This window comes from Temnothorax longispinosus, chromosome 1, assembly GCF_030848805.1.
Source record: "Temnothorax longispinosus isolate EJ_2023e chromosome 1, Tlon_JGU_v1, whole genome shotgun sequence".
NCBI lineage: Eukaryota > Metazoa > Arthropoda > Insecta > Hymenoptera > Formicidae > Temnothorax > Temnothorax longispinosus.
In genome coordinates, this window is record NC_092358.1 from 7,976,316 (window position 1) to 8,037,263 (window position 60,948).

At 39.5% G+C, this 60,948-nt stretch overlaps 1 protein-coding gene across 2 annotated transcripts; it reads left to right on the forward strand.

Annotated features, from left to right (window-relative positions):
* Positions 1-13,706: 13,706 nt before the first annotated feature.
* LOC139824150 (uncharacterized) lies at positions 13,707-60,525 on the forward strand. Of its 2 annotated transcripts, XM_071796645.1 has the most exons (5): positions 13,710-14,432; positions 20,610-21,218; positions 42,882-43,000; positions 48,171-48,264; positions 50,886-60,525. In XM_071796645.1, exons 2-5 carry the CDS (start codon positions 21,009-21,011, stop codon positions 51,051-51,053), a joined length of 591 nt encoding a protein of 196 aa, XP_071652746.1. In that variant the 5' UTR covers positions 13,710-14,432; positions 20,610-21,008; the 3' UTR covers positions 51,054-60,525. The 2 variants fall into 2 exon arrangements, with proteins under 2 accessions (XP_071652738.1, XP_071652746.1); XM_071796637.1 differs by lacking the exon at positions 50,886-60,525 and having other exon boundaries at positions 13,707-14,432; positions 48,171-48,480.
* The last annotated feature ends 423 nt before the right edge of the window (positions 60,526-60,948 follow it).

Here is a 60,948-nt window from a genome sequence, read left to right on the forward strand (position 1 = left end):
CCCCGCGGGAATTTTCGGAAAATCTGGAACACAGCCAATGGGCGCAGCTTAGCGTTGTCGTTGTTCCGGGGGATAGTATTCCGCCGGGCACTCGCTATCCGCCGAGTTTATATACCTACGGTCTACGGGCGAATTTTTCCGTCCCGCTCTTCTACGGGGAAAATTAACCGCGCTGGCTGTCTGTCGAGGATTACCGTCATTGTACCGCGAACGTAACAGGTTAATCCGCCTGTCAGAAAATTTTAGAATATTCGGTATTATCCCGTGTTATTTCGACAAAGCCGCAATATGTTATATTTTTAAGTTGTTTTAAAAAATATTTATTTAGCGAAAAGAGATATTAATTTATCTCCCCCTTCCTTTCAGAGTTTTAAAATATATATAGAAATTAATCAATAAACATTAATTAATAAAATTAACAATGTCAAAACTTCACGAAAAATAATAGATTTCTAGAAAATTTTATTCTGAAATAAAATAAAAATTCTTTAAATTAGTTCACGCGCAAATAGATTCTATAAATATTATTTCGTCGTATTTGATTAATCCCCGTTTCACACACACATGTCTGCCATCGACAGGCATTTTTCCATACACAACGACTCGATCGTATTTTGCTAACATAAGTCGAGTGGTGTTTTCCTAGCGATATGAATGTTATTTCGTCAGATAGAACGCGCGCGCGGTCGCGGGAAATTGAAAATATCTGGGGAACGCGGGTTATATTATTCGGAAAAAAATATATCGAGGAGGGTGGACTCTATCATGATGGTATTGGGGGAAGCGCTGTATCGAATCGCCCTACTTTCGAGCGAGTCGCGGCAGGGAGTCCGGTACGCGGGATTCGGTCCGAGTGACGTTTACATTACAGAGGTGTTATCGGATTTCTCGCCGATGTAATCGTCGCTGTAATCTCTGCCTCGCGCCCCGCGCATCTGCATATACGGCTTAAGATATACATATACATACGTATGTGCATATATTTTACATTGATAACGCTTGATAAACCTTTTTTCAATTAAATCGAGTTTCTGTCACATGCTTATATCTAGAGGTGGTTGGATTCGTACTCGTTGATGGTTTTAGTAATATCGCAAAAAACAGACGAGAAACATCAGAGACAAAGACTCGGACTAAAGTAATCTGCTTCTCTTCGAGAAACGTCAAGATATAAAATTTTGTGACATTCTAATTTTAAAGTGACGCGTGGATTTGCGCGATTTAATTTACACGAATCTTTGAATTTGCCAAGAGTTAAATATGTAATAAAGATTTCATATTTCTATTTATTTCTGTATTTTTGTTTATTACTGAATTTATCGCTTTTCATCTTTATTGCGCGAGATTTCATTTAATTCGCCTATTGTTACATAATATCTTTTCAATTAGTTTCCAAACAATTCGTGTTTGGTTTCCACGTAAAAAGGGGACGATTGTGAATCATCCGCCGTAAGACAATGACGAGCCACCGGTATTAAAGTTGAATTATTAATCAGGGGTGGAGGGAGGGAGTGGATGACGGTGAAACCCTTTGACGGGGGTCGTGGCGTAGATACGCACGCGCTCGTCTGGTCGTTCGTTTCATTATTGAATGCAAATAGGTTCGTTAGGGCTCGTCGTTTTTAAGTGCTCGTCGAGTCTCGACCCTCTATCTAACTGAGCCTCCAGAAACAATACTACTCCCGCCCCCGGGAGAGCGAGGAAAATTACTCTGCGGAAAGTTTAACGTGTCGTGCCGTGACAACCGACCGTTGAGATCGGCGGGAGCCCCATAAATATACAGGGTGTCTCCCAGTCCTAGCGAATTATGTTTCACGGAAACTGCGGAACTATTTTATATTTAACTTAGAAATCACTAAACAAGTTAATATAACGTTAAAAAAGGAAGATGAAAAAGTGGACGCGATAAAATTAGTTAGTTTAATTTTTGCGTATTCTAACCGAGCAATAAAAAGGAATAACAAAGATCAGAAGAAGATAGGGGATTTACTGGAGAATATTTGTTAGAATTTAGAAATGTTTGGCTTTTGGATACCGCAATTGCGAGAGCTAAATCGACAAGTGTTATATTCTGACTACATCAGAATTTAGGGATGTCGAACGCATCGCCCCCGTTATTCGAATTACGATTAGAAACGTGCTGGTCGCGTCCGAAACAATTGTCCCATAACACCTCGATCGTGACACAAATGGGATCTCTATTGGCGTTTTCTCGTCCTACCCTCGCCCACACGCGATGCCAAAGCGCCGCCCATTGACCAATTCAACATAGAAACAGGAACGTGATCGGCGCAAGCGAAAATCGAATATGCAGGTCACATCCAGCGAAAAAATGATTACACAAAACTGGAAATAAAAATAGTTATTGCAAAAATAACATTTTGAGAGAATTTCCATTTTTTCGGCAATTTAAAAAAAATACGAAAAATTAATAATAATAAATCTCAAGAATAAAAGTACCTAAAGACGAAAAGAAATAAAAATTGAACAAGAATCAAGATAAAAACTAATGTAAGTAAAATATAAAAGTATAAACATATATTAACAATAAGATGGCAGAAATAAAAATCAAATTAAATTATGTTATATATAGTATATGTACAATTTTAAATTACATCATCTCTTTTTTGGAAAATTTATTATTGCTCAGGGATTGAAAGAAAGCCGATTTAACATTGGTGTAATGGCCGGCGCCGTCTATTAGTGTGTCAGACATTACGTTACTATCAATTATCGTAAAACGAGCACGGGACTGGAATAACGAGCGTCTCCAAAAATCGCTGACGCCGCGACAGATTTTACGACCTAATGCCATTCGCTATCGCGCAACTTGTCGCTCGTATGTAATTGATCCAGGCCGCGGCAACAGGTGATTTACGACGATAATTTGGTAAATATGACGACGATTCGTCGCGTCATTCGCCGATATCGTGATAAACGCGTTGTATTAACAGCGCGTAGCATGTAGTATCAAATCCGATAGCACGATTTTGGAAGAGTTTTACTACTAAATATTCCTATGAGTCACGAAAAATGGAAATTGTCGGAATAGAAATTCTGACCATGTATATACATATTTAGAACAATGTTATTTTAATAAATGATAAAATATGAGAAATATATGTATATATATGTACATATCTTTTTATATCGTACCAAAGCGAGCGTTACGATAAGCATGAAAATGCGAGAAACTACCAGACATTAAAAAGGAGTTACTTGACGGGTCTCATTCATTAGACTCATTCCCGAAGAACGCGATGAATGTATAAGGTAAACGGCAGTGGAAGCGGGCGACAATAGCGTCCGCGACGGGTTAGTAGGTTCATTTCAATTAAGAGCGAGCGACAATGGATAGACGGAGAGAGTGACAGCTTTAGCGATAGAACAATGGGAGGCCGGCCATTTGTCATTGACAACGGATCGGATTGTTGCGGGGGCGAAATTCAATCGAGCATGGCGAACGTGCAGCACTCGCAACTGCGCGTTCAAGGGAGTTTAGAGTTTCTACCAGTCCACCATATTTAATCACGCTAAATTCCGTCTATGGCTAAACTACAATATACTAAAATGATTCTACGAATGTTAAGTCGTGTACAGGAAATAATATTAATTAAAGAAAATAAGATAAATAAATAACACTTACGAATACAATGCCTACAAATTTGCATTATTTAACTTTTAGTCACGTACGCAGTTTAATATTCTTGATGGAACAAAATTCGCATAAAAACAAAAAATTGTTATTTTTTTATAAAGATTTAATTAATATTCATCAACAAGTTTGATGAATCCATTTTTAACTAACAAAGATAGAATTTGACATTTTTGGAAATATCCGATAATCAAGGGAGCTACCGGGACGTTTGACCTCGAAACGCGTCACTGGCCGTTCAATGATCCCTTCGAGCCGCACGGTATGCTGTTTCAAATAATCAAGGGAGAGTATATATCCGAGGGACCCTCCTTCCTGTACGTATACTGCCGGACGATCGAGATGATAGCAATTTGCACTGCTCGGCCTCGGAAGGACCCGGATCGCGTCGGAGGGCCCGCATGAATGGCGCGGAGGCGGCGACGGCGCGGGCGTGCCCGTGCCCGGGCTCGTATATGCGTGCCAAAGGGAGAATGGACCTAATACTCCTTATACCGGCGGCATAGTATCCATCGTTAATGGTCACGAAAGCGTGGTCGTAGTGCGGTTACGTGTTTACGGGGCTCGTTGATTATAATAGGATCGCTGGTATAAAGACATTTACACCGAGGAAGACATAAAGACGAACCACAGGCTACAAATCATTCAGACCGAAAGAAGCTTGCCTCATATTAAGAAAGTGTTAAATTCAATTGTATTGTACAACTAAATTATCTATACAATTAATAATGTGCAAGATAAGTTTCAGGTGAGACAAAATTAACGAATCTAAATTCGTAATATCTAAATTTCTAATGTTTATAGATCCAGTCGTTGATTTCAGAACGCTCTGTAAACTGTAATAGATGTTCTCGCTATATAATGCAAGTTTAAATTTTAATACGCTATAAATCAGGAAGTCTTAAGAAACTCTAAGTCCCCCAGTATTATATAAAACAGCGTAATTACTCCGAGATTAATGATGATTCCAGGCAAGTTTGATATACTTCCCGGAAGTTCGCATCATCTAATAGATACATTATTATACGGGTGGGACGTTCGCTATCATCCACGTGTTTATACTCGAAATATTGGCACGCGTATAAAATCGATACTGATGGTAAGTGCGTGAAAGCGTTTCCTTTATAAGAAATTCGCGTCTTACAGGATGCCCTTCTACTTCTTCGGCGATCGACGTGACGGTGCAGGAACGAAAATGTTGAGATAAACAAACTTCTTCGCGTCGACATCAGGTTTCGACGTATTGTACGAAAGCCATCTGGTTTCCCGGTTTCGACGGGTAATCCTTCAACAGAAGAGGAGAAAGAAGGGGGTAGGATCACCCCCTTAAAGGGAGTAACCTAAGCAAGTCTGCAAGGGAGAGAGAAAGAGAGAAAATAATAGCTCGGCTCGGTCGGGACATAGACGCGTTCGCGACCATAAATAACGCATACTGTACACATAGGCATCGCGTAGACAGCTTATTTACATTCATGTGTACGTATATACGTACATACATACATGTGTAAACGAACAGAAAGGGAACTGCAGAGACGGACGGATAGGAAAGTGCGAGACAGCTCGCTGCTTTCGGTAGCGTAACCCGAACCCTCATTCCGCTTTCCTATACCTTTGTTCTTCTCTTTCCGCCCTCCTCGCAGCAGTCTCTTCATCAACCCTGATGTACTTTCGGTTACCTTCGATCACCTTCGACCAAGCTTTTGCAACTGACTATTCGTATTCTCGCGTAGGTTTGTGGACTTACTTTTAATTACTTTGATCTCTATGATTTTTTATTGCTGTTCGGCGAGAATCAATGAAAGGGAAAAAAAGATCAATCATGTAGTTGTCATTTCAGAAGAACTGAAAAAGCTTCATAAGTTAATGTTTTATGTATCATGTTTTTTTTATTTCCTACAGATTCTCCAATTAACTGAAGAACTGATGATCACACACACACACACACACAGAAAACTCCTCTGCAATTTCAATTTATTATATGTTTCTAAAATTATTGCTACAGTGCTGTTTGATAAACTTAATTTTAACAAATAAACGATACATATATACTTATTATATTGATTCATAATTAATTTTGCTCTGTTAAAATAGGATTAAGTCAATTTGTTCACCTCAGAACTGCTAACAGTTACAAATTATTGCTGATGATCATCTTGATATCGTCGCGTTCGTCGTCATTTTGCTTACCAGTTTTCGTGAAAGACTAATAGAAATGGGCAAATCGTGTCGGCACGACAATCGTGTTAGCGATTTCGACGCGAGCGTATCGAGAAAAATGTCGAATGTCTGGAGACACGGATGATCGGACATGAAAGTCGGGGGCGCGCGAGAGAGAGACGTGTACTTTTATTCCGGAAGGTCTTTCGCGCGAATTGAAGGAGCGACACACGGCTGTGCGACTTCGGACAAGCGGAACGTTAGAATCCATGTACCGTGGGAAATATCGTGAAAGCTACATGTTTCCTTGCATCGAGTTCCCATCGATCACGCACGACAACTTTTGCTACGCGGGGCTGCCAAAGTTCGCGATTGGGGTGATTAAGATGACATCGCCCCCGATCCGACTAATCCATAAGGCGAACGTTAATGGAAGCTTTAATTAATTTGATCAATGCGCGGAGTATACAGGTACAGATAGAGCGTCGAGGCAATCGCAATTTATCATGCGACGAAAACTTTATACTTTTTAAGATAAAGAATTTTTCATTTTTTCATGTATTTTTAATCATGTAATTACTAGTTCCTTGACCTAGTTCTCTTTAAGAGAGATAGAAAAACGAATAAGAAAATAAAAATATAGAGAAATACGCTAAAATCTCTGAAGCTCTTTCAATATTTACGTTTCAACTTTCATTTAAAGTAAAATATATTTGCGAGATAACGCGACCTTCTAATTCATATCGAAATTTCGGAGTAATTTCGGAACTCGGTTCAATCTTTACTGTGAAATGTGCTCGAAGCTGTTTTACGTTATTCATTGCTTAATTTAACAGATCCAATCGAGGCGTAGTCATCCGGAAAATGTAAGACTCGTAAATTGATTGCATGAGATCGCGAAAAGAAAGAAAGAACACTGATGGAACTTAAATCCTTGCAAATGGAGTTCTGAAATGCGCGCGTCAATAAAGAGTTTGACGCTTTACGTTTGCGAATCGTTTGTGTAACAAGTCATCGAAACTTTGCAACAATGGTACGTTTTTTTAATCAAGATCCGAGCTGAAGGAAACGGGAGATCGAAAACTTGTTCGTCGATTCCGTTTGAGAATAAATTAACTGGAGAGAAAAAAAAGAAGAAGATAGAGAGAGAACGGTAAATTCGATCGACAAATTCGAGCGGATCAGTTAAAGTGCACGAAATCACTTTCATAAATCAAAGGGAGCAACGCCGATCTCTCGAGAGAGGCTTCACGAACGTTGAGCAAAACATCGCTTTGAGGCGCAGTGCTCGTCGCAATTAACCTTCCGGCAATCGTGCCATTTCGCGCTTTACGAGCGGTCGTCTGGTATACAAAGTACTGAGAGTATCTTCGGGAAAATATAGTCTATTCTGAATTTTTGTAATTAAAATTGTTAATTCTTCAAATAAAATTTTCTGAATTTCCTAAATAACAGAATATATCTAATTCTGTATATATAGAAAACATATAGTGCAGATAATATCATATTATCACATAAGATATATATAATTTTCTCTTTCTCGTCTTTCTTTTTAATACACCTATATCTTATTCTAGAATAGTATTAAACACAAAAAAATTGTTTAAACCGCAGGTCGATTAATATTTTCAATCGATGTCGACCAACGCTTTATTGTGTTCTATACGTTGCGCGATCACCGGAAGATTAATACTTTTCCGGTTCCACGTGCAGCAAGCAACTAACGGTTAACCGGTACGTGGGAATGCCCATGTAACGTTGATACGCATCGTTTTTTCTTTTCTACTGGAAACTGGAAACATCACCGTGCATCCATTTGACGCAAGTGGCATCGCGCATTATACATTCGAGGCGTGACGCAACATATGCTGCAAGAATCATTTTGATTCTTGTTTTCGCGCAGTCACGCGTGCTTGTTTTCACGCTGGAAATAACCGCGTTTATGTATCCCCACCTTTGTTTTTTTTTATCGTGATTGTGCTTTTGTCAGGATGATTTTCCCTTCAGCTCTGTGCAAAACAACCGAATAGATGAGCCCAAAATTACAAATTGTTCCTGCAAGCAACACAAAATTTGATACAAAATTGACAGTATTCTTTGTGAATCCTAATTTTTTTTTATACAAATCCGAATTTAATTTATTCACTGGCGGTATGTAATCTCTATCAAATTAATCTTACACTTTCTAAGTTAATTATTATAATTTATCTTAAGGGGATCCTGCAGCCGTATGATTTACCGACATTATCGTTAATCGATGGATCTTTTAATTGGCTTTACAGAATTGCAAGTTTTTGGTCTAGAATTAAAGTCCGCACAAAAATCTAGGGTGGAAAACGCGATTTTATATCAAAAGCACCAAAAAATTAAAAATATTACTTATTGGGGCACATACACAGCTGTCACCTGACGACAATATTTGCTTAAAACAAAAATTCTACAGTTTATACGTACATAATGTTTATCATCCACCCTTGGGAAAACATGTAGGAATAATATCGTGTAAGTAGAAGTAAGATTCAATGCGTACAAAAAAAGATCCATCTAATAATTATTTTAGTAATGCAAATACGGATGCAGGATGACAAGAAGAGCAGCAACAGTAGTTGCCGGATCTTGCGTAAGATGGCGAGCAATCGAAAAAAGGACAGATGTCATTTCGTTAGACAAAGACAGATATAAAGAAAACAAAATTAGAAAGGTTGACATTATCGACATCGAGGAAGTTCGCCAGTCACTGCAGGATCCCCTTAATAAGTATTTAATTTATGAAATACAAATACTAAGAAAAGATGAGTTATAAAACATTCAATGAAATGGCGTAACTTGTGTACAAATTCGCTCGAAGGAAATCTTTTCTGGACCTTGTTTTTAGAGGGCGATGCTCTCTGAGCATACCGGCGGTCGTCCGAATATACTCGTATACCGAGACGTTAACGAATCTTCTCCTTTGCGAACGAAATTGAAGAGTACGAGTATGCGACATCGTTAGCCGCGGGTATGCGACACATTCGTATGCAAACGTGAGCTGCACGCGTGAGTCCGATGTCCCCGAGAGTTCTAAAGTTAGAAACATGGGACGGGAATACACACTCGCTCACAGAGCCGTCTGAACCCTTAGATCGCAAATGTAGTAATCCTGCTCATTTTATGTTAATTTTAACGTGCGTCTGCACTGTACGAGCATCGGTTTAATAACGATATTTTAATTAGACAAATTCCATTTGGATAGACGAAACGAGCTTAATCCTTGAATGCGCAATTTTTCGTAGCACTCTGAGTATTTTTAAAATAAATAGTGATAGACCCTTCTGGGTCTTTTCGTTTAGAAAGGAAAAAAAGGACCAGAGGAGGTCCTTCACAGATGTGCAAAACCATGCATTGTCAGTTCGAACTTCATAAGGGAGATTACACGAAATCGAAATCCGAGCATCAAAAAGTCGATTTGCATATATGCTAAGCTGCGCACTTAAGAGTAAAAACCAATGCCTAATAATAAATCTTCAGCAGAACCTAACGATTAACTGTAATTTGATTGCAATTAGTTGATCACGTGAGCAGTTCAGTTCAGAAAAAACTTGTTCCGTACAAAAGAGACAAGGCAAGAAAATTATTAATTACTCTGATTAAATTGGAAAATAAAATAAAAAATACAATTTTTATTTATTAATAGTGGCACATATTAGTTTTATGCAATAATGAAAAAAATAATTGTGTGTGTGTGTGTGTGGCGCGCGCGCGCGCGTATGTTTGAATTAAATAAACTCTTTTTCACTGGATTGAACTTTTGTGCGAACATTTTGAAAGCTGATGTCGAATGGCTCTAGGCCATTTAATTTCAAATGGTCGAGGCAACTCTGTGTTCGCTCGGCCGTAGTATCTCGCGAACTCGAAACGCACTAATAACGTTAACGGAGGAAAAAGGTCTCGCGACAGCGAGAGGAGTTTTGTACGCGAGCGTTGCAAAAAGGTCAGATCCTCCTACGTCTGGCGAATACGTACGTATAAGTAAAGGAAGATATCACCAGAAGTAGCCCGTAATAAAAATGACGGACGGTGTATGCGGATGTGCATACATGCTGCGAAAATTTGCAGTGCCGAGTGCATAAGAACGATAAAATGTTACCGAAAATTAATGGTCGCGTCATTTATTGCTTGCTTTCGTCAAAGCTCCAATCGTTTAACTTTTCATAATTCTGAATAAATTTAAGTATCCCATGTTTTGCGATTAAGATTATAATTAGAACAAAGTTAACTAATTCAGGCCTAATTGATTAATTTCATTGATAGTGGCTGAAGCAAATATGATATATTCTTATAAAAAAATATTACCAATTTTATTAATTTTTACGTAATTATTTTTTTCTTCATGCAATAACAATTTTTATAATAATATTTTTATGATAAGACGTTTAGTATATAATATCAGCAGACTGTGGGTGACAATATATACTTCCTTTCACATTACGTTATTAACTTGTATCATTAATTGAATGATAAATTATTAGTAATCTTGTAATATGCCATTCTTTCCTAGTCGTAGTAATAGTTATTGTAAATAATGTTTACAGCATAAACTAACGATCAATATTACATCGTGTTCTATTTGCTTCTGCGCATTCGCTGTACTTCCACCCAGTGTTATACGTAAAGCCATGTTAATTGATGAACATATTACGTTAATTAAGTTTAATGAGCGTATATTTGATTACACCATCGTTATTCGCATCTCTCTTTTCTCCAAAGATCTATAATCAGAAACAAATTAAGTATATCGATATTTCTATTTATTCTTGAGGAATCAACTGTACTACAAGAAGACACGTTAAAATCCGATTAATGTAAAAACAAGAGAAATTGTATAAAATAAAATTTGATGAAAGAAGATCGAATCTAAGTGAAAATTGTTCGTTTCCCGAGCAAATGTATCAAAAATTCGATGCAGTCTCCGCTGGTTGGACAGAACAACAGATTGTGTCGTCGAGATGTCATCCTAACAATATATACTTTTTCAGTTTACTTTTTCAACCGCAACGCGCGCAGAGATCGACGGTAACTTTTGAGCAGCGACGATAGCGATCTCACGGTATTGCTGAAAATGCAATTCGAGCACTTGCTCCGGACACTCTAATCCTGTCCGTATCACGGGGAACGAGAATAAAAGCGGACAAAGAGGATGAAGGGTATGGAGCTGCACGGTACGTGACACTGTGTGATGTACACGTGCGAGCCGACGCCGACGTGCGTGCGTGCGTGCGTGTGTCCGACGGCCCGCCACGGAGCTCTATATCCGGTCTAGCTTCCGCTTCTCTGTCAGCCCCCGACATTATCGTCCCTCAGATCTTTCCCCGAGTTCGGCCTAATCCGATTCAAGGACTCGTGGTAGAGCGACAAAGGCACGGCCTTGTCCATGTTATATAGAATCGTGCGCGACTTTGCGCCGTGACTCGAGACTGCGACGTTAGTTTCGGAATAAAGAAGAGGAACATACACAATTTTCCACGTATATTAAAGAATTGACTTCTCAAGACGGAAGTTTCACGTATTGACGTATTCAATCAGGATGCATCACTCGTCGCGGAGTCCTCCTCGAAGATGTTAGATGTCGATGACCGGCCCAGGATGATCAATTCTTAAAACAAATGCTTCGATCGTCCCAGTTTGCGTCTTGCGGTCGCGCGAAAAAATGAGATACTCGCGCCTTACGACTCGTCTCCTGAAATATTCATTCTTCCGGTTACTCGAAGATGCCTGCTGGCATCTCAACGCGGCTCACGTATCGCATTTCTGTGCATAAGAGATGCGCGTGCCCAACGGTCGAAACGATCCGCTTGGGGTTGAGACGTGTCCATGTCGCGGGCAATAATTGTCGTTAGCCAAGATTTCTTTGCGATTAATCGCGGCAGCGCTCGCGTCACACCGGTAGTAATACGAAAATCGTCGCTATTAGAAAAAAATATGATGGAAAAGAAGTAATAGGAAGTTTTCGTCTTATCGTGCTGTATTCGTTCGAAACCTCTGTTCCCATTCGATACGATTTATGATCGGAAACAAGAAAATCTCATTATTTTTTCCGCCATGTCAAAATTTCTCCTTTTTATTTCCGTTCTTTATAAGAAAATTTTTGCACTTCAATATAGGGGAAATATAGAGCGACGTCTTTTTCAGTCACGTTTGGATATTTCAAATGAGTTACGAGATCGTGATGGACGTAAAAATGACCGGACGTGTTTTCCGACGTCTTCGGCGACTTGAAGTTAGATGTCCGTTTTAACGTCGAGCACCCAAGAGCAAACTGTAAGATATAAGTAAACGAGAGCACTGCGCGATGGCGGTGGACGGCTACGAGAGAAAAGAGACAGAAAGGAAAAGAAAGAGAGAGAAAGAGAGGCAAAAAAGTGAAAGATACGAACAAACGACAGATAGATATCAAAGAAACGACTCGTGGAGACGATGCTTGCAGACGGAGTGCCCAACTCTCGTGCTCGTTTTCCTTTACAGAAAATAAGAGAGAAGTCGGAGAGAATTGAGGAAGCGAGAGGAATGGTGATATTCTGTAGATCCCGGAGATGTACCGCCAAGGCACGTATACACGCGCGTACACGGTACACGGAGACGCACGCTGCACCACCAAAGGGTGGAACGGGGGAAAAAGCGGTAGCGAGATAGAAGCACAAAGAGTGGAAAGGAAAGTGCAGAAGGAGATGCTGCTTCCTGTCCTGTGTACCGCTTATTAATATACCTTTCGAGCCACGCGAATTGTGGCTGGTATCATGGCAATTGCAGCAGCGTGATCCTGCAGGATCTCGTGAATTGTCATTCTTACCGTGAAGTATGATACGGTAGTTATGCGACGGCGCGTGGTAGTACCGCGACAATATAATAACGGCCGGTAAATGGGATTTTAAATTAGACGCTCTCATTCGTCCATCCCTTTCGCATTGCTTCGTAGTAAATCTTCTGATTGTTTAATTAATTTCTGCAGTTTACGATTGAAAGCGTAGATTTCGAATGCAGAGATTTCAAAAAGATATTTGCACACAAATTATCACAAAAGAATGAGATCCAGTGAAAATTGCGTATTTTTCAAAATTTAGCCAAATTATATTTAAAATGTAGGTATACGCTTTTAATGCTAAGACTCGTATTATAGATTTATTCATTAAAAAGTTGCAAAACAATGTGTGAAATATGCATTCGCGTCATCAGAACAATTCATATTTTTTTTATAAATCATTGAAAATGATCTCAATTATAGAATACAAAATTAAAACACAAAACACTAAATTGATAAAATCAGCGGCAAATAATTACAAAGTAAAACCAGCCATCTCTGTATAATTTATAACTGACAACTGTACGATAGTTAATTATTAAAAGTTGATGTATAATAATACAATAAAATTAATTAAAAGTTTAATTAAAATGAAAAGGGAGAATATTACTTAAAAAAAATAAAATGTATAATTATATTATTTTATATGACCAAACAAAAGTATAATATCTACAATGTGTATCCATTTGTTATCTATATTTTCATATAAGGTGTCACATAAGTTTCAAAGCTAATATTAAAACACTACAATTCTAAACTAGACAATAAATATCCAATTAAAACCGTTATAGTTATTATTTTTTGGAAATTTTTAAAAATATGTACCATTTGCGTATAATTAATTTAAAAAATCAAACGTGCTTTTCATGATTTTTCTATGAAACACTCGTTTTCGGTTGGGTTGTAGTGACATAATTTTGAGATGTATAATATTCCAGGTCAAAGGTTTTTCTAGACAATCGTGAGTCGATTCTTCCCCAATGAAACGATTGTATCCTTGACGGACGAAAATTCTTCGGCGAGAGGGTGCGAGATCGGCGCGACTCGGGCACACGCGTACGAACGCAAGCTCGAGGGTCGGCTCCGGCTCCGGCTCCGGCGGCGCGGCGCGGTGTGGCGCGGCGCGATGCGTCGCGTCGCGACGCTCGGCGCCGTGGCCTCCCTCAGTCAGCCCTGCGCCGTACGGGCGACGACCACGAGGGAAGAGGAAGCGCCGCCGCTTCTCGCCGTCGCGCGAGCCGACGCGACGCGACGACGAGCGCCTGTCCGTCCGTCGAGAGCTTTAGTCCGCGTCCGCACGTCGACTGAAACACGCGACCCACGTCCACCCGGTGCAGTGTTGCGCGGCTTCCCTTCTACCTTCTGTCGCTCAAACTTGTACTGAAGGAACGGCCAATACTACCAGATCAGATAACAGAGTCTGTTCGTTCCCCTGCCGTTCTCATTTTTCGTCTTTCTCTCTGTCTCTCTCCCTCTCTCTTCCTTCCTTTGTCTCTCGTTTTCCTACTCGCGCCAGTCATCTGATAGTTCTTGTCGTTCCTACTCCTTCGACAGATGCTTTCGCGAGCCTTTCTGAGATAGATGGAGGAGAGGATGTTTCGGGCGCGTGGGAGGAAGATTAAGACCGCCGGAAATTCGGGATGTAATATCCGGCGGCCCTAGTTACGGTGTGTGCGCGCCAGTCAGTTTTCCTGCCTTCAAAGTCGGAGCAATTTCGATACAAGCCGGAGTAACGGAGGACGTTCGCGAGATTTTGGTTTCGATCGGAGGATTTGCTCAACGAAGGTACGTTTCCGGAGAATTCTATCGTTTCATTTTATTATTCGGGTTAAAAGACGAAAGTATCGCTGGACAATGCAATTAGTCATTTAAACTCCTTTGTATTGTTCAAACTAAGTGCAACATTAATAATTTTCTTAGAAATAAAAGCTATTTTAGTATAGTAAGAAAAACATTCCTGTTTTTTGTTAGAATTTGCGAATTTCTATCTCATTGGATTCAAATCATACTGATTTGATCATTCATACATACACACACAATGTTCAATAATTTTTTAGAGATGCTTATGAAAATTATATGTACCAATAGTTACAAGAAACTTGTTTCACTCTTTTCCCTAAATCCTAAGATTAATTTTTTTACAGCTTTAATTTATTCTTTTTCTACTTATTAGAATTACTTTATAAGATTATCGAGTGAGCAAAACGACACTCGTGAACAAACCACATTTGTACACAATTTAAATATTTTAGATTTATATTAACTTTTTCGATAAAAAAGAAAAAAAGCTTCAGTCATATCATTAAGCCGCAAAAAGTTTAAATGCACCAATGTATCCAATATAGCCTCAAAGTACCGCGAAAAGTTAAACACGGTAGTCCAACATGGTAGAAGATTAGGTATACGAAGTTCTCACATTACGAGAAAAGTCTCTTATTATACTTTGAAAAAAAAAAATACTTATAAATGAATCATACTACCAATTCAAGAATTGTAAATTTAATAAGGAAAAAGTTCCGTTGTTGTAAAGGCCGCAACAAGTTTAAATTCACCACGGCATCCCGTTGAAGAGATATCGCGGAAGTTATCTGCTCGACAATGGTTACAAGAATATTCTCTCTCATTCTCTCCTTCCGCGCTCGCTATTCCCACGTACTCCCGTAGACAACCCTTGTACGTTGGAAGGTGATTCTCCATCCACCCGTGCGACGCGGTGCGACGCGACGCGACGCGACACGACGACGCGGAGAGCTTCGCCTCAAACTTTTCCGTAATGAGATTTCCCGGGGAACGAAGAGGGATTACGGCACGGAGAGAGAGAGAGAGAGAGAGAGAGAGAGAGACTTTTTGCTCGTGTCGTCCGCGCGCGCATCGCCGCGGTCCCATACATCAAACTGTCGGCCGGGGATGTTGCAGGTGCATATGATACGTTCGGCTCCGTTAAGCGCCTTTATTACTCGCGGCGAGGCCGCGGAAATGCGTATCGGCGAGTGAAATTTTTCCGCGAATTTCCCGCGCGAATTAATCGACGTTGTTCCAGCCTTCAATCGGCCCCAAACTGATGACTTAACATCGTTGATCGAGTATCGTGCTGAGAAATTAGCACCGTTAATCTCATGCACGTCAATGACATTAATCACATTTAACGCTATTGATCAACTTTTGAAATCCCAATTTCGGAAGCACTTACTTCCACTTCTCCGGTTCTCTCGCTTCTGCTCCGTTCGGAGAAGGCCTGGCTTGTTGAAGTTCTCGGAGCGCTTCCCGAGCGCACGTGCTCGCTCGCTCGTCGCTTGGACGCGTGTGTTACACATCGCACATGTGCGATCGTCCCCTCGCGCGGAGTTTACATTAACCTCCGTACGTTAGACATACCGACTCGCGACTGTTTATTTGCCGCGATAATTGTCATAGGAGTTTTATAAAGTCCGGAAACGAGCTTGCGCGCACGTGACTGCACTCGCAACCGGCACGGCTTGTTACAAAACTACTCGTCGAACTTACAAAAGGGGAACGCGCGTCCTCATCCGAAGTAACGGCAACGGGATTTAACGAGCGTACTTTCTATATGGTATAAACGTGCGCGGAAAAAGCACGCTTGTAACAACGAGCCGCACTTGCGAAATATATATTTCGACGAACTTTTCCGCGAAAACGACGCGCGAATATCAAAACTTGCTCCATTTTTTCGCGCTTTTATTTCTCACGCGACGTGTCGCCGCCACTATAATTCCGGAATTAAATATGGAGAACCTAGAATTTGCCCTCGTTAGCTGCAATTTATTGAGCTGTCAAGCGATTAAAAATCGCGATACTTTGTCATTTTCAATGTTTACGTCCGCGATTTCGGTATTTCATTTCTATTATCGTATTTTTCATTCTTCAAGATTGTAATGTTGAATTTAATAACTGTACTGTACTGTGTAATTTCAGTTCCAGCACATTTACAAGAGAAAAGTTTTAAAGTAATCTTTTTCTTTTTGTAAAGATCTCTTTTGTTGATTTTAATTAATTTCGTTTTTAATACATTAAAAATGGCATTTCTATTATTTTATATGGTTATATATGTGTTCTCGTCACTTGACACTATCAAATTGCCTTCGTAAATACTCAGAATAAACTTCGTTATTCGATGATAATGAATCCTATACAAACTTTCTTGCGTGAATCGCATCAATGACCGATTTCTACGATGCGTCGCGTGTCGATACTGAAACTGAAGGGGTTAATCTACGTTTTTACGGATTTTACGTTCCTTCGATGTCGCCTCTCGTCCGTAAGTTTCGCCGCGATTTAATTAAACTCTCTCCAACCTGCCGTCGAAAAATCGATGCTGTCGCCGTTGATTTTACTAGCGGTTCCGCGAGACTCCGAACGAAGCAATTCCGGCGAGATCGGTCGAGTCGATTTAGCTTGTTCGTGCAGAAATCCGTGCCCGAAACTAGTCAGCCGACCCCGAAAAGTTGCGGATCGCAGGGAAAATTCACAGTGACGGCAACGACAGCGACAAGGAATTGCTCTGAACTTATTCAATCGAACTAGTTCACGATAGAACAGAATGCTTTGTCTGTGCTGTGGCAGCGATCGATATTAACTCCTTAAACACTCGAATAAATATGAAAGTACCTACGAAAGAGAAAAATCGCGTCAGAGTGGAGACACGTATGTAGAATAGAAAATCGAAAGCCAAAAAACTTAAAGAATGCTAAAAAAGGTAATTAGGTACGTAATTATTAAGTTTGGCGCAATAAATACTATAAGCTTTGCATAAATTTTGTTTTCTTCGTGGTCGTGAAAACAATCACAGTGACGTAAGTAATAAATAATTATCAGTCGTTATCATTGTCTTGCAATCAGAAATACATGACTGTTGTAAAGGTACAATACATTAATATCCTAAAATAACCCATCGCTCATGTCCCGCTGTGCGATCCACCGCATTTTGCATAGCGCGTTATGTCAGAATAACGAGAACTCGGGATTACACTATGCTTTAGTGAGTAATCTATGACCACTCGGCCAGGAACGAAACGAGAGCAGGTTAAACTCTCGAGGGATAGCTCTAAGCCGGGAATGTCACGGTGAAAAATTGTTACATCAACGGACGAATGGGCCCTGAGAGAGAAAAAGAGAGAAAAGGAGGGAAAGAAGGCAGAAAAGAAGGGAAAGCGAAGTCAAAAGTTCAAACAAAGAAACGCACTTGTAACATCCGTTAAATTTTATTCTTCATGAACCCGCACTTCTTGCTTGATTTTCCGAGGCTCTTCTCACGAGGGTGTACGTTACGCGTGTTTACGATAAACGTTTGTTTAGTAGATTTATTTAAACCTTATGACGCGAGAGATCCGCAGATTTCCATGAATATAGAAGCTCGCTTCCGCTTCATCCACCGGGAGCCGTAAAATGTTTATCACCTGGCGTTTCCCACACCCCGACCGATACTGGTTAACGATTCAACGCTCTACTCTGGATACGAAAAATCCACCGATAATCCTTTGTTCGTCTCGTTAATACTGATAACGGGTCTGTTAAGGATATCGATCCATGTACGACAGTTATTTCGAATTTTTTAATAATCTTTTTCTCAGACACGCAATAGATGTAAGAAGATGAAATGAGGTGTTAACGACATTAATTGTAATTAATGCCAATTGATATGACGTAACCGGAAAATTTTCATCTCTACGTTTAAGTCCTTTCGTTTCGCCCATCCCGCATGTTTGACCGATTACACCTCTTTACGACGCGTGCCGGATGATTTGAAAGTCTCTCTTTCTCTCTCTGCATCAGGAGGCAGATCTCGGGCTACTCACGGTTCACGGCCTGCGCTTTATTAAACGCGGGCTCGAGACGACGTCATCTGGCACAACCATAAAGCAAACTTATCGCGCGTCCTCTCGGCACCTCGGCGACCCGTATTACGAGGTCGGACAGGAATTAGATTCAAAATTTGAGGAAACTGCGGAAAGCCCTGGGCGAGTTTGCGCGAAGTGCGTTCGGCTTTGTCTTGGGAAACGCGAAAGGGGCGTCTTCGCACCTCCACCGGAAACACATATAAATCGTGGCCCGATTAATCTTTCTCCGACTAATGCGACTGCACATTCTACAGGATGACTCGGAGATACCGCTATATTTTTCTTCGCCGGATTCCTTCGCTGAGCATATTCTTTCCTAATGAATATTCTTTTTGTGTAACTTTTATTCTCTTATTTTACATACAAGACATTTCTATGTATCCCGAGCTTAAAAATAAACCTTATATCTATCTGTCTACATAATGTTAAGAAAATAGGACATATTTTTCGATCAAGATTCCGCTAAAATGGAAAAGTTGCATTTTTTGATGGAACTACTTACTGTCGATCTTTTGTTGAAGAAAACGGAAGGTGGAAATTTTTCTCGCTATATTTTCTGTAAGCCGAATGATGTTTGCACAGTATGCGACGCGTTTATTACCCAAGAGTAGGGGAGACACAGCGCAAATTTTCCATTCTTAAATTAGGTCGCGCATTCTGTGACTAACGCACGGCCGACGACGACGACGTTTCTCATGAATTGCAAATTCCTGTTGTTTTTCTCATCTTTATGGCTTCACCATCTCTTCCTCCCTCGCTCTACCGCCTACTTTAGTCAGTTTGCATTGCGTTCGTTTTGTTTTGTCAGGAAATAAAACGTACGTCTCCACTGACAATTTCTCGGATGGCTCCGCGATGTAATCGAATGATTTGCATATACCATTACGCATGCAACATATCAGTAAAAAAGTAGTTTTAAACAGAAAACCGCCTTTCTATTGATAATACATTATTTTTTTCTAGTTTAAGTTAATAGTTAAATTAATTCTTACGTACATCTTATGGAAAGAATTCTAGGTGCAATATAAGCGCATTATTTAATCAAAGTTAGTAACGTTAGTTAGTGACACTATGTTTACCGTAATTATTTCTCGATATATTAGTTTTTTAAAAGAAAGAAGTTAATTACAGTTCAAAATATATTAATTGTTTGCAAACATTGTAACTTAAAAATTCATGTAATTAATATGGCTGTGTTAGCCACATTAATCACATGTAATAATTAATGTAGCTGTGTTAGCCATTAATCACATATTTTATCACCAATCTTAGACATCACGTTCTAGTTTCCTTTCCTCGTATCTTACGGGATCCACCTCAAGATCTAAATAAATTATATCTATTTATCTCAGGTCGTCTTTAGGGAATCTATATGGCGGGAGGAAATTCATCCATCTACGGCGCCTATCCATCTATCCACCAATTTATCAACCTACCGCGCTTTTTGCAGCAGTCGTTAATTTAAGTCACGGAGATCGAACGGCAAATCTAACGGCCGTTGATTTACGGAGAGCATGCTTTTTTGGCGCGGTAATGGATCCGGCCGTAATTCGAAGCGACATGTACTCGGATTTAATCGGACAGATTTCTTCGAAAGTCTGAAAAGCACGAACGACATTCGCGATGGAGCGAACGGTGCAGCTTGACGCAGATATTCTGGCGGCATTCGCTCCCCTCTTTGATGTCCGCCACGTTTCGCAGTTTCGTCCTGATGTTTCGCGAGAGAGCTCGGATTTAATTGACCCACCTCGGAATTAAGCTCCGCTGTGTTTCACGAATGCACTTCGTTCATTCGTAGTAAAAGGCAGTTACATCCAATTTCGAAGCAGTATAAATGTTAGTTTCTTTCTTATGAAAAACGATGTACAGTGCAGATAGCGCAAACACGAAGCTCGTTTAATCTTCAGGATTCATGGCTGACGATTAATATTCCTCTTCTGTTTATCTGCTGTTTGTTATACTTTTGTGCTCAAGATAAGACAAATATATGTGTTAGCGCTTTGGAGACAGCAAATAAGAACATTAGTTAAGAAGACTAAATCCATTCGCATATATATACATATATCTAATACAGTTATCTCTAATCCATTCCCTTTTCTTGTTTCAGATCTTTATAGTGCTCATCGCCAAACGGCAGATAATACAAGATAATACTCGTTGCCAAATTTACGCCACGTGACAACCATCGTCGCCACCGCTTCAAATTTGTCCCTCTTGTAAAAGCATACGTTAACGAAGCCACACGACGCATAACTATTCATTACACAATAATTCACAGTTAAAAATTACCAGATTTCTAATGAGATCTCCGTTATAAGAATTTCTCGAAGTTGGAAACAAAGTACAGAATTACTTTCCGAGGAGGCGAGGAGTTGGCGACAGAGGGGCACAATGAAGAGACTTGTCTTCAGCGAAGCGAAGTGATCCTCGAAAAAACGAGGAAGCGAGGAAGAATTCGAAGTATTCGATTAGGCGAATCGGGCCGGCGACGGGCCCGATCGGTGTGATGGTCTCGGGGTGGTGCCCGTGCGTGCCACTGGGGCGTCGGCAATCGCCGGCCCAGCAGCAACAGCAACAACAACCGCAATCATCATCTAGGGCGCCGTTCACCGTCAGCGGCGCGACCGATCGCGCGGACATGGTGCAGATGTTTTACTATGAGAACCATGGCAAGTGTTGCAAGAAGCTGCTCAGATACAACGGATACCCGAATAAGGTTAGACAATTTGCCATCGCAGTCTCATTTCGCAATACCAGAAAATTCAATTTGCTCAGCTACGCTTCATTATGGCCATTTAAAGATTTGACGTTGAACATGTTTGAGAGAAAATTCGTAAATCTCAGTAAAGTAAAAATGCACTATTAAAAAATTTAAAAAAATTTTTTTATTTAATTTCTTATTTAACTTTACTTTTAAAAATTTTCTAATATGTAATTTAGATGTTATATATTTGTTGAACAATAATTAGTTTGATATAACAACTAGTAATGTTTTGTATCGTTTAGTTTTATGAAGTTTAGTGCGTCTAAAAAATTAAGATTTGAAAATGAACATCACGAAATTCTTTTGCGATTATTGGGTGAATAGTCGCGTGTTCATTGAAGACACGTCAAAGTGAATCTTAAGGCGCTTCGTCTCTTTTCGAGGAGAGCATTAATTATTTGACGAGCATCTTGATGAGCTTTCTCTAGAAAGGCACTTAAACTATTCTCCCGAGTAGTTTCTCGCGAAGACTTAATGTGCTCGTCCTAGTAACCTATTCATATTGCTGTATATGTATATGGGCGAAACTAAAAGTTAAGAAGTTAAGAAATTAAGATAAGTTTAGTTATATATCAAGTTTTATTCTTCTCCATCGAACGCTATATAGTCTCGAGAGAATGCAATTGATTTACATCCACAAAAATCGATAGACTATCTCCTTCCAATTTTTATCTTATTCCTTCCTTAATCGTTCTTTATAAATATTGCGATATCTCCAATATATTCTAATGGTAAAAAGTTTTTTTTTAAGTTTTAAGCTTTTTCGTAATTTTTAAGTTAAATAAAATTGTTTAAGCAGTAAGAAAAAATATTAATCTATGTAAAAATATACGATTTGAATTCTTGATATTATTTTTTACGAAAACTATTCTGTATATCGTATATTATGTGCATGTAAGGAGAACAACTTTCATGAAAATGTGATACTATTCATTCAGTCGCTTAGTCTTTCCATTAACGGTTATCGACTTTTCCGTCCGCTTTTCTTAATTGGATGTGATTTTAATCACATTTGTAGAGAAGCAATCGTCCTGATAGCATTATATTGGAATCTCTTCGATAATTGACCTAACTAGGTATAAATCTACCCACATATCCATTTATCTATCTAATGAAACTAACTCTCCATCCATCTATCCATTTATCCGTATAATTAAACCGTCTATCTGTCACTCGATTACATCGAATTTCCTGACTAAGAAGATGCTTTTAAAGCGTTCGATTGTTACATCAAAACTGAATTTTCCGGTAAATTAACACATAATATTAATTGTTAACTGTAACTTACGTCATTGTTATTAACATAATTAGATTTAAATAACAATAAAATATATTGAATCATAATAATTTATAAAATAATTTTAAATAGAAAAAACATGCGTTTTTAATTTATGAAAGAAATTATTACATATTTCAATGTATAAATAAATTCTCAATTTGTGTTGGGCTGGGAGGCATAAATTGCAATTTATCTCAAGTGCTTCCCTTAACGGTCGATTTAGAAGATTTAGACAAAATGTGGCGATAAAAGTTTTGCGAAACGAATGTGACCCAATGAACATTTCACGCTCTATGGCAAGTCCAGGGTCTCGGGACCCCAAAGTGCACCGCGAAAGCGAGATAGAGGAATGAGAGAAAGAGAGAAAAGGAGAAAAGGAGAGGAGAAGAGAGAGAGAGAGAGAGAGAGAGACTATTCTAAGTTCACAGCAGAGATGGGCGAAGTTTTCGAAAGCTCCCGAGGAAATAAATCGATTCGATATCTGAATAGCCATTATGCGGACGTGGCTTCGCGGAATAAAGAAAGCATAGCAAAGTGGTCGACGAGAGGGAAAGGAGGAGAGGCGAGTCTCCGCGGAGAAGAAGTGGAGGAAGGGCCTTATCCGAGAACTAGGCTAATGCTGCGAGTTGGAAAACTCTCGTATCGGCCGGAAATTTACTTTCAATAACCGAATTATTATTCATCGCGGTCATTTATTACTCGACTCGAAGTCGACGCTCTTTCCATTTTCCTACGTCTTCGTGTCATTTTTCCGCGAATTCTACACGCAAAGAATTCCCTTTCTTCGAATAATGTGGATAAATCGCGTTTCTTTTGCCGCTCCGGGGAGGAAAATAATGCCAGGCAGTCTAAAAGACGGAATTTCGGTGCAGCTATCTGTCGATCGTCGGGTTACGGCAAACGAGTCGCGATGCTTATCTCTCGTCGGAAATTTCAATTGTCTGATAACGGGAAGCGCGGCGCGCGGCGCCAGCTCTTCGCGTGGCTTCTCGGACGGATTTTCTATTTTCTTGCTTGCTCGTTTTCCTCGAAATATGCTTTCTCTTCCCGGTATATCTTACGCATCAATCTTAGACATTACGCGGACGCTCGGATACGGAGAATCTAAGAGTTATCCCAGATCCAGAAATATGAGCGCGGTAAGTTCCCATTCCGTGAAGATATTCTTCTCAAATTCCGAATGCCATTCTTGCAATTCCGAAGATGAAGTATAAGTGGATTCCTGAGATATCGCCTTGTAGTTACGTTTTACAGCGTTTATACGTACAATCGTTCTCGACGATAGGAGATTCGGTTTGTTACATCGTTAATTTAGCACTTTTTAAAAGATTTAATAATTTTGATCACACGCGATTTACCTAGTTGTTTATGGAATATTTGATTACGAGAATTACATCAGCGAAATAGCACAGATTTTTTTTTTAAGTGTTACTTCGATCCACGACAATACTATCTTATATCTCAGCAATTGATTCATTAAAACTTCCTCATCGCTAATCTCACCCGTCACGCTATGAGAGCGTAAAAACAATGTAATTTTAACAATAATCGTTGGACTAATAATATGTAATTATAGATCATAGATACCCACATTGTGGATTTTTCCTCGTTAATATGTCATTGACGATAATGCCGCAGTTATTTTTACGCGCCCTTCGATACTTCAGCGCGAACTAAATGGTAAACGTAGAAGATACCTGTGATCAGAGAGAAGAAAATGTTAGGGTCGATTGATAATAATTTTATAAGAACAAAATTTCTTAGAAAGTTGCTAAATAAGAGCAGATTATAAAAGCTGCCTGTGAAATAATCGTTTTCTTTTGAAATTGTAATTAAACTAGAAGCAATATTACATATCTTATAAAATGTTAAATAGTTATATAAAAGTGTAAAGGCTATATATGTATATATAGATGTATATATATATATATATACTTAAAATGTCTTTGATGGTTGGTGTAAAATTTTATCTTTATATATTTTTAGATTGCTTCGTATGTACCTTTATATACCTTTACATATTTTAAGACTTATTTTTTAGAGTTAATAACATTCTTTCTCGAAGCAGTAAGATAGCTACATTACTTTTAATATCTTTTCAAATATTTTTTCAAAGAATAAACAAAAAAAATCCAGTTTTAACAGCTCGCTGTAATGTCAGCGTAACTCATACCCGCAAAAACCTTGAAGAACCTATGAAAACGTCTGATCGAAGGGAGAAATGATTCGCGAAGAAAGAAAGTGGCACGCAGGGATGCGCCGCTGATTTTAATCCATCACGCTCGACGTGTTGGTGATTAACGAGCGTGTCGCACGGGTTCTCTGGGGTTTGCGACTTAACGCGCGCTGACACGTGTTTCGTTAGCGGCGATGGTTACGGCATCGACTTCACCGAGAAGGTATCCTCGTGACGTCTATCGCGCTCTGATTAATCGCCTCAACTCACCCGTTTCGCGGATGATCAATGTACATTTCGCGGGCAATGGGCGAAAGTACAATTGGTACTCTCTCGCATTGTCTAACATTCGAACAACGGTAATTAACGACTGTTCGCGGACAGTCGTGTTCTCCGTGATTGTCATTTCCCTCGAGAAAGCTCCTTAACTTCTGATTTATGTAATAATCTGATTTTACACATCTATATGCGTGTATATAAAATAGGATGTCTGTCTGTATGTTCTCTCTATTAACTTCTAAATCCTTTGACCAATCTGGACCATATTTTGCACAATTACTCTCTAGATCCCTGCGGAAAATGCGGGCTATTATGAAACCTGGACTCCCTCCCTCTGATTTAAATCCCATTGACACCTTGTGATAATCCCGGATTCCGGTCAACGTTGGGTAGTTTAAATTAGTATTTTATAAAGCAGAGAAAAGAAGAGAAAAAGCGGGGGGAGAGAAAGAGAGAGAGAGAGAGAGAGAGAGAGAATAAAGATAGTAAATTTCAAAAAGATTATTATAATAAATTCGTAAAATATTCGGATTTTTAAATATAATTATTAATTTATATTTAGAATATTAATCGTGGATTCTTTCAGAATTTATTTTAAAGACTCGAGTCTTTATCGATTGATAATGTTAATACGATAAAAATATAGTACACGTTAATTATTCGTGTATAGAACGAAGGAAGAATTATGAGTTATAATATATACGTACTTGTGTATTTTTCCTTGATTCTCTTGTATAGAAAAATAATTCTTCATGCGTACCCGGGAAAAACGAGGTCGCTTAGCTTATAACCCGACTGCGCGTTATCTATTTGTTCCTGTTAAAAGTTAATTAGCGAACCCGGCGAAATTGCCCGGAGAGATCTGACGGGAAAAACAGCGAGGGATCCAGGAAAATATATCTTTCCGCGAGAAATCTCTCCACTGCACGAGATTGAATGAATCGTTATTAAAAGCGCGCTCGTGCGCTTATGGAATTATTCGTAAATACGAGCGATATACCGACTGGGACGGGATAAAGACCTAAATATATTGTATGACGTCGCTATTAAAGGCGCTTTTCGCGGCGAATAAAATTATCCGCGAGTGCACATTCTTTTCGCGAGGCGCGCGTGCACACGCAAGTATCGGTGGGGCACTTTGTCACGAAATGCACGATACGGTTGCAGTCATGCATGTGCACTCGGAAGAAAGCGGCGCGATTACAATTTACCCGCGGCAGTGCCGCGCGCCGTCGTATATATCTCCAGCGACGTTCTCTTCCCGCGGCGTCGGTCGCTTTCTTTCCTCCTCTTCTTTTTCTTATTCTTCACCCCTTCTTCCTTTTTCTCCTTCTTCTCTCAACCACGGGAAATTTACGCGACTCGGGGAATAAACGCGATTCGCACGCGACAAACGCGTTTCCCGCGACCTTTGAGAGTCGGCCGAGCGGCAATGAGTAATTCAAGGTAGCAAAGTAAGAACGCAAAGCGAGCGATTTTCAAGCGAGAAGTAGTCTCGTTGCGAACGGCTCTTCGTACGACGAGGAGTAATTGCTTTTTAACAAGCGGGTCCGGGATTCCGGCACGCTCATTATAATAGGGATTTCCTTTATCTCTCTTCGGTGTGTGAATATGCAATTATACGGTTTATATAATGACAGGAATATCAATATTTTTATAACGCTGATCGATTATTGATTACGGAAAAACAGAATTCTTCGATCCATGAGTAAAAAGCGTCTTCAGCGAGAGTTTTAAGTATATTAACTAAATACATTTTTAAATTATAATGTTAAGTTAAATATATAATTCGCACGCGTGTGCGTATGAATTATTAAACATGTCATAATATGAAATGTTTTTCAACCGAATAATTAGCCAACTTATTATGTTAATTTCTGCATTTCTCTCAAATACAAACGTAACTTCAGATTTAATATATTTTTATATCAAAATTTTCTTAAGACATGAGTACGTAACTATTGATATTGATAACAAGCAATTATATCGACAGTTTAGATATTATCGCTGAAGAGCAATTACTAATGAAGTCGCTTGTTCAAGCTTGCGACTCGTGATCGGTCACGATCCGCGATGAACACGTCGGGCCTTCGTGAAATTTCGTCGATGCGATAGTCACGTTTCGCGGGCCGTTATTACGCATTATCGATCGTTATCGCACAACAATACCGCGAAAGCGAAGCAGCAACATATAACGCAGTGCAGCGCAGTGCCAGGATTAAACTCGCCATGACGAAATAAAATCGCGTGGTGGACGATGCGCGATTAGATGTCGGAGAAGGAGGGAAGAAAAGAAGAGAGGCCAAAGCCAGCCACCGTTGCCTCCGTTGAAAGGGAGTCAGCTTGGGAACAAAAGAGGCGAAAGGGCCGGCAAGGACGATGAGGAAGGTGGTCGGGGATGGTGGAGAGGGCGGCCGAGTGAATACGTATGTATACGGGGGAGAAAAACGCAAACGGTGAGAGCGGTGGCAACGGTGGAGGAGGGAGAAACAGGGAGAAGAGAGGGGAAGAGAAAGCGAGAGGGAGGGAAGGATGGTCGAGGGAGGGAAGCAGGGTGAGGAGGGAATCGCGGAAAAGAGGCAGGAGGGTGGATATTCCAGGCTGCACCCCCGTGGCAGCGGTCCCAGCGTATCGCCATGGCAACCGACCCTGAAACACCCTCCGGCCGTCGCACTACCATCGCATCGGAGAGAGCTTCGCTTTCCGATGGCAGTAATAATGTATCCTCGCTCTCGCTGTACTCGCGCCCGTTGTTGATGTAGGTCGCAGGACGTGGTGCATACCTACCGCGCGCGCGGGAGCGCAATGCACGCAGCCGTTTCCTCCCCCGAGACGCTGCCAGACTGGGAGCGAGTTTCGTGCTCGGTTCCTGGACCACCCCGATATCGCGTGCGCCGCGAGATAAAAGCACGTTGTACGACCGTTGTATCTTCGTATCTTCACACGACGAGACATATGTTTCGCGCAGGATATCTACTAGGTGGTCAGATCTAACAGCCCATCTCTCTCTTTCTCTCTCTGACTTATTATTCGATCAATTTGGAAACAATAACCCGACAATTTTGTAGTTTTAAAAACAATTCTGTTAAATTTGGAAAATTCAGGGAAAACCAAATAAATAACGATAGGCCTATCCAATAGAATTTTGATTTGCGGCTTAATTATGGGAATATTTTATTCGGCTGGTCAGACTAAGATACTTAATATTGACATTAAAGTTGCGTGATAAAATCTTCCTCGCCAAAAAAAAATCGACTTTGAATAATCTAATTTCAAAATGTAATCAGTGGAGACTCTTTCCCTACTGGACGAATTGGAAATTCGTAATTTTAATGAATTGAACGAAAGATGACTTTGAATAATTTCCGAAGTTAAATTAATCGATTTCAGAAGTGCTTTGTTCCCTTGTGTCTCGTTTGAAGATGCATGTGGACATGTGTTACGATACTCGATGACGTAATTCTTGCGTTTATGATATCGCGTAGGTATACCGGTACCCTTTCGCGTTTCGCCATATGGGACATAGAGCCCCGAAGAAGGAAGAGATACGACTGCCGCGCTGCCATTAAGGATAATACGGACAAACTGCCACGCGGCGTTGTAATAATAACGTAATGGCTCGTGACGATACGATACGATCTTGTGTGAATTTACCGTGTGCCGCCTAAGTCCCGTAATCGCGGGATCCGCCATTGTCTTCCCGACCGGGAGAACGAGAACGACAATAAGCTTTCATGCTGATTGCTTGCACCCGGGGAATGCGTTTTTCATCGTATCGAATTATTGAGTTTCTTTGTCTGCCCTCATCCCTCTGGTATTCTGCATAATTTCGTCGTATACAGCCGTGGAGAAGCGCGCTTCCATACCTTTAATTAAAAAGCGCTGTTTTCCTTTTCTTTCCTTAAACGAAGCTTTACGGAATTTGACTCTGTCAACGTTGAAAAATGTTTATATTTCGTCGCTATTCTTCTTAAGAAATGAATAGTAAAATAGGGCAAGCCTACGTTTTTTTTTCAACAGGGTGATGCGGCGGTTTGTTCTCCATCCGTCCTCTCGGTACGCAACAATAACGTTTTATTGCGATTGCACCGCTGATCGATCCCCAAGGATGGATTTACTGCCGGCGGGTACAGGTCGGAATTTATGTCGGTGTAACATTCGAGAAACCGCGAACGGAGTCGCTGGTCTCTGAAGGTTGCAAGCTTGCTGCAGCTCGTTATTTCACTTCAAACGATCGAGAGGAAAATCTGGACGATAACACATGTAATAACAATCATCTCTCAAGCGGTTATAAATAAGAATTGCATCGCGATTCACTTACAACTTTTTAACCTGTATAACGTGCTAATCGCAGATTCCTAAATTTATAATTGAGTGGCTGTTTATTGAGTCCCATTTAATTATTTTACAATTTTACAATGGAAATATTGTACTTTTAGAGGTATTATAGTTTTAGAAGCATAAGCATGTGAATTAGAAAAGTCTAACAATATCTTTCAAGAAAGCTTTTTTTCTCTTTCTTTTTCTCTCTCGTGGTATGTTCTCTTGTCGAGAGAAAATTAGTACATTTAGCAAAACGAGGTTAATATAGGTCAAATACTACAGAGATCTAATATTATGAGATTCTAGCGCGAATCGTTTATCGCGGGTCTACCGTGTCCCGTGCCATTCCTTAAGGCAAAATGCGAGAGAATGCCAGACAATCTCGCGCAACGTACGCGCCCGCTTTAAATATTATTATACATTACGTTATTATAACTTTGACTGACGTATCGTTAGTCTTAAACAGAACGTTCTATATGCCGTGCGCTTTTCCGACATGCCACGAATTCCATTTCTCCACTCAAATTATGCAAAACGCGTCAGGGAAAAGTAGGCGCCCGCGCATGTATTCCACTTGGCCGCACGCGAGTAACTGTGCAATATTACAAGATATTACTTGGCAATATGGGGAAGACTAGCGGTGTGCGAGCTGTTCGGGGTGAGTTGGCGCCTTTATAGTTTCAGAAGCAGTACTCAACAATTATACAGTAAATGAATTAAGTTAAAAAAAGAATATGAATCAATTTTTATGCAAGTGAAACTTATTTCTAGTTCGATAGGAAAAGATAATATTTCTCTGCATTGGAATTAAATTTCGTTAATAAAATATTCCGCATTTTTTCGCATGTTCTTTTCGGATAAACTTCTCGGTTTAATAATCTAAATCTTATTGTTCTTTTGCCATTAATTTAAACTTCTTCGAAGATGAACTGTTTCATGAAGAGAAAACAATTGCTTCATGCTAAAAGTCTTTTCATCTAAAATCTGAGCATTATGGTAGAAGACAACGCTATACGGAGAAGAAAAAAGGAAGTAAAAAAAAGGATGTATAAAAAATAAAGAACGAGGGGAGAAAAGAAAATGCAGCTTGAAGAAAAGCACCTTCGCGTATTTGCCGACGTATCACAGTGAGAGCGGGGTCGGCGTTTTTAATCGACGCCACTTGTTCCTAACGAGCCTCCCTTATTTAAGCCTCTTACCTGCACTCAAACCACCGCCCTTCTCTCGCGAGCATCGCACTGTGGATTCAAATAGGTTAAGAAGCGGATGCGGATTTTTATTGCATTAATATTACATTTTATGCATTAACATTAGGCGTGCTATTAAACTATCTAACTTATTAATAATTATTTATTATATTAATATAATATTATTCTAGAAAAATCAATTATTCCAGAGTTAAGTTACTTTAATTTATGTTTATTATTATAGTTTATTATAATATATACGATTTACGCACACGCTTTATTATTATTTATATTTTATTTGTATTATTACCTTTTATTCTACTCCAAATTATATTTATATTATCGTATTTTATATTATTATAAAATTAAATATGCTATAATATATTAAATACGTTCAAAATGAATTTTTTAAGAGTTAATGCCAGACATTATTTTCAATTTATCGCGTAAAGAAATATCTCGCAGATCTATCTTCCTTTGTTTTCCGCCATTTCTCGCTGGCTATCCTCTCGATCATCCTCACGTTTTATCCTCAGGTTTCCAGTTTGAAGAGGGGCTACGACGTTACCACGTCGGCCATTGTGCCCTTTAATTTACGAGACACCATCGAGTGTGCCTCGTATGCAGAAAGCGAGCATGTGAAGGCGTCGCATGACAGCCTGCGAGTTAGGCTGACAATTTATGTCTATTATCTTATGAAACCTCATGAAAAATAAGAGATAAAACATTGAAAGAGATAAACCACGGAAAGCGTATTACTGTCAATTAATTTTTAAACATTAACACTTTTCATCGTCAAAATTCTATCCGTAGAAAGATCAGATTTTAACAAACTTATGCGACTTAATTGGCGATTACGTATGGAACTTTTTCGATATACTTGTATCGAATCAGAGGCAATAACAAACAAACGAGTTCTTTGTCCACGTTTTTTCCGATGCAAGGAGTGCGAGGGGGAGTTGCATGTTCGACATAGTCAGTACGTATCGAGACGGTAGTCCCGCCTGTCCCGGTAAAACTCGATTGCTACGGTTTTAATAGATCATTAAAACTCGACCGAGCGAAGTGCGAATTTCATGGATAACAACTGAATGTAGCAGGTACACTGCGCGCAGCACGCTTAATTGTTCCGTGATGTGCTTTTTCGATTAACAGGACGTGTTTTGCTGCTTTCGCAGAAAAATTGCGTTGCAACAACGGTGAAAAAAAAACTTGGAGAATTTTTTTCGTTTTTAGAGAGAGAAAATTGCTCTTATTACTTTACTCTCTAATTATTCTCGGATTTAAAAATACATACACTGCAGTTTATTACAAATGTGATACATTACAGCGTATAAATAAAAAGTATATACTGTTGTAACAGTATGTATTATAATACGTACTGTTTATAAATATGTAGTAAATGTATAATATACATTATAATGTATACAGTTTTATTTAAATCATATAATTTGAACTATACTGAGATTTCAGAAGCATATTCAATAAACTGATTTTTAATTACAAAAATAATATAAATGAATATTACAAACGGACAAATCTGAAACAGCAAAAATCCACATTAATATCGGCGCGGTCTAATCAACACAGATCTCTACAAAGTGTTTTAAGTGCATTAAAGGAATGCTATTGTCGATTTCATATAGCGTTAATGGTATGTCAGCCGTATAAGTACTGGCGAGAGAGTAAATTCGCCCGGTGCAAATGAATGCCAGTGGGGAAACAGCAATTTCTCAAGACATAAATGGGAAACTTCGCGAGAAGGACTGGAAAAGTGAAAGAGAGACGAGGCGAGGTGGCGGCAACAGGATTGATTGAAATCGATGCCGTGGATATCTTCGGATTTCTGTCAGGAAGCCACTCTCCACTGAGAGAGGGGGAAGGGGGAGAGGGGGAGAGAGAGAGAGAGAGAGAGAGAGAGAGAGAGAGAGAGAGAGAGAGAGAAAGAATTGCTCACGAAAGGAACTTGCTGGGGTCTATAGTTCGGAGAGTGCATTAAATCGAGGGAGACTGATTCGAAAAGCGGATAAAGCGAAGCAAGATGCGGACTATGTTTCGCTTGTCATTCCAGTAAATTATTGACGAGAAATCAATTTAGGATTAGCGATTCAGTGGCAAATAGCGTGTTTGATGTTCACATTTTCTAAATCCCAGATTGTATTAAAAAGTGCGACTTGTTAAAGATTTAAGATTCATAGCATATATGAATCATTGTGCTATATTATAGATATTTTTTTAACATTATTGAAATTACGGTAGTGTATCGTAATATTTCGTAAAAATTGATTCTTTAGCCTCCAAGATGAAAATTTCGGACAAAATCCTATATACTGCATCTAATTAGATGTCGCCAACGAGTTCGCCAAGATGGAGAGAAACAAGGTCCGAATTGACATAGCGCGATTTCTGGCATTTCTACGGGAAAAAAAGCCGGATTTAACTTGATATATATTTATCGGCCGGTACCGCGCATCGTTCGCCCGCACCGTGTGTCGTTTCGCTGGTCTTTTTCCGGAACGAGGCTAACCCGGAAAATTCTCTCGGCACTTTGTCTTCGAGGTGCGAGTCACCAGCCCGCACGCGAGAAAGAACAAAACGAAGCGGCCGATAAAACCCCGAAGAGCGCGCAGGATAACACTGAAACGGCGTAATCCGCTCTGAGACCGCCATAAGAAACACGAAAACGTGACTGCTGTCTCTTGTATAAAAAGCCCTTTTCATACCGATTTATTATCTTATTTAGTTACCTATCTACACTTCCTCGTTTAGAATTAATTTATTTTTGCCGATTCATGGGTAATTGATAATTTAGCGTCGCTTGTTTTTATATCTATGCAATTAATCAGGAAGATTTTTTAATTTTAAAATGTCCTAGAATTTCTTAAATAAAAAATAAATGTTTACAAAGAATATCTCTGTCTGTTGTTGGAAAATTTTCTTATAAAATATAATACTTATCAATTAAATATATAATTACCAAGCTAGTACAATACACATTTTATTGACTTGTATACTTCCAGCGTGATCTTAGTTGCCCATATTCCCAGATATATGCTCTATATATCGGCATCTATGATGCTGTATACATGAACTCGCGCACCAAAGTTTCTATTGTGGCTTCGCACTTCGGCTAATTCCTTGGCCAAACTCGAATTACAATGTACGTGCGTGTCCCGAGAAAGCTCGGCACTGGTGCTCGATTGGAGCTTAGCTGGCACAGGCGGAATATCATATTCTCCTTTGTCGAGCGGGCGCAACAACGTTATTTGCATGCATTCGACGACGCGTCGTCGTCGCTGGCCCACAGCACGTCCTCGGCGAAACTTGCCGGAGTCGTCGTCGCATGATCTCGCTAAGTGACGCGACGATCTTCGCATGTCTACCGCGACATGCTTGCAGACACCGGTAATTCGAACCGACACACAACGCGAACTACAAACTCGACACAACATTGGTAATCATGGTTGCACGGCGTTTGTCCCCTTCTCTCTCTCTTTCTCTCTCTCTCTCTCTCTCTCTCTCTCTCTCTCTCTCTCTCTCTCTCTCTCTCTCTTTAGATTATCTTGCGGATTATCGCTGTCTCTAGAGATAGCATCCCTCGACAAGTGGATTTCTTATTCTCGATCGTTTCGCAGCGGTTGGTCCTGCGTAATACAGGCGCGATTAATTGAAGTTGATATCAAATACGATGTTATCATGTATATACCTATCAGTTTGAAGTTAATACGGACATTGCAAGTAATTAATGTTTCGGGATTTTTGTTATGGTTAATATTAAATTAATTTTCTAATTGAAGAGATTGACGGAATATAGCAATTTTTTATATATTTCTTCGCAAACTCGAAAAAATTACATGTTCGAGATCGATTTCAAAAATTGCTTTTAAATAGTATATTGTACAACTAGTGGGGAAAAGTGGTCGATTCTGAATGAGTGTGAAGTTGGTCGCACGAGTGAAGCGAGCGAAGTGAGTGCGACCATCACACTCATTTGGGCTCGACCACTCTTCCCACGAGTCGTTCATACTATTTTTCCTAACAAGAGCGTGAAACAGGCCGCTTTTCGCGCTTGTTTTACAATTTCATTTCTCCACTAGTTGAGAAATGGCTCCATGTTTCAACGCTTACGTCATCATTGCGAAATGGAAATGGATCGTTTTGCTCACTCAAAACAAGCGCGAAAAGCGACCCATTTCACGCTCGCGTTAGGAAAAAGTATTATCCATATATAGCATGTTAGTATGTACCTTATATTATGCGCCATTACCGTATTAGGTATTATAAAGACAAAATTTTTGTGATTCATCGATCATCATGCACGCTTGTAATCAATACACTAGGCATAGCGGACGTTTGTAACGTCTAGAAGGGAAACGTTCGCCGGTCGCCTCGAATTACGAGGCGGGAGAATCACGGCAAGTGCGATATCGGGTGTCCTACGGATGCTTGGACATTGTACGGACGATATATCGATGCGAGGTTTCACCGGTCCCCCCGGCATTCTCATTCGCGACTCGAGATCGTCGACCGCATTTACGTGAGCGTTTTAGGGGCGCCGAGGATTTTCCATGGTTTGCTTTCGTTAATCCCTCGCAACTTAAGCCGATTTTAAACATACAGTTCTATAGCTTCGTTTTTTTTTTTATATTGATTACGCGAAAATGTAACGCTGCAGAACCATTGCAATTTATTTTTAAAAATCGTATAATTTAATTCATTCCTGAACGATTTCAAGTTTCTATTAAAGCTTTAAAATTTTTAAATAAAAATAGCCTTTATCATTAGTTCGACTTGTAATGACAATTCTCTGAATATTTAATAACACTCACTGTTAAATATTAAAGGAAGAAACCAATATCTTGAGTTATATAACATTTGGTTATTTTTAACTATCATGTGTGTCGAAATTTATTATTTTAACAAAACAGTATTATTTTAACTTTATTAGTTTAGTTAATCAACATTGTTTTAGTTAAATTAACGACATATTGAGTAGGAACAGTGGCGACCTATATGAATGGTTAAAAATAAGTATAATTTGACATTACAAACAGTGCATAGGTACAAAAATGCAAATGAGATGACCCGAGCCGCCCTGGGCATTGCCGATAATGGTGCTGAGTGGCTCTATAATAACTGAAATGAATAAATGATATCGTGCGTACGGCATACGTAATAACTCGCTAATACACGTCGCTGAGTTTCGACGAGAACGCGGAAATAGGTTGAACAAATTTGGCGACGTCGACGGCGATGCGTATATGGCAACGTAACGAACCGAGTAATCACGTTAATACGTTAATCGTGCCCCCTAATTAATGGGACTCGATGCAAAAGCTACATGTTATTCGCGAAATATACACTATTCTCCACTGTAGATTAAACAATTCACTCGAATCACTGAGGAATTATCATAAAGCTTCAGTATCGAGATATAACTTCCCTCTGTTTATTAGAAAGAAAACATAAACATGAATAAATAAATAAATAAATAAGTAAACCACTGAGAAAATAAATGGAAAATATAAAGGCTTTTTACATGCGATAACTTGCAATGTTGCGAAATGAAATTATATTTAGAGATTTGAGTGAAAAAATAAAATATTCCATAAAATATTCAGAACTTATTTCGATACTGTGTTTGATGCGATAACTCCGTTTGCAATGCAGACGAAAAAAAATTAAATACACTCGCATATATATGTATCATATGATGCAATGTATAATCCAGAAAATCCTGTTTATATTGTCATAAAGGAAAATCGTAGATGTATATTTTCACGCGTGACCGATTTCTCCTGGCGGATTACTGGATCAATCATCAGATCTCCAGTCGCTCGCGCGACTTAATGCAGATGTACGATGCAGTAGCAGCACGTCCCACGATCGCAATTCGCAATCAGCTAATCCCAGGCGGAATTTAGGTGCCGGCGCAATTCGCCCGGTCACGGAGAAAGCTGTCCGATACTTCATTCTGACAAGCAGATGGACCGAATCAGCGGCGCGTCGCATCACGATACGTCGAACAACGATGCCATCCAGTCGAATCGCTCCTCGAAGGACAATGACGTTTATCGTCAGTCCATCGATTTTACGTCCGCAGTCCATTAACCCGGGATTGGATTCGCGATCACTATGCGCGTTCGTTCCCTCGATAACTATATACGAACGTATACAATCAGCGGAAACTTCTTGCATGTTATCGCATTATACTTGGCTGCTCAATGATCAGTGATATTAATGAAGGGTAGAAATTTAATCAAGTTTCATTCACGGTGATGATTAAACATTCGGACAATTGTATTCAGAGACCGTGCGCTATTAACGTTAGGATCAATAATGTAATTTCTCGCGAATTTGGAAATGCATAATGTTTATTTTTCTTCAGTAACGATAATTGCGTTCCCAATTGTTTATTGTTCGAAATTGATCGCGGTCACCTCGGTCTGAGAGACACTGGTGCAAAGAAATGCCTGTAAAGCTATTGTCGCGCGAACGAAGGGGATGCTGCGCGTCCAGCGTGGCTGCAGGGAGTGGGACGGGATTATGGCAGGGCAATGGACCGAACTACCGGATTATCGGGTAAACCGGTATCCCCCTATGCGCAACGTGCGGCCAACACGGTCGCACGAATGGCGAAACGCGGGCTATCGTTCACCGATGGCGAATACCCTCGCCTCGCCTCGTCTCGCTTGCGAAACTGCACAACCACGCTTCAGCGGTCGCGCCGCCGCCGCCGCCGCTTGTGCGTCCGAACCGGATTTTCCGAAATTAAGGTGAGCATCATACGACGGCAGCGAGCCGTGCACGATAAAGCTGCCGTGGCTGCATTCGCGCGATACATTTGACACTTGACAACCCTAGCACAAATTGATATTAGGTCGACAATATCTGGTACCAATAATGGATATCAGGTCGGCAATATCTAGTATCAATAACGGAACTGCTTGGCTTTTGTTGCTCAAGCTGTAGTTGGTTGGTTGTTTCGCATGCGCCCTGTTTGAGGAAACACGGCATCAATAACAAAAAATAATAATATTTTAATATAATGAATAAATTAATATAGTATATAAAAAGTAGGTATTCAAAACAAAAAATATATGTGTATAACAAGTAGGAAGTGAAATGGAATAAATTTTCAGGATAAACATTGCAAGACAAAAAATAAAATTTAAATTTGAAATCGTTATTTATTTAAGATCGCCCTCAAACATGGATTAATTCACTGTTCATGAATTATTTATTTTAAACGATATTTCGGATTCAACCGTTGAATTTTTATTTAATACGGTGTATATTTTAGCATTATTTTCTCCATTCCCTTTTTTCACGTTGTTAAGATGTTATGAGGTTTCAATTGCTTGTAAATTAAAAGATCCCTCCTCTGAAATTTTGCATTAAGAAAAGTATTGTACTTTATTACGCAGTTATTGTCAATTATAATTGCTCTGTTTCTACACCTGTTCCATTTCGTCGTTAATGAGACGCATTGGCTCGATAATGGAACTCCAAACGCGACCTAATTACGTCAAATATTTTTCCAATGTCTCCATTGTTCGTGCAGTACATACTAATGCTCTGGTCAACTTCTTCTTGGGCCGCTTGTATAAAATGCGCGGAAAATCGATCGCGCAATATTATAACGAGCGTTAATGTCGTTTCCGACGATAATTAAGCACGATTCGTGACACGCGGAAGTGGAACAGGGAAATAGATGATAGGCGCGCGACTGAGGAAGGAATCGTTACAAATTCCGGTCGCTCTGTGTGATTTGAGATACGGTGAATTACCAAAGAGAGAACTCGCGAGTCGCGGAGGGAGAGAGGAAGGAAGTCGTGGCGACGACGGCGTGAGATCCACTTATTCAATCAACGGCATTCAGACCGATATAAATGCGAGTCGCAGCGATCCTTACGCGCATAATATCGGCCGCGTTTGTCGACGACTACGTTCCGTTTGTCATTATCGCAGCGCGTAAATGCGACGATAACAACGCGAGATCGCGAGACTCTGCGCGAACAAGGTCAACGGAACAATTTCGCGGGTGCAACAGCGCCGGTCCAATCCACTTTTTCAATGACTCGACTCGAAATTAATCTTGGAGCCGAGAAAATTAAATTCGTAAAGCTTAATTTGGCCCAAACTTTAATTGCGGGAGCATTAATTGCAGGAGAATTGCGGCGCTTTGCGCGAAAGAATTTTAATATCTAGGATCTGAGTATGAATGGATAAATGAAACAGAGCAGGTTGGTTTATTTTATCTCTAAATTTCGCGATGACTAATGATAAATTGCATTCTTGATAATTACATCAAATTTATTTATTGTTATTTTTTTTACATTATTTTACGCGTTAAAAGTAATTGCCACGCAACATAAATAGGAAAGAAAAAAATTTCTATTCAGCAAAAAAGGAAACCATAACGACGACGGGCAATTGGAATCGTTAATGGACAAATTGTTCGCCTCCGGGGGTTTCGGTGTTTGAACGTCGATAAATTTGCATGTTCGACAGGAAAGGGCAGCCATTATACAAGCCCGCGACCGCTTTCTGATCGTTTCCGATCCGCGAGAATTGGTTCAATTTGTTCGATTGTTCTTCTGCGGAGCAGAAAGGAGGATTGCAATTGTGGTTAACGTGTTCTCGTAATCGCACAGTGCCGTACACAAAATATCACTACTATCTTGTAAATTCGTATTAATGTACTTTGCTTGAAAAATATTTTCGTTGTCACACTAAAACTTTTACTAACTTCTCTATTTCATTAGTTTGTGTATTTATTTACTCGTTCCAAAAGAAAAAAATATCTTAATAAACAATAAACAGAAGTCAGATGCGTCGTCCTCAAACTATACGAAATATACGGGCAAAAATTACGGAAGCACGGGACGGAAAAAAGGGGTTGGAAAGAAAAATAGACGGGAGGAAAGAGCGCGGAAACTTTGGTCGAGAAATTCCGTCCTCCGTCCCTTCGGCTGTTTGTATTCCGCCCTTTACTCGCAACCCTTAGCAGCGCGGTCGCTTCTTTTTGCTCCACTTCGCGCGGGCGGGCGCGCGCGCGCGCGTGCATGGTCGTTTGCTTTTATTTTACTTTGCCCGGACTTCGTCTTTACGATCCACCACCCGCGCTCGAGCTTGAATCGAAAGCGGAAATTGCGAGATTCGTGCGTGATCCCTGCTTATTAAAAGCAGCAAAAAGGCGGATATTGGCGCGTCATTGGCTCGATTCAGTATACCCCGATACAATATACAAGTAATTGCTGCCTCGAGACATTCTCGGTTAAAATTGAAGCCGGGCCGAACTCCAATCAGTTTCCGTCTAATACCTCGATACATTTGACACTCGGATGGAATCCGAGATTCTATGAAGCATTGATCTTGCATTTTTTGTTGTATCTGAAGCTTAATTTCAATTATATTATCTAATTACATTAAAAAGTTTCTTCTGGGAGATGAATCATACGCCGTTTACTTCGAAAACGAATTAAATTAATTAATATTGAAGCATATTTAATATATAAACCCATTTGCATTTTAGTAATAAGAATAAATAGAAAAAGAGGAGAAACTATAATTAAAATAAAAATAATTATATCTAGATAGAAATCATAAAATAGCAGAATTTTATATAGCAGGACATATGGCGTGTTAAAGACTGCATCATTACGGTCGGAGCAAAGATAATCACTGTGATATCATATACCTGCCACGCGTTATAATATACCGCAGGACAAAATACTAAATAATGTAGATTTCACCGAATGGATGCGAAAGCGGATCTCGCTACTCCGACTAATGCGACTCGATGATTCGCGAAACATTATTAAAGACCAGTAAACACGGCCATGAAGCACGTTCGATTGGTTGCTGCGGTATCAAATCGTGGGAAAGAGAAAGAGAAGGAGAGAGAACCGTGGAACCGACACTGCGAACGTAATCATGCGAGTTTGATCGGCGAGCAAGCAAATAATTGCGCCAGTCTATCGCGAATTGTATTTCCAGCTTTATACATACTTTATGGCCGCGGGATAGATTTTCCACGTTGCAGAGATGTCGGTTTCGCTGTGATCGTTGTATATAGGCAATGCTATGCAAAAATGCTGTGGAAAAATTAACTAGCAGAAAACTTCAGGCAGCGAAACTAGCTCACACAGGTAATATGGAACTTTGAATTTTTAATACATTAAAGTTCAGCAAAGTACATGTACATATATTGCGTACATGTTACTGTCATTTATTTCAGTTAAACTGGAAGTAGAAATGCGTACTTTTTGAGCTGGCATTTATACGAAAATACGCGGTTTCACAAATCGATTTAGAAAAACAGTTATGTGTAATATAGTTGGATCAATAAAATGAAAAACTCAACGTTTTAATCTGTCGAAACTCATTATATATAATGCATCATATTTGTTTAAATAAAATCAACGGCATTAATGCATAAAAAATATTAAAATAGTTTTTGTAATGTAATTAAAATTAATACTTGCAAAATCGAATATTCAGTTTTGCACAACATCGTACATGTATAATAGGCTGGTGCATTCGGCGATTAAAATCTAATATAGTTTCGAGGATTGTTAGATTATCGCGCGTCGATTTGGCTACTATTGGAAACGAGGATGAAAATAAAAAGAGAAAAGCAGGGAACGGACGTTAATCGTGAATTTGTTGCACCACTCTCGACTCGTATCGGAACGAAGGATGGAGAGACGAGGTGGAGGTTCATCTGAATCTCGATATTCCCGTTTACGTGGCTGGAATGCAATTCCACGAGATCCGATAAAATCGCGCTTTCCTCCCCTTTCTCCCACCTCTCTCTCTCCCTGTCTCTTTCTCTCTCGGAGATTGTTCCCATCGACTATTCCGCTGTTCCAGAACGGCGAATCAAGAAATTTTGGCAACGAGTTATCTCGCGGTAACCCGAAAAAGAGAGAGAAAAGGGGAAAGATCCGATCGTCGAGAACGCAGCTCTTCCAACCCTTCGTCTTTTCGACTTCGCCGTGTATTCCTCTTCTCGGGTCTCCCTCTACCCTCACTCTCGCATAGCTCGAGGGAAGAAGAAAGCGCATTCTTGCTGACAGATAGCAATTTACGACGTATCATAATTTCGACGGAAATGCACGGTTATCGCGGAATATCTTGGGTGCCAGCAAAACTGTTGCCAAGGGAGCTTTGCAGATGCCGAGTAATAGTAATGAAGAAGCAAAATAGTTTGTGTTGATAAAGCGAAATATTTGCCTCGGTACGTGATTTAGTTGGATTTGTTAGCGGAATAGCAGAATTTCGCATAGCTTCTGGGAGATAACATTAATTATATTTTACACATATACGAATTTTCCATGGAACTATTATATTAAAAATGGTGAAAGATGAGTATGATCCATAATGGTTATAAATATTTTAACGATTTGGATTTCATTTATAACGTTCTCAACAATAAAAACTGACAATCAGATCGATGTAAATCTGGAGGAGCTAAGTTTCACGCAACTCACCCGTTTCTGCCAAACTGTCAAGCGAAAGAAGAATAACTATCTTACGTGCTTCTTGTGAGATATGTGTACCGATTAAAAAGCAATTTATACACGTTCGCGGTATAGAAAATCCTCGGGATGACGGATGCCTGCATCGCGTGCGAGGGATCCGTAGGAGGAGAAAGACACACGGTGGTTCCTTCCTCTTCGTCGCGTGCGTAAGGGAAGAAAGGGCGCTCCTCGGTGTGCGGTTTCAATATTTCGGTCACATAGCCGAGGTTCGGGAAAGTCGAGGAGCGGAAACCGGATCACCGGGGTGGGACGCGTGGGGTGGAAGAAGGTCGAGGGGGATGATTTTTTTTCTCTCGCGGAGGATACGTTCGACGGGAAGGCGTCCTCCTCCTCCCGCGGAGGGGAACTCGCTCCAACAAATCTTCCTCGGGAAGCCTCGAACTCGTCGAAGACGCCGCGAAGAAGTACCGACGAAGCCTTTTTCCCAATCCCGTCTACTTTATTTGAGAGCGCTATAGCTTCTCCAGCGAGCTTACTATCGACGTTCTACGTTCTATTATCCTACATTGAGAAGAAAAAGTTGCTTGATGGAACAAAATGCATTCAATCAAGAATAAAATCAAGCAATTCATATAATTAATGAGACACGTTTCGTCGATAAAGACGTTAGATATAATTAAAATGCATTGACGAAATTGTGTCAACATACAGTTTGTTCGATAAACTTGATATCTTTTAGATGAGAATGAGATTGCTGATTTTATTCACTTGAACAAACTTTTTTCTCAGTGCAGTGTTTCCAATACGTTACGCATACATTTGAAATTTTCGAGTGAAAGATGATAAGATGATATATAAAAGGTGACTTACCATTTGTTGCAGGTTCTTTTGTTCCCCGAGGAGGGCTGGGCGAGAAGTGCGAGTAGTTCCTACTGGACCTTGACGCCGTTCTGGTGGAGCCGGAGCCGGTGCAAGGTCGTCGAAGTCGCTGGAACAAGAAGGTGAGAAATTATTATTAAATTACAGTTGCATCACGGATGCAATTTCGATATTCAAGAGGCAATCAACGTATCTCCTTTTAAGCATCTTGTGTTTCATCTGACAATTCCGTAACGCCACTTCCACAATCATCGTTCCTCATCCGTTTGATATTCGTTTATATTCGATAATTATCATGTGATACCCGTTTGCAACGCGTTTCGGATCTTGACGTTCAGGATGCGCGCCGCGTTATCCCCGTCGAGATAACGAGCTCATGAGGGCACACCGTAAAGTGGATAGAGGTGGAAGGTGGAACGCGAACGGAGACAGAATACCGTATAACCGAGATAGGGTGAGACCTCTCTCCTCTCGGCGCGGCGGTCGTATCACTTTGGGAAACTAGGGCCCGTCTAACTTTCCAGCGTCCATAGATTTCGGCGCCGTTAAGGTCGCCGGTCGGTGGTCGAAGCCGATAAGGGGCTCGCGATTTATAGCGATTCGTTCGATCGCGCGTGTGTGCGCAGAAGAAAAGACGTCCTCATTGTCTTCCTCCGAATGTTGAGAGCCATGATAAATCTCGAGGAGGTGGAGACGAGTCGGCAAGCTTTGGACCGTGCGATAAAATCGCGATGTTTTACGACGCCCAGGATCAAATGTTGTACCTTAGATTTTCTAGAGAAAATTGTGTGTCCTGCGTTTTTTCTTTATAAAAAAAAACGCCCGCAAAAACATCACGGAGAGAATTTGTTGTTATATTTTACCCTTAAATTCACTACAAACTTGGGACAGCTTGGCAACTAAGGAATTTTTAAAATATACAAAAGACATTTTACAAACAACTTGATAAAAATTACCAAGCAGATTGGTAAATTTTGAAAAATTATTGAAATTTCCTAGATATAATTTAGTAAAATTAATCAAACATATTTTATATTTTAATGTAATAGATATTAATTTTTTTTATTATGGTAGATATTAATCAAAATAGCTCGCATAAAATTCTTGGTGGTATACGTTGTCCCACTACCATGATTTCAGGGTAAATTTTAAGAGAAAATTCTCCGTGATTATGCGCGATGTTTATTTTAATATAACTAATAATATACTGACAGAAGATATTTAAATATCTTGTTTCTGTGCAAATTATTAGTCATAAAGGACATTAAAAATAATACTTATTTTAACTCTTTCCTACATATAATTTATCATTTCAAATAAAAAGTAAAATATTTCTTAAAAAAGTTAAGTACTAGAACAAGAAATGTATCTATCAATATCAAAGAAGAATTATACAATTTGATCATCTGTTTCAAAGATAGAATATCAAGATAATTTGCGCTAAAGGCTATCCCATAACCGTATACAAGTCATATTTTGAATAAAAAGTAAAATATTTCTTAGAAAAGTTAAATACTAGAACAAAAAATGTATCTATTCTATTATTTAATATAAAAAAAAGAGAATTATACGGTTTGATCATCTGTTTCAAAGATAGAATATCGAACGAATCCATGCTGAAGCGGCTGTGCTATAGCCGTATACATCAGGTCATACACCGATTAATATATAGTCAAAATGGATTTCGGAGGCATCCTTAGCGCGGCGCACCGGGCATAGACGAGACGTCTCCGCAGGATCGAACGGAGTTTGCGAAGACGCGACCGAACTTGCCTAAATATCCCTCGGCTCCGCTGGGCTCCGCTACGGAGTGCCTGTATGCCTGTTCCGTACGGCTAGCTGAGCTACGAGAACCAGGCTGCCCGTCTTAGTAAACACGTGGCATAACGGCTCTTGGCTGCACAAATCAATTTCCACGCTTCTATCCGTGGACACGTGTACAGTTCGCGTTATTCTCTCTGACAAGGTCCAAATACAAACGATATTACTCCGCATGGCCATGTATTTTGACCGACTGTTCAATTTACTCCGATCTCGGCCCGATTTTCGAGAAAAGACATTCCATTTCGATTCCGATAGTTTTTTTGGTCAACAAAAATTTTCAAGATTGAAATAAAAACCATCTGAGATCTCGAAGATTGTTACTTGGATTTTCAACCGTTTTTGTTTGACCAACAAAAATTCTCATAGTTAGAGCGTTAAGATATCTATATTTAACCCGACTCGAATCTCGAAGATCGAGATTACTCCATTCTAATCTTCAATCTCGCTGCTCAGTCAACAAAACTTTGCCAATCTCATGTTGGAACATCAAGATAGTTACATCGAAGTCCAATTTATCCCCAAAAATTACTGTTTTATACCGATCCCCATCATTGCTCGGTCAACAAAAGCTTTTACGACGGGTTGAAACGCGACGACAGTTCGATCGGCTCGTTGGTCGAGGAAATCTCGCCCATTTATCTTCATCGAGGATTTCGACCTTTCACGCGGTGCAATCGACTGCAACCAAATTCAAACCGATTGGGGATACTTGACAAATATGTCGCGATGAGCTCGTCAATTTATCGATAATGAGCCAATACATGCTCTAGAAAGTAAACAATATCTCGAGGGTATCGATAATATAACCACTCTGATGCACATTAATTATCAACGTAATTATCGTCGCTAATTGGTTCGTGATTTTGCTAATTGGCATTCGATATCACCCAGTTCTTTTTTCCTTCAAAAGCTTAATTAGTACTTGTCCCTCAAAAAGTGTTCTTATCACAATTTTATCGCAATGTTAATTTACTTCTTCGCTCAACTGATACTACATTTACGCGAGCGTTACTTCTGTAGTAACTTACGATAATTCACTAGTTTACGCGAAGTAAATTATCGTAAGTATACAAAATCCCATTTATGTGAAGGAATTATCGTAAGTTACTACAGAACTAACGCTCGCGTAAACGTAGTATAAGAGGGAGATAGGCACTTATTGTATATTTATTATATAGATATTTGTGATATTTCGCGTAAACTTGTCGATACAACGGTATATGTGATCGCCGATATAAATAAATAACATTCAATCCTGTGTAGTTCATTTTTCCTTCCAACTGATAGACATTTATTACAAGTATTCGATCGTGTTCGCTGCCAGCTGGTACGCATATATTAAAAGCACTTCATGCGAGATCATCGATAACGTCAAAGCGGAAAAATCGAGAGACGTGTTGAAAAGCGTCCTCGAGGCATGTTTACGTCACGAGCACACGAAGTCACTATCTACTATGCCCGCATAGTTGCGTAAACGCTAGAAAAGTGACGTCTACATGCCTTTCTTCGACGGTTCGGATTTTCCCTTGCACACCTTTTCCTTTCGGGGAAAGCCGGGGAAATCAAAGCGACCGAGACGCGGCAGACTTCGAACCGAGTGTCGGATGCGCCGCCGTTCGCCTCAATGGAGGCCGTTTAAACTTTTAATGATCGTCGTCGGTCCTCGAGAAGTATCTCCGCCGGAATAAGCCCCTCGAGTCGACTGACTGTGCGGGTGTTGGTGAATTCTACTGCCTGCACCTCTGCCTCTTCTATCTCTCGTTTACTTTCTTCATGCAGAAAAAAGAGTTTTCCTCCTCGAAAGCCTTTAGATAGAATCTTTTAACTTGATATTTATTATTTTTATTTTTGCACAGTTTGTGTATGTCATTATTTAATTTACATTTAAAAGAGAGAAAGAAAAGAGAAGGAGGATTTTCTAACATGAAAATATATTACATCTTAGTTTTTAACTTAATTTTCTTCTTCAAAAATAAAGAGAGAAAATGTAGCTTTATGTGAAATTCATGTATTAAGTTGGACTTATAAGATGTTGTATCTTTTATAAAAGATTTGAAAAGATAATACAGTTCATAAATAAACAAATATAATATATATGTATGTATATTTATTTCACCATTATTATTATTAAAAGCTCGTGATTTCTCCTCTTATTAATAAAGTTTTTATAATAATTATACTTATATATAAGAATCTAATAAATATTATAATACAATTGGAAATGTACATTTTGTTATACTCTTTCCCTTTTCACAATCATAAAGTCTCTCGTCACCAGTCAAGTGAAAGTCGCCCTCGTCTTCTCAATCATTCCCGCTCTACAATTTCCCCTTCGCGTTCATCGCATCGATGGAGATCGTGTGGCCTAAAGACACGGCACGTAGCTAACGACGATCGTCAATTAACCTAACAATGCGCATTTGAGATGGCCCACAAAAATTTTAAATCGGCATCCAAGTTCAAACACATCAAAAACTTCTACTGTCCAATAATAATTTTATACTGACATATAGCAGATGAATTAATAAACTATATAGAAATATAATTTTTTAAATTAATATTATTATTATTTAGCAAAAAAAAAGTAAAAAGAATTGGGACGATTAAGAAATGTTGAATAGCTTTCGTTTTGTTGCTTAAATCTAAGTTTAGGTTTCAATTTTATTATTTTTAATAAAAATAATCTGTCAGAACAAAATGTGCACGGGAAGAACAGTTTTGCTGAAGTATCTAACAATTTAGCTAGATGCAGATCTAAAAATAATTTTGTTGCACCATCAAAATAATTACGTAGAACACTCAAACTGATTGCTAAAATATCAAAATTTTTTACAGCATTATCATCATACTTCAGCGACCTACTATAATTATTTTGATGGTGCAACAAAATTATTATCAGATTTGTATCTAGTTAAATTTTTAGATACTTCAGCCGTTCTTTCCGTGTGTATTTTCTAATTCGTAAAATGTACGATTACTGTATCCTCTAATTGCTATTAATGAAATGCGTAACAAATTGCCAGAATTTCTTATCGTAATATAAATATTTTCGCAAGTTTTTACAAAAGAGTAAGTAAGAATTGATGAAATCGCTTCCTTATATAAAGAACGCCTTTTATAAGCATACACAATGCCTTGCTATTGTATAGTGCAACTCGGGACAGAGGGTAAGAATATCGAGAGTGTGCTCGAGGGTCGATCTTCTTCTCAAGGATTATGTCAAAGACGCTAGAAAAGCGAACGAGCTAAAGATGACGAATTGATAGCTCTCTGCTATATTCGGTGTATCAAAATCGATTACGCTTTTTCTTCTTTAACATTTCTTTCTTCTCGATACTATCCTATAAGACGCGATTCTTATTTTTTTTCTATCCATAGATTTTTCCACCGACTTGAAATCGATTGCCTCGTACAAAAAATATTATTGATCATAAGGTTTTAATTCGAAAAATCGTGATTGTTTTTCAGGTACAGTACTCAGGCAAAAATGGTGGACACGGGTACGGGCACGCTTTATATTATCGGCTCGTTCAAGAGGATGACTACCGATCCCGATTTCAAGGTGTGGATTTATATACTTAAATTTATTAAATGTGTATTCCTTAAATCTAAGTTTAGGTTTCAATTATTCTTATTTTTAATAAAAATAATCTGTCAGAACAAAATGTGGTATTTTCTGATTTGTAAAATTATACGATTACTGTATCCTCCAATTGCTATATTAATGAAATGCGTAACAAGTTGCCAGAATTTCCTATCGTAATTCCTAAACTCGATAACACGCTCCATCAACTATAGCTCGCGTTAATTGTTAACAAACTCGTCGCTTGTCGTGCTTGTTAGTAGAGAAATTGCCTTTAACCTCTTTAAAGGCTACACTACGTTGTATTTTTCCATACCGCTATTTACCTTGACTCGAAATTATTTCGAAATCATAAAGTAATAATTTACATATCTATAAATATACATTACAAATAAGTAGGTAAACTATACAAATTTCCTTCTATTAAGAATGCTATTCTTTTAATATATCCCTTCTTTCTTTAATATATCCTTTTAATACATATGTTTACTTGTGTGAACAGGAAATGTATAATTCGTATTATAAAAATAACCTTTAGTTCTTTAAATAATATAATTAAATTCATAAATTCGAATTATACCTTATATATCGCACTAATTATTTTTTATCGCCGAAAGAACGTCGAGGCTCGCACAATTCTTTTAAACGATGCACCAGACGTTATATCGGAAGCTCGCAGTCCGCCCCAGCTATAATCTGCAGATTGTCGGATTACGAGAAAATTTGTCTCCGTGATGATATTTAAGCTCGCGCGGGCAACGTATTCACGGCGCCGCGCGCCGCGACGCGATCAACATATCTCCACTTCGTCTCTCTCCGCGTAAAAAAGTATCTCCCGGTAAATGCGCGCATGCAATTTTTAGACGCCTCTATCTCGAGAGCCGAGAGTACGCAGCGAGGACGATAATTAAATAAATGAAATAAATATACGGCAACGCGCGGAAAACTTGGTATCGTTGCGCATTGTAACGCGCGCGCATTCGTCGTTCCCGTTTCCGCAATTGCGGAAACAGGTCGCGCGCGTTTTCTGCAAACGAATTAAACCAATTGAAGAATCGCATTCCCGACCCGCGCGGATGTCCGTCCCGGTGAATTAACAAGATCGCTTGGCGCTCGTGAAAAAAAAATACATTCCGACGGTTCGTCGGGGACGGGGATGCCGCGAAACAGCCGAGGAAACACGCGAAAGCGTGACGCCGCAATATTTCCCGATGATAAATTTCATATTCGTCAAACATGCGAAATAACGGTTATCGAATTTATCACGGGATCATCATTACGTCGCGCTCGTTCACCATCGTGATCGCGCCGGTGGATATATACCATACGCAGAAAAATGCGATTCTACAGCGTAACGATCGTTAATCTTTTTACTTGAGAATATACGCCATGTTCAATCATCGTCATCGATCACACCGACATACTCTTTACACGTCGAAATGCGTTGTCATTATTGTTTACTGCGACTTTTAATTTTCGCCCCTTTTCAAGGAGCCATGTACAAAAATCCGCGAACGGACTTGCTAGAATCTCGGATGGGAATAACGAATAACTGTCGGCCGACAAAAGGCGTCGACGCGTCGCGCCTGTGTATGTAGTATATGTACGTTGATGGCATGCCTCCGGCACACGTCGCGACGCGTTTTCGCGGCGTTTATCGGGCTGCCTGGAGAGGAGTCGCGTCAAGTGCAGACTTTTTCTCCGCAGAGGAAAGACCCCGGGACAACCACGCACGTATTCCCCAAATGCCTAAAGTAGATGCCATTGCGGGCAAACGACGGGGGAGTCGCATAGCTGCCGCGGGGGTTTTATGACGACACTGAAAAGGCGAAAGAGCCGCAACGTGTACATGCGCTTCTTACGCGTGTCGTCAAACGTATACTGGAATGTGTAGCGCGGCTGGCGGCTGCTGCTGCTGCTGCTGCTGTCGGAAAGTAACACGTGTCCGCGCGCCAACAGTCAGCCATAACTGTCGCGCATGCAATTTTGATGGAGCGCCCGGCCTGCATAAAGGACAAGCATGACCAGCGTCGTGCTTTGAATCGGCAGACGCGAGCTTCCCCTGTGTTCTAATGATCTGCCATTGAAGTTCGTCGGATTGCGTCCGAAATATCATCTCCGGTAATAGCAAAGGCACGAGCTACGTTTTTTAAATGTAAATTACCAAAAGAGCTCTGGGACGTTTTAATTAACACAGCTTTACGGCAATTTTTTCCCAACTGGTTAACTTTTAATTACAAGCAGTCTGAAGGGATTTGGACGAATGGTTTTAGCCGCGCTTTTTTGTGTGTAAAATGAAATAACTGTATATTTACGTTAAAGAAATACTGGCACAAACGTAACAAAAATATGGCTAAAAAATACTTTTTATCATATTACTATTTCTTTAATATTATTATCAATGTGATATCATTAATTTGTTATTATGGTTTTTATATATGTGTATCATTTACATTATATTATTAATAAAATTACTATTATTGTAATTAGCCTGAGGAATGTAGTGGAAAGAAGCTGCAGGAAACTCTTTTCGAGTTTCGTGTGTGCGCGCGAGAGCAACGCAGTGATATCGTATCGATCTGCTTGCCGCCCTGTTACAGCTGTACCTGACGTCGAACGTCTCGTCGAGCGACTTCAACATGGGCTACAGTATGACGGGCACGCTGGAGCGCGGCTGCAAGAAGACCAACTCCTTCCAGATGACCCACTTCGCGGTGATACGGCGGCGGGACTACGAGAAGGCGTACGAGGACCCGAATCCCACCTAGTGTCCGTCCACACCCACGCTCTCCGAGTGTGGGGACTGCGAGCATTACACGTAGCTGGGGGGTGGGGGTGGGGGCAAGGGGCCGCCGGTGCCGGGAGGAGCGAGATGCACTTCCGCGTGCGTTTGCATTCGCCGCACGATGGATCGTCGGGAAGGAGTCGCTCCTTAGCGCGAGATCGATCATGAAATCCCGAAGCTCCTGGCAAGGTCGGTTCAACGAACGTATCCTCGAGGCGGTTCGATCGCGGATCGAGAACCTTTTAGAGAAACATCTGTGTACAACATTAGACCGCTAAATCCGCTTGTTTGCATTTCTCATTTATCTCGCTCGCTTCTAAAGGAGTAATAAAGATAGGGTATAATCGTGCATAGACAAAAGGTGGAGATAGAAATGTATTAAAAAGTAAAAAGTATGAGGCGAAAGTGGTTAAAAAGATAGTAGAAGGATAAACAGAGAAGAAAGGCGAGCACCGCATTTTATTCTATATAGTTATCTACATTTCTCTTGTAAGATGTTATAAGGATGGGAGATAATCAAAAGTGCGAAGAAGGAAGCTTTAATTCGCGCAAAATCAACATTAGCGCGTGGTAATAAGAGATCATGGAGATGAAAGGAGGAAGGGAAGATCAAGATAGAGTGAATTATGAGGCAAAAAGAATGCTGAGAGTTTTAATTCCTACAGGGTAAATATTTCTTTTACGAGATTTCCCACAAAATAAACCCGTGATGGATCCTTCACGGTAACCGAATTCTTTGACGGCAATGTTCTTTTGACTTCTAAGATTATGCATATAATTGGTAGAATTTTTTCCTGTATATCGGAGCTTGCGTTAGGGTTTAATTAGCGCTCTAATGGACTACACAGTGTCTCTCTGTTACCTCGAATTGTCAAGGTACGTTATTTTCGCGCATAATCGAGTTCGAGATCGGATGAAACCTGGCAGCAGCCTGAAAACAACAGCGACGCTTCGTTTCTTCGAGGAGGTAAGAATGGCTGTAGGTTCGTTATTATCGCGAAATATATAGAAACAAAATACCAAAGTTGAGTGGCGGCCCTGCGCGACAGAGCCAAACGTCCAAAGATAGTCCTTAAATTAGATCGAATTAATTAGCTCTTAATGGAAGTCATCGAGCGATGCGTATACCTAAATACCTATAAGCGAGGAAGCGTATATACAGAGAGGAGACGTTAATCGAGAGGATGCGAAAACTGTTTTACCAAAGTACTAGCACGTAAGTTACTTGCAAACTTTCTGCCGGCGATAATCCAAGATCGCAACACACACTCCTCCAATCCACAAGGTACACTGCTTCTCATCGATCGACGCATCGATGGCTGCCGCCGCCTCGTCGAGATTACAATTAGTAAGTGATTAACGACTAAGGCTTTTCCTTTCGGCGAATCAGCTGCCTAGAGTAGTGTTATATGTGCCAATTCAAAAAAGCCATCGTTGACGAGCACTGTACCTGGCAATTACTACAAAGTCAGAGCGCGCGAATGCGCACGGTGAAAAGCCGGAGACGGACGAAACGATGTTTCAAAGCCCATTTCGCGGCCAGTCGAAAGCTTAAAAGCATTTAAAAGAGATCCGCAAAACCATTAGAAGGGATTAACACATTGAGAAAAGGATTAAAACGTCTTTCGGCTTTGTATGACACTGCCAACTTTCTAAAATGGCATCGTCTAGCTTTTGCTCTCTTCAGTTCTCTTATAATATGTTCATACAAGTGAGAAATTTAATCGACAGTAAATTTTTAAAATATCTAGTCAATAATCTTTCTTCGATATTTATTGTAACGTATAAGTATCAAAATTTTTTATGCAATTTAATTTTCGAGTTACTCCAAAATCGTACACAGTTCATCGGTTTATACCTTCGACGATCAAGTTTTCCTATTTTGACCGGTTTTGCCGAGGGACGTCTATCGCATTTCAAGTTTGACGGTTCGCTAGAATGGAAAATTTCATATGGCGGAGCCCGTGTCAGGACGCCGGTTATAAATATCGTTTCGCTGGTCTAAGGCTTTATAGGCAGTATATAGCAGTAGCGTGTAGCCGGCTTACAAGGTATTTCAAAGCTTGTTACGCGCCCCTTTCTTTGAGCCACCGCCGACGGACGTCGCTCAAGGAAGGAAGAAAAGCCGCGGGAGAAAGAGAGCTTCGCTGCACTGACGCCGGACACACACGTGACACAAAGCGAGAGGCGTCTCTCTCGCCCTTACCTTACGTACGGGATCATCGTGAGCCGGTGTTGTAAACGCGTAACACGATACTTATTTTTGCTAAAGAGTAGGAAGTCACTCACACCGGCCACGATGTATCCCGATGAGATCTAAGTCAACGATCGCCGATCGTTCGTTCGGGACGGGATGCGATCCCGGCGAGAAAAACAAGGAAAATCCGTTAACGGGACGGTCATAAAAGATTTGACGAGTCTTTCTTCTATGTCATATTTTATTAATGTGAAATGATTGATTATTATCCGTATTAGCGAGTAAAGTTACGTTTTGATGCCAAATTTAAATTATTTATTTATTAAATTATTGTTACTTGGCTCCCTTTTCGTGATTGTTTAATAATATTAACAATGTTATTAATGTTGCGTCGCGAATTCTCGAATCGTTTCTACAAGTACCAATGGCAGGAGTGTCTTGTACGAGTTTAACACTGCGCTGTCGTTAGAGAGGAGCCGATGAACGGCGAACGAACGGTCTCAGAGACTCTATTATAATAAACTCGTCGTGCGTAACTCCCCTTTATATAGTTCTCGAAGAAAATCTAGTACCTACCGCTTTTGCTCAAGGAATTACCTATAATGCCAAATAAATACTATGTGCAATAGTGCGCAAGAAAGTTGAGTCATTTGCATTTTGATATTAAGATATGCATTACGTTAAGAGCTTTCGTTTAACTATTGAGGTAAAGTAAGATGCATTTTTCGAGCGTTGGACAAAATTCTAGAGAACGCTGTTTTAGATTCTTTCTCTTAGGGACGCATCATGGTAGTTACTAAATCTATGTGTCAGGAATTTATTAAAATAATCCTTTCAGTATCAAATTTAATACAAATATTGCAACCATTACTTTTCATTAATTTTTTCATTAATTTTATTATCAATTTTGATTTCTCGTTAATAAACGTTAAATTAATGATCCGTGAATCTCTGAATATAACAGTGATTTTATAGTTAGTTACCGAATTAAGAAAAGATGATGTTCAAACAAACTTTCATAGTTTAATGAACATTAAACATATTAATCTTCTTAATAAACTACAATCCTAAATTATTAATAAAGTTCAATCTTTTGTGCATGGTAGATAACGAAAATTAACATGCAATATATGGCGTAAGCATACTGAAAGGATTAAAGAGAAAAACTTTATAGCTGACTGTCTTAATTGTTCTTTACTTTAACGGGTGCTGGATAACGCGCGCATCGACGCTTTTCTCGAATTAACGTGGATAGAGGCAATAAAATCCAGTCAGATTCCTCGAGCCTCTCATTCGAGTGGAGTTACATGTTTACAGGGTTTAGCGTTGTTTCGCAATTCAAGGGAGTAAAAAAAAAGTTTTTTCACCAATTTTTACCTAATCAGCGCTTCGATAGAAATTCCGATCGCTGGAGAAAGGAATAATTCTGTAAGCCGATATTGCTCGTGATACGGTAAGCTCTCGTTAGCTTGAGTCGCTCAACGCCACAGATCCTTCTCTGCAGCTATTATCCATCACGAACTACACTGCTAGTTTCGAGTTTCTCCGAATTCGCTCTAACGAGGGTTCATTGCACAGGTACTTGCCACTGTGAGCGCCAGAATCAAGTTCGTTATCATTCGCCGCGTTACTTGAATTGCGAAAATCAAGTAAAGAATTGATAAGATAAGTGTACCATTGCATGTATATAAGTATATAGTGTACAAAACTCCTACGCATTTACACTCACGTACACACACACACACACACGCACGCATACAATAACTCCTTCCGCGAGTAGATGAAATTTTGCGAGATTCTCGTTGATGTTGTAGATTAGTAGATTAGCACTCATCAGTCGCTTCTTTTAGCCGATCTAGTCCCTAGATCTAGCACGGACCGCCCGTCGTAGGTAGATTGTTTTCGGTAGCGGCGGATTATACCTATAAGGGGTTACACCGAGAACGTTCGCAAGTCTATGAACTACAAATTCAGATTCTAGAATAGATCGACGATAAAAATTATAGTGGCAATTTTTGTGACTCGTTTTTCCTAACTGAGGGTTATATCCCTAGTAAAACATAGCGCGCTTCGTTCGACACGATCCGCTTTTCTTCTCACTTGCTGAAAAGCTTCACTTCTGTTTTACGGCGCCGCGGCTTCCAAGCTCGACAACGAAATTTCCGGCGTCGAACGAGCGAGCGAGCGAGCGAGCCCAGACGAGACGACGACGCGTCTCGCTCGGTTTCCTGACTCTTAAGATTCATGACCGCCGGTTTATGACGCTCTTGATTGACGTGACTTGACAGGAAGTCGATCTATGAGCGCGGAACTTGTTAAGACCCTCGGCGAATCGCGAATATTTGATACCTTCCGCTCTCTTCCTACGCTATCGGTGCCATTTACGGCCAAAATTCCCGTTGGCTTTTAAAACCCTCGCAAAACGCGACAAATATTTTCGACTACGTGGCAGTGAAGCGCAACGAGATGTCGATAATATTGGAAAATTTCCTGGATAGTCACAAACATGCGTCCATTATATAGCGAAAATCCCGAATCAACTTTTTTTCCAAATAAAAACGTCAAAGTGCTAATTTTTCCAAGTTATTAAAATTTTGCCTTATTTTTAATTTAAGCGATTAAATTTTCAATTAAAATGCATGATAAACTTAAGAAATAAAAAAAATTTTATGTAAAAATTTGATTAGTACGATTGACACACACTCAAATTTTTGAAACCGCGGAAAATCACAGAAAATGTCCGATATTATATTATGTCCAATCAAATTTTTATTGATTGCAAATTCAGGACTTTAAACAACTGTTATTTTGGCGTATCATCAGTATGACACACTGTGCATTTATTCAGTTCATGTTCGCTGCGAAGGTTCTCGGTTTCGCCTCCAGCAGAATAATATTATCGTGTCGCCTAAAATGTTAGTGGTCGTAATGTCTTCACTTTTTGGGGTAGTCTTTTATAAGCCTTTTAGGATGATTTAAGTAAAAACGTACGTCCGATATCACGGTCCCTCCTAACTACTTAGCCGTAGTCTAGACCCACTGATGCACGCTTCCTTCAAGTCTAAAGAGAGGTCACCTATCTTCGTCTTCAAGCTGCATAACGGGTCTCTAGTCTATCTTATTGCGTCGCGCTACCTAATCGCATCCGAATCGCTCAAAGTATATTCAATTTAACTTTTAGACGTATTTCAAATAGTTACATTTATTTAATAATTTCGTTAATGTAATTATATTCTTGATAATATGTAAAGTAATTTACATTTAAGCTCGTAAAGAAAATCTCTCTTGTAGTCGAGGCTGTGTTCCTTAAAGATTTTAATTTTAATTAAAACGCACTAAATAATGAAACATAATTATAAATAAAACACTCAAGAAATTCTTACTTGTACCTCGACAGCTTTCAAATAATTTTTAATATACACGAATTTGTTAAAACATTCTTTACAGCGGCCAAGCTGTAATAATTGAGAAATTTTATTTTACATCAAATTGTGATAAAAATTAAAATATAATGGTTATCAACAAAGTATATAAGAAATTCATTTTATATTTAATTTTATTCAATACAATATTGTTAACGACAACGTTTCCGACTTTACCCTCATCTCACCCATGAAACCCGAATCAAAATCGATCTCGGCGATCCGGATGCGACAGAGGAAGCGAGCCGTGCCCTATCTTCGAGATATAACGAGAACGTAAACGTAGAGAGCGCCAAGTAGTGATCGTACCAGAATCGATGGTCGTTGTCGTGCTCATCATCGGGCGTCGCGACGCCGTCGACGCTCCGTTCTCGTTTCTCTCCGACCTCGGTATTTCTCTTTCTCTCTATTTTCCCCTTGTTCCCTCTCCCTTCCCCTCTCTCGTAGAGAACGCCAGTCGAATCTTCACCGCTCACGCGAACGTCGATCGGCAAATCTTATTTTTTCTAGGCGGCTAAGATCCTCGACTCGCGATCTCGCGGTCTTCGAATAACGCGCGCGCCGTGGGAGCGTCGACAATCGCGACGGATCGGTGATAATTTTCATTGGGATACGACAGTCGGTTTCGGTATTAACAATAATAAGATTAAAATTAGTGGACGGTCGAAACGAATGAAATGATAATATATTTAAATCGATCCTTAGAAATTGTGAATGTTTTTGAACGTTTTGCAACTTTTGAATGCTGTGAATGCCGCACGGTTTTACGCTAAAAATGCGCAGTAGTTAATTTTAACCCAAATTTGCCACATAATTCATAGTTGGCTTGCAACGCGAACGTAGCTTTTATATATGGGCTATACTAGGAAACTTCTCTAATAACGTCATAAGCCTATTTTGCTAAAATTATTTTGAGGTAATGGTCCCTCTATGTACATAATATCACAATGTTATTTGTGGCTTTGCGACTTTTATCTTTATATTAAATTAGTAATGCGCAAAATTGGACAGTTACATTTAGCGTCATTAGAAATATGAATACAAATAGACGTTATTAATTTGTTTCATAAATGTCTGCTTAATCACAAGATTAAGCATAATATGACACCACTAAAAAGATTTGAACAAAAATGTGTTTTAAATTTGACGTTTCATAAATTTCACGCTGCTGTAAGTGATCGTGCGACTGTCGCATCCGTGTCTCGTTGTAATCGATGTGTAGTTACGTAGCAGGTAGCAAGAGAATGTATCTTTGTAACAACTGCTAAACTGATTATGACGCTATACTGGTCTTAACGAGAAAACAAAAAAAAAAGAAAAAAAAATCCGAATGAAACATTCGTATTCAAAGCTATGGCTGTGATCCTCATTAATTAATCGGTAAAAATCGATTCATATTGTGTATTCGACATTATATATACATATAAAAAATAAATATATAAATATTATATATATTATATATATTATATATACATACACGTAGGTTACGGCGATATATTTAATGATAAATGGAAACGATATTTTGCACACATTGTTGCGTTTTGCGTTCGCATTCACTTTTTCCTTTTCTTCTTTCTTTCTTTTTTTTTTCTCGGCCGGTCGAAATTTACGCGCTCCTCCGCGACGACGCGGCGGTAGCGACGCGGCGGCGGCTTTAATTTTTTTATCTGGTGCTAAATCCCAGAGAGTACTAGCATGCGATTTCGTTGATCGAGACATTGATCGGTCCCCTAGGTGTTTTACCCGGTGGCAGGGAATTGAAACCGGTAGAATTTCGATGGCGTGGACACGCAAAAAATGATCTCGACAGCGCTGAAATACGGGGCGATATTTTACACGTGAGTCATGAGTGAAAGCAAAGCGAAAATTCGCGATACAAATGTGGCTTCTAAAACCCGCGGTTTTTTTTTCGTTTTTACGTAAATGGGACGTGTATGGTAAACGAGAATTAAAACGATCAAATTCGTCTAGCGCAACGTCAAAACCAATTTTTTATAAATAATGTTAGTTGCAAATTCTAAATTGAAAATTGATCCTGCATTTTTCTAAAAAATTGAAACGACTACAAAGCTGGCGATTTTATGATCGTTATATGAAAATCTATGTTTATTCAAAAATTGCGTTTTTAAAATTATTATTGTCGCTTATTTCAGAGATTCATTGTTGAGTGACGAATATTTATGCGCGATAATTGTCATGCGATAGACTTTGCCGTGTTTACAGTACGAAAAATTGAGATTATGTCGGTTTTGATTCACGCGCATCGGGCATTCTGTGGTTTCTAGAATAACTGATGTTCGGCGAATGATTGCTCACTGTTTTCGCGTTTGAGAATCAAATCTCGAAATCAAAGCCCGTTAGCGCGATAGCTCTTAAGGTCTCTCTGCGAAGCCATCAATGAGTAACGCACACACGATTCGTTTAACAACGTAACGTCTAATTAATCGATTAGGCCGTAGGCTTAATGAGCACGGTAACGCCGTGCGAGATTGCAGGTGGGTACGCGCGATGAAAGGGCATTCAACAGTGGCTGACTGTACACGCTAATTGCGCTACAAACCCAACTGAATAAAGGGGCTTTACAACAAACGAGAATGATGCGGATGAAAGCAACGAAGAGTATATTTGGAACTCAAATGGAGCAATAAACAAATTCCTCTGTGATATATATTTATATCTTTTTTCTATTTATATATATAAACAATTTTTTGTATAAAATCTATCTACTTATATAGATCAATTAAAAGTACTATTGATTTCACTGTACTTATAACGTAAATAATAATTGATACTATTATAATTTATTTGTTGCACTTTTTGTATTTTAGTATCTAAATTCATGGAAAACATATATTTAACAGATATTTCCTTAGATAAATTCGATTGTTAAATTGACATTCTTTTGCACAGCATAATTCTAACGTTTGATGTATATTCTTTTTTTTTTTAAGTTCAAATATATATAATTTGAATTGTGCAAGACATTTTTACATTCAGTGATATCAATTGCGTTGTTTCTATATTTTTGCATCAGACATACATGCAGTATTGGTCGTAAAGCCTTTTCGTTCGTATGATATTGCATGGTACCGACATGAAAACGAAGTAACAGCAGAAAATGTTGCCGTCGTACGCGAAACCCGAGGCTATATATTTTCTATGAAACGTATATATTCTCTCGCGCGAACGTGTAATCGTATATTGTATTTTATTCTCGCCATTGTTGTCATGTCGTTAATCGCGCGATACCACGCGCCCGAGAAGATGCTCGAAATATTTTCGAATCTCCTCTCCGCGCCTGCATCTGTAAAACAAGCGACAGAGATAATCAGTTAATCGCGATTTCTTCGTTCCTCGGATTAAGAGCGTCGTGAACGAGACAAGAATCAAAATATAGTTCTTTCCGATGCAGCAAAATCAAATGAGAATCATTTGAGATATTTTTCCTAGCCATGAGATAATTTTCAATAAAGCTAAATATCAATTAATAATATAATAAACGCTTTTTGCATTTTTAAACGAATTTTTAAAGCTCTAGTTTATATACAGTGCATGGATTTCCGTTTTTCTGTATAAGCAAAACTGTACAATCAAAAGATGTTAATTTTGAAACTAGGTGAACATTGATATATATTATACAAAAGGATCGTAAAGGGTTAAACAAGAGATACAAATATGCTTATTACTAGTAAGAAAATCGCCGGAACGAAGAAAGCGTGAGCGTTTGATGTATTTTCACTACAGTCCTGTCTACAGTCAATTCATTTTGTATCTATACCTAATCTATGTATCTATCGTCATAATTTATGCTGAATAAATGTTACATTTACGCATAATAGGACGAATTTTCATCTTTCCTTCCGACTCTCCCGCCCTCGAAAGTGCAAGATCTGTGTCGGAAAATAAAGGCACGTATAACTCGAACGACACGGAGGTAATTAGGATAGCGCGGCGAATTATGTAGACAGTGAAATGGAAATAGCACGCTGAGAAGTTCGATGAAATTCGTTTAACTTTAATTGACTACTGTTTCAAAACACTCGCGAATAATGAAGGATAACTTCCCGGTTCCGATGGCAAGTTTGCCAACGATAAGTAACTCTCCGTCGTAGAACTTTCCTAATGTAACCGACTTTATCTGTCAGAATCCACGGATCCTCGGGACCTCGGCGAATTAACACTTTAATCTATCTTTTCCTCCGATAAAACAAATCTTCTTTTCATAAATTACGTGTAAACATTGCGAGTAACATAAGTTA

Excerpts from the sequence above, each read along its gene's own strand:
- LOC139824150 (XM_071796637.1), top strand. The coding sequence starts at position 21,009 with ATGGTCTCGGGGTGGTGCCCGTGCGTGCCACTGGGGCGTCGGCAATCG. Across the intron at positions 21,219-42,881 it reads ACAACGGATACCCGAATAAG|GTTCTTTTGTTCCCCGAGGA; the intron begins GTTAGACAATTT and ends CATTTGTTGCAG. Across the intron at positions 43,001-48,170 it reads GAAGTCGCTGGAACAAGAAG|GTACAGTACTCAGGCAAAAA; the intron begins GTGAGAAATTAT and ends ATTGTTTTTCAG.